The 72,089-nt window shown below is 33.1% G+C and overlaps 1 protein-coding gene and 1 long non-coding RNA gene across 2 annotated transcripts; both read right to left on the reverse strand.

The window, feature by feature from the left end:
• Positions 1-6,331: 6,331 nt before the first annotated feature.
• Positions 6,332-9,248, reverse strand: LOC123537294 (uncharacterized). The gene is made up of 3 exons (XR_006683509.2): positions 7,441-9,248; positions 7,008-7,195; positions 6,332-6,736 (listed from the first exon to the last, which is right to left on the reverse strand). It is a non-coding gene; the product is annotated as an uncharacterized LOC123537294 (long non-coding RNA).
• Positions 9,249-16,786: 7,538 nt separating this feature from the next.
• On the reverse strand, positions 16,787-43,452 carry LOC123537072 (FMRFamide-related neuropeptides-like). The gene is made up of 4 exons (XM_045320626.2): positions 43,302-43,452; positions 27,291-27,457; positions 19,733-20,782; positions 16,787-17,327 (listed from the first exon to the last, which is right to left on the reverse strand). The coding sequence occupies exons 2-4, from the start codon at positions 27,421-27,423 to the stop codon at positions 17,008-17,010; spliced, it is 1,503 nt and encodes a 500-aa protein (XP_045176561.2). The 5' UTR covers positions 27,424-27,457; positions 43,302-43,452; the 3' UTR covers positions 16,787-17,007.
• Positions 43,453-72,089: the final 28,637 nt, after the last annotated feature.

Here is a 72,089-nt window from a genome sequence, read left to right on the forward strand (position 1 = left end):
AAATGAATACAGGTCCCTAGTCGAACTGTTCTAATTGCTCGGTCTGGTACCAAAAGGGAAGATTTTTTAATTGTCTTGCTCTAGTACATTACTATACCAATGAAAAATTCAACACTTGGAAATGATTTGTAAGAACAAATTAAGAAAGGACTTTCACAATAGATTAGTTGTTGATATAAAGTATGCTGTATATATCTTTTTGATGATCCCAGCGAAAACGATTTCATTCGGTTTTAGTAGAGACCTTGATTCTATGGCATCTAAACGGTATTTTTTATTACAAGTACACAACGACCATCCGTCCGCTATCCTCTAAAATTTCTACATTGAAAAAGGTACAGTATACAAAAGCCTTTGATAACTACGCCACGGGGGAATTTGCAATATAATTTAAGTTATAATGATCATGAACTTGATATATAGTGCAAGCCTTGGTTTTTCTAAAACCTCCTTACAGACCAAGTTTACTTAAAAGTAAAGTTTCTGAGCCCTATCTGTGGCAACTGCGAACTTGACCTTTACTGCAATGTCAACCTTGATCGTATCATAATCTCTATACGTCAAGTTGTAGTTCAATTTCGCTGCTCAAAATTAAGTTATTGAACGGAAAATAAAAGACTTAACGCAAGCCATCCATCGGTCCGCCTGCCTGCTCTAGCTTAGAAAAGAACTCCTATGCAGCACTAGAAATTATATAGTATTAAACTCTATTTGCATTATATTCAATATCAATCTCCGCAAACTTAAATATGCATTTTTCATAATGAACAAACATAATTGCACGATATTTTAGTTATCTGTCGGCTTCGTCAATAAGTGATTAAGTATGCTTAATTCATCAAAGTCATACAGAACTCATTTCGCTGTTTCTCATTTCCAAAAATAGCTGAAGCGTCAGGCAGTTTTATCAAGATGATTGGTTTTATTATCAAAAAATCTAAAACGTTTACCTAGTAATTTTAAAAATGAAAGCGCGCAAGGCTGAATTGTTTCATGCCAGTAGGTTTGTCTGCAACAAATTAAAAATAACTGAGGAAATGCTGACTTAGTATTGGCTACGTGTTGTCTAATAGTGTATGACGATGTTTTTATTATTTGCCAATGTCTGAGTGTGTCTTCGTCAACCAATTTTTAAGATCTTGAAAATTGAATTACCCACTGAAGACAGCAACAAATATGATCATAAAATAAAGCATTTATTCTAAGCTCCTGTTCTTTTGTTTTCTTAACCTGACTGATACAGCACTTAACCTTTATGAATAGCTTCTGTATGTACATGCTTTCGTTTAAACAAGGACGTCTTTCGTTCTGATACTTTTGTCTATTTTCATTTGAATACTAATCTACAATGCGAATATGTATTCCAGTTATAAAGCATTTTTTTGGCCGAATAGTTCTTCCTCAGATGTAAGGGATGCAATTACTGCGAAACAAATTAACACAATATTTTAAACGTTCCTTCCCTTCCATTGCAAAGTCGGGGGGAAATCACGTTGTGGTTACTAAAGATTACTGCTTGGTTATATTTAACATCTTCTGTATAATAAGAGCCTATAGGCAATTCTTAAATGGTATTTTTTTCTGGGTACGAGTCCGAATATATCGTCGTATCGTACAGTACACTGTTAAATGTCTTTTTATTCTCTGCTAAATTTTCTGGGTAAAAAAACAACAACAACAAAATTGCGGGTGCTTACGTAAGATCCGGGTTAAAAAGAACTGTATATTAAGCGTTTATTGATGTTGAAAAGCATAAGGATAATTTTACCAGCCAGCGAGATTAACGTGGGGGTTTGTACCAGAAACCTTTCATTGCACAGATACACTGTACTATCACGTGGTATAAATGTGAATCATTGGAGGAAAACAAATAGATCTAGATAGAATATTTTCCTTTAGCTACGACAAAAAGTGTGCTTTAAAAATCCAATTGTTTACGTTTTCAGTCATCTAATTAGTTTTATTAATTATTTCTAAAGATAATTGGAAGATACATACGTCAGACATAATTATATAATGTAATTTTGGTTGGAAAGTTAATGGCTGTAAAGGCATGATCAACTGCGTTGAAGATAAATCAATAATTACACAGCTAGAATAAGGTTTATTACGCATTCACAACTTTAACACTTATTGCCAAGTGAGCTAAGAAGAAAGACAATCGTTTTATCACTCATGACAACGTAACAGGAGTTACTCTCCGCATTTACCACCATATATCATTAGACCAGGTATGATATTGTCGAAACAATTAAAAACAAAGAACAAGAGAAGGTGATTAAAAATAAATAAGGAAAAAGATATCGTTATTTGTTATGCTTCATCTCAATGTGATCTATCATCTTGACTAAATCTGATTAAAAGTTATCATCCAAACAAGAAATTGGAAGAACGGACAATATATTCCTTAAGAGTTCAAGGGCAATATACATGCATTGAGGTAAAAAATCTCTATTGACAACCTGTTAAAGCCTAGAATGCTACATAGCAAAATAATAGTAAACATGCCCCAGTTAATGCACGGGTAACATCCCACGTCAATAAGTGCCTGTTTAAGCGGATTTCTGTTATCCATAAATGAGCCGTGCCATGGGAAAACCAACATAGTGGATTTGCGACCGGCATGGATCCAGACCAGCCTGCGCATCCGCGCAGTCTGGTCAGGATCTATGCTATTCGCTTTTAAGGCCTACTGAAGTTAGAGAAACCGTTAGCGAACAGCATGGATCCGGACCAGACTGCGCGAATGCAAAGCCACTGTTGGTTTTCCCATGACACGGCTCAAATATTAAATAGACCCAATGATTCCAAATGTCCAGAAAACAGACCTTAATTTGTCTCTTCCCTTTCCCTTATTGAATTACGAATTCTACTGACATTTTATATTTTGTAAAAATGAATTGTGATTTTGGATGCACAAGACAATGTACCCATTTTTGATGTAAACTGTACATTTTTGTTTTCACATGAAGCATCTACATTCGTGCGACGATAAATATAGGGTTGTCATCGATTTTGAGATTATAACACAAACAATTTATCAGTCCCTATTCACTACAAACCTAAGAAATGTTAATAACAGGTGGCCTTTTATTTTATATCTGAATTTATTGAATATCATAATATATTGATTTCTGTATGCTAGTATTCCCATGGAATCACTGAGATAGTTATAAAGTCACAGGCTAATTGTATCTTAACAATAATAAATGTCAATTAACACAAATTGATATTGAAGAACTAACTAGTACTAGTATATAGCTACTAACTGGTACATAACTACGTGAGCGGCAAGCGTAGGAATATCACAAGCTGTTGGATAGGGTGTTTTTAGTCTGAAACTTAAATGTTAAAATGCTAAATTATCTGGCATTTTCAGATAGTCATAGATTACACGGAAACCTTGCAGAAATCTACATTTCTACATTTTGCAACTAGTAAATAGCTTAGCAAAATTTTGGCGTTTTGAATATGCTGCTGACAAAGTTATATGAGCCACGCCATGAGAAAACCAACATAGTGGCTTTGCGACCAGCATGGATCCAGACCAGCCTCCTCATCCGCGCAGTCTGGTCAGATTATAGTGAATATTTGCCGTTCGTAAGTGTACGTTTCGTCGTATACGGTCCTTGAACTTAAGATCTTAATGCCAGACATTCAAACATTTATGACCAGGCACAATAATATTGAAATTGATTTATATTTTGTAATTTTATACTTTGCCTTTTCGAGAATAATTGTGTAGGTCTCAGTGCATGTAAAATGGTTTCCTAATTTTATTATAATTTAAATTAACTACCAATACATTAGAATGCAATTCATGCACGTAGCCCAGAGTTGCGTTAATCCTAACTTCTGTCCAAAAATCAACACCCATTGAAAAAGATAGTTTAGTGGATCACAACACGCGTACTTTACATTCTAGTTCTATTTTACGCTTTGCGTTTGAATATTTGATCTCATCATGTAATTATTGAGGCAAAAATTCCCCAAAGAAATTATTTATTCAACAGAGGTGTCCTGATGGTGCATAATAGCACAATAATCTGTAGGAAAATGCAAAAGCAATTGCGTCTTGGCTTTATCATGTTTATAAGTGCCACATTCGATTAAGAAAAGTACCCAGAAACAGAAACTGTCTGGTGTAATGAATGATAAATACGTATCAAGACGATAAGTGTTTTGCATCATAATATTAGAAATATTTAGCTCATTTTAGTCAATGGTGAGCTTTTGTGCTCACTCACTTTCCGTTATGCGTACTCCGTTCAAGCAACATTTGTTTCGAACAACATCTCTTCTGATACCATGTTTGTTTGAAATTGATAAGATTTGGACTTAATATTTTGTGGGTTGTCCTCTTCCAAAGTTGTTGAATATAGGTGCCGCAAAAGCTAAATATAGACAAAAAGTCTCTGCAAACTACATATCCTCCTTGAAATAGCTGGTTTGATACTGAAGTAATTTCGCTCATATATTTTAATAATCCTGATTGTTTAAAATACATGGCAGCCAGAGCTAAAAGAACAATGTTTCCCTAATCAATGGTTCCAATTCCAATTTCACAGAAATGTCCCTTGCATGACCCTCTACAATGCATGGTCACCATGGAACGTAGACACTTTTCTCTGCATGAAACTTCTAAAAATATTCTTCCCAGAAACTGCTGGCCGGATTTTAGAAGAAGTTTAGACTCATGCTCCCTTGATGTAAATATATTAAAATGGATAGGGGATAGAAGGGGGAAGGAGGGGAGGAAAAAAGGGGAAGGTTATGTAAAAAGATGGAGGCATGACAGTGGAGGACATAACAATGGGTAGACGAGTGAAGGCAAAATAAAAGTAGTTCAGTCCCTGAATTGACACGGTGGGCAACGGTAATCGTATATCGCTCTAGCGGTCATGTATTTTAACGAATCTGAAAAATGTAAAAATCGAAGCAGCTACCAGTGTTTAGATGTGATTTGAAGATTTTTCTACTTTAAGCCCTAGTAACCATATTTTTTGACAAATCGGTATAACCTGAACAATCTACATTATATGAAAGCAACTACTGTAGCTACCAGAAATTAGACTCAATGTTACATCAAAATTGTACTTTTTAGTACATAGCTCCATGAAATGTTCCACTGAGGTGGTACTAAAATAAAAGTTTAACACAGCAGAGCATTAAGACCGAGTGGTTAAAAAGTTTCCGAATCAGTGGCTTGTGCATCTACAAACACATTTATGCGGTGTTGCAACGTAGAAACAATATGAAATTATTCTGTTCAGTTTGGACTACGCAGAATCATCAGTTTAGGTTAATGTAGATGTATAATTGCTATTCTGTGCACCAGTCCACATTTTCTTTTAGGAATATCATTGTGGTTTTCAAATTTAATTGTATCTCCCAGGCTAGACCTTTCTAGGCATTTCCAGATAACATGAATCTAAGCGATAGGGCGTAATTATGTACATTAATTGACACTGCAAAACAAGATATCTTCTGGTATTCCATTTAGTCGAAAATCAAAATTGCAAAATACGATTGTCAAGAGGTTTTGGCCGTATGTTTGTAAACCTAATTAATTAACAGTCAACTGCGTTGTATTTTGACATCAGTGCCTTGGCATAGAAACTATTCATGTGTTACAGATACAGGAAGTGACTACGCAGCATTTATTTCCACTCCGCATGTTTTTTAATTTCCGATATTTTTCAGGGTATTCTTTATTTGTTTGAAAATATACAGTTTGTATACTTGTCATTTTTGCGAACATGCCTCAATGTAACAGATTTTCAATAAAGGTTATAGAATATACACTTTTCAGATTACAACGCCTAAATAATGATTTAGTCGCATCAGAAATATACCCTTAGCTGTCATTCTATTTGATTTCTTTTGGTAGGGTACTTTCAATATTTAACAAAGTACTTGTAATTTTGCAGACCATAAATATTTAAGTAAATACAAATGTTCTAATTACTCAAATACCTTGTGAAAGCAGGTGTGTGTTGCAGAAGATATAATGTCCGACAAATCATAACACCCACTACCAAATGGCCAAGCATCGCACGAGTAAATACACCAGTGCAACTTACAAAAGATCATTCTGACAAAGAAATATCAATGATAATATAAATAATATAATATATACTTTGTGTGTTACGCCTTACAAGGTATGTATATGACGTTACACTCATTGTTGGCGTACATTAGCGTAACCGACGTTATCGACGTTTTTAATAGTTTTTGGCGTTACAGGACTCTTTTAAGTGTTTGGGCGGCAGTGTTTAAAGATCATGATATTTAAAGAAACATTTGATATAGGTTTACATATTATGTTTATTCAATTAGTACATGAAAGAACATTACACAAACAAAAATATATTTACATATGTCAGTGCTCTACGTAAATTCACCTAAATACAAACGGATTATGAATACATAAATCATAAACTATTGCACTTTCCCCCATACACCTAGAAATCTTGCATATTCATAGTTGTTTGAATTATGTCCAGATGGTCACACTCAGAAATTTCGATGTCTTTTTGATCTGACCGGCCTACAATGTATATCACTGCCACGGCATAAACAATTGCTTTTCGTCTATTGACAAGAGTATAAATATGCGAAGACGTCTGTCCATTCTTGTTAAGTAAAGGCCCTGTACTACGGAGCTGCCCTTCATAAAATGATTACCCCACTAGTCATCTGTATCTCTGGTCAGCACGTGGGTTGCCTTGGTAACCTGTGACGTAAAGTTAATTGATTTATAATTGGACATTCGATACAATACGGATATAATATCATAATTGGATTTCATTCGCAGCATTAAGAAAAAGTTCGTCATTGATTGTGTTACATGCATTTCATTACTTACTATATACTAGTACTACATACATAAATAACAGAATTGTCTGGATACTATATAGATGCTGAACTTAACAAACACTTGCTCTCAACCATATTCTGTCGAGAATTAATCAACTGTTATTATCTAAAACAAGTACAATACATACCTTCAGAAGGTAATAGTCCTCTGTTTCGTCGTCGGCAATTACGGCCACTACGTCGCTAACACTCAGTATATCAGCCAGAGATGCTTCTTCGTTGACACCATCATCAGTAGCACTGCTTTCACGTGCGTTCATCAGATTAACTGTGGTGAAATTCCCCGTTTTATCCAAGTTATCACAAGGGCTGGAACCTTATTAAAAATCAAAGTAATTAAGATAAACATAAATACACAGTGCGTATAGAGGGTAGTTATGTGAAACAAGTTCCTTGTGATAGAGAACATAATTACGAAAAACCCATGCATTATGTAAATTAACAAAATAAACAAAAATAGCATTCATATTTAATTTGTTAACATACCTGATTACCGCTCTGATAAGATAGTGTCTTTTTCAATTTAACAAAGAAAACAAGAACAAAAATTAGCTATCTTACCGAATAAGCACTAATCGCACGTGTAGCAGGACTGTTCACGAATGGTAATGGTGCCTGGGCAGCAGGTTAACATCTGATGCACTCTTCTGTTGTTCGGAACAGCACTGAAGTTGTAGGCAGTGGATCTGTCGACTGACTCGATGTAGGCGAATATTCTCCTCATATATATGCCTGACTTAGGTGTGCACAAATTTTCTTTAGCGAAGTCAAACACGTCACGTGCACTTTGGGTAGTCTCACATTTCATGACAGCAATGTCGAGTTGTTGTTTTAGCAAACCCCCCGCAGCGTCTTGTGGGCCTTTGGCGTGGCTGGTTTCGGAAAAGTTCCGTGCAAATCTTTTATAACCATGCTTCTTACAGAGCAATGTCGAAACACCCATCATGACCAATGCAAGTTCTGCTTTTGTACTGGCAAGAACATCCGTCTGTAAATTCTATCATGTCGTCAACGTTGCAGCCAACATTGTCAAGGTGATGTTTGATTCTGTATTGAACATTTGACACAAAGTAATGGTCATGTGTTGTGTCGGGGCTTATCGTGTATAATACTTCAGTAACAATTGTGTCTTCACTAACTTGATCGTACTCTAAAACAGCATGCCTGTATATAACAGACACGTGCATTGACACCTCTGTTTTCCCAAAGTATGTCGACTGCAGTTCTTGTTTTTCGATACAGCGATAGTTTTCACTGAAGTCATGAATAACGAGACATTGGTTCATCTGCAAACTGTTTTTCAGTGTTGTCAATTGTTCCTGCTGCCAGTGTGCACTAAACTGGTGTTCAGAATAGGTGACTAGTAACTGCCGAAAATAATCGAACATTTCGACAGCGGACGTGTTCTTCTTCACCATCATTAACTTCTTCCTCTCAATGTTTTCTTTCACCTTAACCCGTACATACTCATACTTTTCCCAATTAACGGACTGAGTGTCTGGAACCGACTCGGAAAACAAAGGTGATTTGTGTACACCACAGTTGGGACAGGTGCGCCTAATACATTCTATACGGTTGTACGTAGAATTGACTGGTTTTGGACACATGGTTGACTGTACCACGTCTGTAAGGTGCTCGTACATAAGGTGTGCAAGGCCGTGTTTTTTTATTATATTCCATACATTTTCTGAACAGAAGTCTTGCCTCTACGTGCTTTCTGCAGCAGCACTAGTTTCTGTCCTTTGGGCCTAGTGGTTGAACAAAAAATGGCCGCAATCGCTCAAAGCATCGTTGACTAATTTTGATGTCGCTGTGTTCCATTTTGAAATCGTCATAAATTTCAGACCGCGTTTTTTCCATTATATATATAGGGTGAGATAAATAAGTCTTGTGTCCGGTTCTGAGACGCTTTACGTCCGCCTTATTTCCGTTCGGCCGTGAGCTGTTTGGAGATAACCATGCATCATAAATGATACGTTTTGTTGCGTCAGTGATCTTATCACTTCTGGCTTTCCTACTGGTTGCTGTATAGCATGCCTTTTCAGATGTCAAGTATACAGTTCTTTTCTTATGTCCGCCAGTAACCCTCCATCTTCGTAACCCTAGTTTTCTTGCAGTATGAACTTGTGACTTTGATTCTTTTAAGTTTTCACCGCTTACACTTGCTGTCAGAATATTTATTGCAGCTCTTGCCTCGTCACTTCTTCTTTTTTTTTCAAATTTGTCACCATACTTTTAACATTTGTGATGATCATTTCACTAAGCGCAATATCTGTATGCGGAGTTTTCTCTTTCACTACTTCAGTCAAATTCTTTCTTTGTGAAGTTGGTGTTCCTGGCACTACATCTTTGATTTTCTTTAACAGTCTGCATTTTTCCATTCTGTTTTTAAATTTATATGAGATACCAGACATAGCGTTGCTTTTAGCCCTATATTTCGATTGATAATCTCTGTTTCGTTAAGCTTTTTCTGACATTTTTGCTCTTGATTTTCGTTTCCTTTCGGCGGCACTCGAAACATGTACATTTTTTACCTTTGATCTTTGTTGTTTTTTGTTGGTGTTAATTTTTTCGGTATTTTTTTATAATAATCTAGCTTATACATTTGAAGCGTCTTTTTCTTTTTTAGCCGGTAGTAAGCTATTCTTTCTGCTCCAGTGTTAAACTTCATCTAAATAACGGAGAAAGAAAGTATTGGTAAATTATTTATTATGATGAGCCGCGCCATGAGAAAACCAACATAGTGGGTTTACGACCAGCATGGATCCAGACCAGCTTGCGCATCCTTGCAGTCTGGTCAGGATCCATATTGTTCGCTAACAGTTTCTCTAATTGCAATAGAAAGCGTAGAAAGCGAACAGCATGGATCCGCGCAGGCTGGTCTGGATCCATGCTGGTCGCAAACCCACTATGTTGGTTTTCTCATGGCGTGGCTCAATGATTTAGTTTTGATTTTAATTGAAACCATTAGTAATCAGATTGTGAATTATATTGCAATGTTCGGATACAATTGTAACACGTAAACGTTATTTAGTTTATAACGTCAACGTTACATTAATTTCACGGCTGTGACATTTCGGCTAGATTTTGCTCTTTTCATGTGTTAAATCAAATTTACATTCAACATAAGACTTCCGCACATAGATATACAGATAATCATATGTACTTTCAAACTGTAGTCGCAGTTTTGTAAACAAATACAAATTTCTTTGAATATTTTCGCATGTAACAACTTCGTAATTTTATATATTTTTTTTTGCATTTTTGGCATTTGTGACATTGTGGTTAGATTAAAGTGTACATAGATTAAATGCCAAAATCAAAGTCAAAATAGAACAAAAACTTACTTATTTAAAAGTTGAATTTATGTCCCTTTTGTCGAAATAGATATTATAGAAAGCATACAATATTTACAGAAAACACAGATGTTTTAACAAATCCGGTCTCTGAAAGATATAAAATCTGACGTTTTTAGTTGGATCAGTTTTCCGTTTCCGTTTTGATACAGGGAGTCTTCAACAGCAAGAGATTGAAATGACGTCAAATATAGTTCACGTCACGTCACCGAGTCCTCTTATTTGGCGGAAAATAGTAATTTTATAAATTTACCATGCCGTTAGACATTGCGCATTGGTAAATTCTGTTACATCTTACTTGATGTTAATGTGATGTTTTCTATTATTCTATGTCAAATTAAATTTATACTAATTACAATATGTAAATGCAATCACATTTGCTAACAGGGCAATTGTTTTGCCTTTCTAGTGATATAAGAATATAAACGACCGTATTTCTAAAACGATTTTTATGAAACATTAAAGTGTAGGAAAATTATAAATTCCTGATGTTCGCCAACAACGTACGCAACGTCAAAATGGCTTAACAGAAGATATGTAATTTATTTTTACAGAATAAGAATTATACTAGAGCTATTATAACTGAATCGAGCCGAGACGCAGAACTAGACGAACGCTGTGGATGATAGCATCAGCCGAGTCACAGAGCTGGATGAACGTCGTGGATGATAACATCAAGCACTTGTGACAAAGATATAAGTTGCAATACATATTTTTTCATCCTACATGTAATTTCTCGCAGAGTTGGTGAACTACGTGGGAGGAGATTTTAGTTTAGAGACAAGTACGGTTCAGTATAAAAGGCGAAGCATAGAGCCGAAGTATAGTTGTTTACCTTGATAGTAGTCGAATAATTTAGTTGATAGCATATATAGAAATCTAAATAAGCTGAGCATTAAGATGCCGGGTAAAATATGTACCGAATTTACCTAACACATGAACCCATCCGGTCTTTATGCCCAAACTGTATACCCTTACCCCCAATCCCCACCCATTCCCCTATCTTCTCCCCTAACTTTTTTACACCAAATGGCCGATTTTTATACTAATATTATATTTTGCCAGTGACTTATTTATTGTGTTTCTGAGTAAAAAAGTAAATTTCCCTAAATTGAAGTCCATTTACTATTTTCTAAATTCAAAGTTTGACAACGGCTGCAATATACATATGAAGTACGGTCTGGCCTCATGTTAACAAACCATTTTTCGATCTCAGAGTTTGAGTTTGAAATTTTAATATCAATTTACTAAAACTTCATGATTAAATTCCAGCTGAGACTGACCATTAATACTGAAAAGTCACCTGAAAATAGTTGTTAATTGAGCTCAGCTGAGACTGAAAATGTTTTGTGAACATGGGGCCTGATACTGAGGCGGATATTTTAGTTGTTCCAGTCTGTCCAGGTAGACACAAGAGGTAGGTTCACTGCCCAAAATCTAAAAGGGTTATTATAACAGTACATTGATCTGCAATGTCTTATTAGGCTCGAGTGGATTTCGACAATCCAGGATTCCACGAGGCGCTTGCGCAAGGTGTGGTCCGGTCTGGAAAAATCCACGAGAGCCGAATGCATTGTTTTTTGGTACTGCTTTAATGATCTTTTTATTAAATATGTTATTGTATACATATACAAAATGTACCTAATTTAGTGCTATATATCAGTCAAAATTGACTATAATTTTGGAGAAAAAGGCTGTAAACTCGTTCCAAAAGGTGAACTTTCTGAAACATGAAAAATAGAGACGCCAACATTACGTCATTTCTGACGTCATATCTGACATAACAACTAAAGCAAGCAGTCCACCGCTGACTACTTTATGTATCCGATGGGAGCTGAGTATAGGGTTTATATTCTTAAGTAAAAAACAGGCTGTATTTTTGGAAATAAAATTCACAGGTATATATGTGATAAAAAATTTTCCTGAGTTAAGTATCTTTTTCACAATGGTGATATACTTCTTTGTTCATAAAAAAAGAAATTTCTAGTTTTCAGGTTAAGATTTCTAAATATAGTATTATTTACAGAATTGTAATCATGAACAAATAAAGGCATCGTCAAAGAGAATATTAAACACAAGTCCTCCCAAACGAAACCGTTCAGTAATGTATGCATAGACAATGGATATAGATCTAGACAAAGTAAAATGACGGACAAACGAGGACCAACAAACAATTAAAAGAATTTAGTAGGCAACGCTTTGCAACATTTAGTGAAAAACGCCAATTTCTAGTTTATGGAGGAATGTCTTTATTTTTAGTTTCAAAGTTATGTCAGTGAAGATAGTACATGCAGTTATCATCGCCGTCTACATTCCAAACACAGCCAGTCTATATCCACAAATATATGAAATGTAAACAAATAATTTAGAAGTTCTTAGAGGTAAATTTTTGATTGTTTTTCTTTTAAAGAAGATTCATGAATTTAATTGTTGAACTTTTTTTGAAGAGGAATACATTTCAGATATGTTTAAAAACGCTTGGTGACGTCATATTATAAACGGCGTTTATTTAAGTGCTTCCTACAGATCCATTCGTTTTTAGCATATTTCATTACAGATCCATAAAGCCGAAAACTGAAAATTGAATGTCAGTTGAGTAAAAGGTACATTTTATGATAACAATATAAATCAATATTCTGACCGACAAAATATCAAGAAAGCGGCTAAATATTTTGTTACGTGTAAAAACTAAATTTTATCATAGTAAACTTCAACATTATTTTCGTCATGCATGTATACACTTTTTGAAAAGGCTAGACAATTATTTAGGCCCTTATTATTCATTTGCATATTTGGGTATGTATTTATCAAGCATGCCAAACACTGACTTTATCATATTTATGTGATTGTGAAAACATTATGAATACTAGTATGAACTTTTGACATCAAATTTAATGTTAGTTATGACCTTGTCTCATTCTAAATTGAGAAGATACATGTCGCAATAAATTCAGTTTTATTCAGAACAAGATAGCGGCTTAAGAAAATGCAATATGAAACGGTTTAGTGAATTATGTATGCCAAAATGTATTATTGTAAGTCTGTTATAACCTCTGAATTTACGCCATCATTGTATTGTTTTGATTTATGCTACCCTTGAAAAAAGCTTTTTTCAATAGCCGAAAGCGCTCGGGTTTATAATTAAACTCTTGACACTGTTTAAACATATATTTTCTCATACTCTATCCCTATCTTTCTATATAATTATATAAAGAGATATTTTGGAAACATATAAGTCAGTCAAGCATAAACGTTTTCAACACTGATGCTGGTTTAAGGCTTAGAATGAATACGACTCTGGTTTGGTCCTTTCTGTTGGATTTAGTTTAGCCATTTGCCGTCTAAAATAGCTATGCTATATCTGTATCTAGGATATGAAAAGATATTGATGTTGTTTGTACAGTAATTTCGAAGAACTGGTCACGATGATAGCATTTCTGACTGAATCGCATTTAAGATGGATTCGGCTGTATTCAATAAATAATAATTATGCTGTAGTAATGGAGTTAAAAATAAATCTCAAAATAAATACACCCTTAGGATTTGCAATCTTAGTCCATTTGAGAGAAGAACACATTTAAAACGATATTATTTCGTTTCTGGAAAGAAGTTAACATTAATTAATAAAGTATGTAAGTCGACCTCTTGAAGCAAAGAAAGCAACCAAACAAAATAATAGAAGACTTGGTTTGTCTGTCTGTTTAGAGAGGTATTAAATTATGTAATAGCCCTCAGCTTCGTATTATTATAATATATAAGCGGAATTCTAGTATTGTAAACTTTAATGGATTCCATGGTTCCAAAGGACAGAAAATACAAACACAACGAGTCCCAGTATGAGGAGACTTTTTACAGCTGCTACACGGCACTTAAAGACTGCTTTTGTGACAGTAGATAAAATCTATTAAATGAGACTTTGGAAGCATGGAACGCAACCAAGCAAAGTTGTAGCATTTCGTAAAAATATTTATCGTTACTGATATTACATAATTAGAGCTTGAATCATAAAACAAAAGTTCGATTCTGCGGACCTTGGCTTGCCCTTAAATAGTAGGTCATTAGCTACAGTTATCTGGTATTTCGTTTAAAACATAATATATGAATTGTAGCTTAAACCACAGAATTTTCAGTATTCTTTGTTAAATGAGAAAACAAATCTGGTCGTGTTAAAATACTTGATAATCAAACCCATGTTTCTTACGATTGTGTCACATTCGGAAGGGTGAAACTTTCAGCTGAATTGAAAATCCGCTTAAACTCAGCATGACAAAACTTAAAAATTGTTGAATCCTGCAACACAAGTTGTTTATTCCTTACAGTTCTGTTTTCCGGGTTAACGGCCCTTGTATCAGTCGGATAATTTCAGATGAACCTGTGTCTTATTAGAATGAGTAAAGATTAGTTAAATTGTTATTTAATTTTCTCTTTTGCAGTCATTTTGCTTGAACTTTAGAAAGTAAGGAACCAAAATTAAGATAACGTCGCTTGGTGATAATCTTCCGATTAGAATTTTCCTTAGATGACGTCACAGTTGTTCTGTCTAGCGGACTGAATAGCTGGAGAGCTGATTCTAATATTAAAATTCGCCGAACTCTGTGCAGTTTATAATTAAGGGGTGAAATACAGTGTAAAATATAAATGGTATAATTCTTGTTTTCATGCGAAAAAACAACAGATTGAATATGATTGGCAAAATAACCATGGTTCTCTAGTGCAATTTATGGATTTGCCGATCGCATTCTGTTCATTTCGCATGACAGAAATATGGTGATTTTCATCATAAAGTGTACCAAATTTGTGATATGTCTACCGATTCGTACCATTTTATGAACTATGGAATGAAATTCTGATAAATGAGTTTAGTTTATGTATTTTCATAGCATAATTGTCATCTTTATCCCTGCAGAAACATCATTTGAGCCGCACCATGAGAAAATCAACGTAGTGCGTTTGCGACTAGCATGGATCCAGACCAGCCTGCGCATCCGAGCAGACTGGTCAGGATCCATGCTGTTCGCTTTTAAAGCCTACTGGAATTGGAGAAACTGTTAGCGAACAGCATGGATCCTGACCAGACTGATGCGCAGGCTGGTCTGGATCCATGCTGGTCGCAAACCCACTATGTTGGTTTTTTCATGGCACGGCTCATTTATACATCTTCACAGATTTTTCAGCGCAGCAGACCATCACAAACATCTTGGAGTCACAATACCAGCCGATGCAAAGAGTTGTCACGTTGTATTTTGAACAAGAAAACACTTCTTAGATTTTACAATCCTTTTATTCTTTCCTGTTTTAGAGTATGCTTCAGAGGTATGGGATGGCTGCTTTCTCGCAAGCAGTAACTTCCTTGAATCAGTTCAGTTAGAAATGGCTAGAATCGCTTGCCAATATTATTTAGTATCTTAGAAGCACTTTATTTTGACTAGAGCTTTGAGCCACTTTCTATTAGACGAGAATTCGGAAACTTTTGTACATTTTGTAAGATGCATCACAAGCTTGTACCCGTTTATTTAAAAGAATTACTCCCTGGGCAAGTAAAGATTTCGGTTGCTTATCCCTTACGAAAAAGCGAATTTGAATTATATTCTACCAACAACAGATTGACATTAAGTAACAGATTATTTAAAACGTCTACAGTAAAGCTATGAAATAATTTAGGAATGAATTGTAGACTCAAACTTCAATTAACACTGTTAAGAATTATGTACCTCCATTTACTTTGCTGGAGAAAGGAAATGATAAATATTATATATGACATACACCTTTAAGACATCAGTGTTGTAGTTTAAATTACGATTTATATAGAGCTTATATTATAGAAGATCCAGTTTTCAAATGTAGAAGATCCAGTTTTCAGATGTGGCAATCCTTATGAGAATGCTTAACATTATTTCTTTGAATCTTGTTGCTTATATGATGACGAAAGATTTACTCTCATGAGAAGTTTGTCTATATATGATATATCACTTGATTTGTTATTGTTCGGTTGTGAATCTCTGGAGGAAAACTCACATATTTTCCAAATAGTGCATCGTTTGTTTTTAAAGAGTTCAAAACGCTTTTAAGATAACACTGTATACTTTATCATATGTGTATGATGCTTCCTAAAATATCCACACCAACTATAAATAAACATTTACATTCTGTAGTTACTAACGACTGTTCTTGATTAGATCATACACATGTATACTTTGATTTTGTAACAACGTGTATTTTCATGCAGTTACCATCGTTATTTTATTTTCTGGGAGAGGGTTCTAATAATGTTGATTTAATTTTTGCCCAATCCCATTGTATATATTAAATACAATAAAAAAATATTCAATTAAGAAAAATATAATTCGGAACTATTTCGTATCATCGGCGATGAATCCAATATAACAAGTGAAAGTCATATTTTCATACCCTCCGTTGATTAAAACTGCATTATTGCAGGTATACAAATAAAAACGATAAGATTTTCCTTTAGAAAGATGGTAATATTTTCGCTCAAAATAGATAAAATTTCATATATAGCTCTTTGTAAATATAACGACTTCATTCACAACTATATTTCTAAGAATTGTTTAATATCACAAATTGTTAAATGTTAACATGATACATAATGCAGGAAATATTTTGTCCTGTTCCTAAACATTTACTTTCACATATCATATGTTATAACATGAATAAAATCTTATCATGAATGTAAACCACAATATACTAGAACTTGTCAGAAAAAATAAATATGAATTTTAGCAATAACTATAAAAGTTTTTTAAGAATACTGTCATTTTCCAATACGCATAAATCTTTTGTCAGCTGTTTCCATGTTTCTGCCAAATCGCATAAATCTTTTGTCAGCAGTATTGTCAGGTGAGTTACGTCCAAAACGCATAAATCTTTTGTCAGCGGTGTCTAAACTGTCTCGTCCGAATCGCATAAACCTTTTGTCAGCTGTTGAAGATTCATCGGCCTCTTGATCCCGTCCGAAGCGCATAAATCGTTTTCCGAAACGCATGAATCGTTTGTCAGCTGTTGGATCTCTACCGAAACGCATAAATCTTTTCTCAGCATCCATTTCATCATCAGATGTTTCGCCATCTACAGCTGGTAAAAAAGAAAATGTATCATTTATAATGTAAAGTGAAAATAAACATAGGAGTAAGCCAACTGTATCAATTCATAAATAACGATTCACATCTTTTGAAATTTGGGAAACGAGTAAAGCTTTTTCCAAAAAAAAAAAAAAAGGAAAAAAACAAAAGAAATAACGACATTGTTCTAATAGGAACTAGGCATAGCCTGCTCACTGACTTTATATTAGATTGTAAAGTTGGTATGTGATATGTTCATATTATTAGTATTATCTAACACAAATAACCAATAATCAAATCGATTTTAAAAAATGAAAATCAAAGCTCAAAATTTGTTTAAACATCTTCAGCAACTGTTGTTAATTGATAAGAACTCAAAGGGACAAATTGCACAGAAAGTATATATAAATATTCAGATATTTATACATGCAAAGCATAATTATTAACATTTCATTCAGTAACTGGTTTTAACTTGTAAACATCAGAAATATATTGTATAATAACGCGTATCATTTCCGTTCTTTTTGACCAGAGTGATGTTCATAGTCAGGATGAAATATTTTTGAAAAGTTTTTAAAGCTTTAAAACTATCATCATACTATTTTTTTTTTAATTTTGATCAAAATATGATAACGAAATTCAAGTCAATTCCGTATTTGTGCCGCGCCATGAGAAAACTAACATAGTGGCTTTGCGACCAGCATGGATCCGCGCAGTCTGGTCAGGATCCATGCTGTCCGCTAACAGTTTCTTTAGTTGCAATAGGCTTTGAAAGCGAACAGCATGGATCCTGACCAGCCACTATATTGGTTTTCTTATGGCACGGCTCATTTGTTTTTATGAAAACAGCCACGACGTTTCGTATTTGCATGTCTAAATATTGTCATTTTGGTAAAGGACTAGATATCCAAATAATGCCGTTATTTTCCTTACAGTGTAGTAAGATATCTTATGACTAGCTTATGAGAAACATCATGAGAAGAAAGAAAATTGCAAGGGCATTGGCTGTCTAGAAGCGCATATGGTGCAGAAAGATAATAAATAAAATAATTGTATTATGTTTCCTTAGATGTTCTCGTGACTTATAGTAATAAGTGTATGTTTTCGTTCTAGTCCATTTTGTTAGCCATTCCCTTGCATGGTTTTAGCAGAGCAATAACTCTAAAACCTAAATCGATAGCTAATTTGGTACTATGGTCAGCCAAAAATGATATTTACATGGCATACTGTTCAACAAAAGGAAGACATTTATGAGATGTACGCAGTAAGGTGTGAATTTGTTTTCTGGAGAAATACAACGACCGACTGGCTAAGGAAGCGGACATCATTGCGGGAAAACAACAGAAAAATATAAAATGGTAAGTCGGCTAAGTGCCATTTGAAAAATCAAACGTATATACTGAAAATGCCGGAAATAATAAAACATAAAAGGAATAACTTTTTGAATTTAGACTTATGATTCGTATGTTTTTCAAAGTTATTCTGGCGCTATAATAAATTATACATTAAAACGTTAGATTAGGCTACAACACGGACACGTATTTTAGAAGTAAATTAACTTCAAAGAGTTGATGGAATACTTCTGCACTTTTATCTTGTGTTTCACAAGGTTATGTCCTAATGAGTTAAACTCAAAAGTGATATTTTTTATATGCATATGTTTTTGATTTAATCCAACATTTTTTTTTGTTAATAGGAACAGATTTCTTTCTTCTTGAGAAATGCTGTAGTTGCCTTAACTTTTTTCTTAAATAAATCAAATCTAAGTCTTTGAATATTATAACATAGTGAACGGAAATTATTTCGGCTTGTAAATATTGTTTTCATTTTGTTGGGTTTAACGTCACACTGACACAGTTAGAGGCTATTAAGCGGCTCACACATTTGTTGGTGGAGGAGGACTCAGGCGACCCTCCATGCATTATTAGGCGAGGGCGGACACACCGGTAGAATCACCGAACATCTGTAAACCATCTAGGAATTTCCTCACATAAACAATGTTTTTTATCCCCAGTCGAGATTTCAAACCCACGGCGGCTATGTCAATAACCTCAACCGTCCGGGCAAGGACAACCTGTCTATGAATTCTTTTTATTTTATACGGTCTTTTGTAAAATCTTCTTACCGTCTCACAGGACCCTTATGTTTCCCCGTTAAACTATACAATACAATTATTATTTATAACTTGAAGGAATCATGTCATAACGACGCACTTAACGGTCATACCACATAAAGCAGTCATTCTGGTTGAAAGTTCTTTTAGAATCGAAGGATCATATCAGAAACGTAACTGTGAATTAATATAACAATAAAATAATCTTATGTTGTTTAGATGTGTTTTATAATGTTCTATTTTATAAAATCGCTGTCTGGTATACGTTTTGTTTCTGTGGAAAGGTTAAATATTCAATCACTTACATTTGCCAATTCTCATGAAACGCTTGTCATCCTGTGCCATATCCTCATCACCTCGGCCGAATCTCATAAAACGTTTCTCTTCATCCATGGTGTTTTTCGGGGGGTCACGTCCAAATCTCATGAAGCGCTTATCAGCTCCCATGTCTCGTCCGAATCGCATAAACCTTTTACCGAAGCGCATAAATCGTTTATCCATTTCCTCATCGTCTCCCTCTCCATCTCTACCAAATCGCATAAAACGCTTTCCAAATCTCATAAATCTCTTTTCTTCATCGGTGAGATCACTCGAATCTCGTCCAAATCTCATAAACCTTTTTTCTGCGTCAGTCATGTCATCTGGATTTCGGCCAAACCTCATAAATCGTTTCTCTTCGTCGGTCATGTCATCTGGATTTCGACCAAATCTCATAAATCGTTTTTCTTCGTCGGTCATTTCGTCTGGATTACGTCCAATTCTCATAAAGCGCTTTTCTTCGTCGGTCATTTCATCTGGATTTCGGCCAAATCTCATAAAGCGTTTTTCTTCGTCGGTCATCTCATCAGGATTTCGTCCAAATCTCATAAAGCGTTTCTCTTCTTCTGTCATATCTTCAGGATCTCTTCCGAATCTCATGAAACGTTTGTCTTCTGCCATTTCTGGGTCTCTTCCAAATCTCATAAAACGTTTATCCGCCTTTTCAGTTTCATCGACGGGGGCATCTCGTTTTTCTACATTGTTAACAGTGTTCTCTGGTGTTTCTGCTGCATTTGATACTATTTCTTGACTAGTTGGCTCGTCTGCTGAACGTTTTCTTCGTAGGTTAACATTATGTGAAATTTCAAAGTTTCTTATTCTAGATGTAAGAGTAGCTAACAAGTCATCTAAGCTATTTGCATTTCCACGACCGAATCTTAAAAATCGTTTGTCTTCAACTGGATATAAGTCGCCTCCTCTGCCTATTCTAAGAAAAGCGTTTTCGTTTGCACCACCTTTTCCGAAACGAAAGAAACCATCATCTGAAAGGGCTCTTCCAAACCTGAGAAATCGTTTGTCTTTTGAACTGTCTAAATCTGAAAGAGAATATTTCAAACAGTAAAATATTTTCATGAAAATATTAATCTACAAAAAACAAAGTAAGTTTGAACACAGGACATATTTGACAAAATTTTCGTGTAATGATTATGTTCCAGAATACTAATAAATTTTAAATTTAAACGTAAGTTATTCTTATTTTCTTCATGTTGCATTTATGTATTCAAGTTTATTGGCAAAGTAATAGAGTTTTGTTTATAGTATTTTCATTTTCTATCCCTCTTCTAGTACTAGATGAGAATTAGTGTTCCTGTTTTCTTAACAATGTTTCGTACACGTTGATTTTGACTTATTAATCATTTTTATGAATTTTGAAATGCACATATTACCCGTGTGTACAATAAGAATATATTTCGTCTTCTGAAAATGTCACTTGAAAACTTATGTTTGAAAGTAGTTGAAATTAAATTATTACTACATAAAATTATTATAACAGATAAAAGACAAATTATTTTATGTCTATTCCGCCCAGAAGTCTTCACTAAGTAATGCATTTTGATGATATAGTTATGATTCGTTATTTGTCAAACAGACAGTCTCAATTCTAAAACATGGTTCCATTTTATTTAAAATTAGCATGTGTCTTTAAAATTATTGTGACTGCTGGTGCAGGTAAAAAGGTCAAATGGAAATATGTTATAAAAGTAGAAAAAAGTAAGCTTCGCTGAATCCGCCTGCATGAACAAAAAAAACCCCATAACATACGTTTTCTTCCAAATATTTAACCATTTAACCAAATGATTATAAATTTCCTAGAGGAAAGAAAAATTGAATTTCTGCCGTCTAGTCCTACTCAAATTATGTTCGCAATAAACTAAAGAGAAACAGAAGGCAAAACATTAAGACAAATGGGATTTTGTTATTTAAATATTTAACAGAAACTGAAATTGAAAACCCCATTTCTTTTTGGCACCATAAGGCATGAGGCTCGTAATTATTACTGAAGAAAACGATGAACGAGATAAAATTCAAGACCACGTAAACAAGAAAGATGGTTTTTTTAAAAAAAAATAAATTTCAATGAAACATATAATGGCATCAAAGATGTTATTTTATCTGATGTAAATAGCCTCATAAATAAAATTTAGATTTACATAAACAGATCTTAGCAGAAATTTGAGAAAATGCATTTGTGGGATAACTTTTAAAGCTGTTCTGTCACTTGTTGCAATGAATGTTGAGCCGTTGCTACTTGTTATATCTGCAAGACATATTTTTTGTTGTTGATATTATTGCTGATTTTCAGATCGCCTAAAATTATGCAAAAATCTTGCCAAAAAAAAAAAAAAGAAAAGAGACAAGAACAGATAAACGTGCCCGAACTTTGATTCTCGAAGCAAGTTACATGTATATAAAAGCAGTATGTACATGTAATCTCTCCCGTTGAAATGCTATGGATGTTGCTTAATAATATATAAACTTTAAGTACACATTCACAAAATGGTATTGTCATCTAATCTCTCCCGTTAAAAATTTCTTGAAATCTTATGGATGCTGCTTAAGAACTTATAAACATTTTAAAGAACATATTTACATAGAAAATGACACGATTGTTTCCTTTCATGACACTATATTATGTACAATTTATACTTCTGTTATTCTATCTTTTTTTTCAGGAAACGGGCGAGCAAAAAAGGCCATGTTGCGTGTTTTAAAGAAGATTACTTCATTCAGTTGGGAGTCTATTTTACACTTAACCGCCGATTCATCCAAAAAGCGCGCCAAATTCACATAGCCTTGTGTCAGCAGGACCGGAATCAAAGGTCTCGGTAGCGTGCAATGGGTGATTTACTTATTGAAAAATAACGATTTTCTTTGGTGACTTATTATTTCCCTAATTGCTTATTTACAGAACGGGCCTTATATCTTCGTGTTGATCTTTACCCGATTGCACGAGAACTTCTCTCAAGAGAGATATCATTATTCCACACATAATGTCTAGGAAAAATTCTTTGTGACAACCTGTCCATAGAGATAGTTCTTCAATTATTTTGAATTCAATAGGGTAGACAAATTTCTTGACTCTTTGGCAAAAATGAAATCATTCACGTCGTGCAACTAATGTTTTCAAGAAATTACTGACAACACATCTGCCTGCAATAATGAAAGGGATCATCTGTCTGTTAACCCTCAGAAGTAATGCTGTTTGTGAGTACAGTTTTGGTGAGCATTCAAGAACGAAAAAGACTGAGTTTTTTTAAAAATGTATTATTGCCAGTAAAAAAAAAAAAAAAATATATATATATATATATATATATATATATATACTATTATAACCTTGTATTTAAGATAATTTACAGGCATTAAATTATACTCTCTAATGTATTATGGAATCAGAAGTATAGTAATAATGTTTAAAGTTTAAATTTAGAATAGGCTGACTCCACTGATAAACCATTTTACAAAATTTTAGCAGTTATATTACAAATATGGCTAATTAAATGGAGTCAAATATTACAAGGCCGTAAATATAGTCCTTTCTGGTTGTAGCTGCCATATATATATATATATACATACATGTTAAGCCAAAGGCATATACGAGGCGTTCTGATCAAAGACACATTCGAAGTATGTATTATAAATATTAACTATCCATTACGGCCAAATTTAATTTGAGTTATATATAACTGATTAAAATTGAATTTTAGTAACGAAAACTTGATGTCAGTATTGTAACGCGTGATGACAGCAAATACATTTGCCATACGGAAGAAGTCGAGAACTGGGCACGGTTCGAAATCACCGTATCCTTTCTGTAACCATAATCAATGCAATTCATACGTTATTGATTTAACAGAGCATTCATTTCACAATAACAACAATATTTACTCTCTAAATGTTATAATTTAATCACCAATATCAAATTTCCGTGTTTATTAAGATAAGATCTACGTCATAATGTTGCCGTTACGAACAATAATATATTTCATTATGAGATGACCAATAGTTAAAAAGCCTCAGGGGACTACGTCACAATCAAATTAACTCATCAATATTCATGAGACATGACACGGTTGATTAAATTAAAGAGGCGACAGTGGCTTAGCGAGCCATCTGTGTCCAGAATGACGGCGTTTCTGCTGACCAATAATATTGCACATTCGATTTTTCCTGCTGGACAGTGTACCCATTTTGAACTAACTTCTCTCTTATATTTCCCAGGTTTTAAACATGCTAGAACATTTATAGACATAAATTACACCTTAACTGAATTGACAACTTTTTTTATAGAACAGAGATATCTTCCTTGGCCATTGTAATGTTATATCATATATTTTCCCACGCCTAGTGTTTTTTTTTTCTTAAGCAAAGAAACATATGCATACGGCGGGAGTTTTTTGTTGGTTTATCCCGTAGTCATGTTACGTCTATACATATAACCGTCAAATATTTTGTCTTGTGAAAAAAATCTGTGCTACATTGTTATTTCGAAACTCTCTTCTATCTTTCTAAGTCGTAAATGTAATACTTTGTTTACTAAATAATCAATAATAATTATAACTGAGTACTGTAGCCTTAGATTTATAAAAGAAAATTACTAACTTACACACTACCTGGGATATTCCCTTTAATGAAATTATCATAAAAATAATCAAATATTTGTAACAATATTTGCTAGGTTAATAACTGTGGATTATTGTTTTTATGAAAACCTAAATTATCTTTCAGGAAACTGACAAAGATACGGGTAATGGTGTTTTATTTTATTCAATACGTATTATATGTTATTCAAAGGAAACAGTTATTGTTACTTTCAAAGCATCATATCTTATTAAAAACAGGCGTAAAGTTCTTGTGGTTGACTGTTTAGAATCACCCTCTAAAGTTCACTTATTGGGCTTTTTTAATCTGACATAGCATGTAACAAGGTTGGAAATGCAAATCTCTGTAGAGCTTTCAAACGGGCTTTATGACTTTGTACACATTCCATTTCCCAGAAACTCCTATATAGGCTAATCTTTTAAAATAAAATAATCAGGATAATAGCTTGGAATTGTTAAATACAAGATGTTAATCGAATGTAACATCACATTACAGAAAGCAACAAGAAACACCGCTCTGAAAATACGCTCACGGGATTTTATTTCACTTAAACCTTTCCGGTACATGATTCTCAAAACAATCATTATCATTCATTTATTGAAAAAGTCAACGTTTTTCTTCGGAATATGGCACATTTCGCATTTCAAGCATCTTTTCTAACAAAAAACGCGAACGATGACATGCAAATACGGAGTTAATTCTATTTCATCGGTTATCACACTGACACAATACAACCTCTAGACATAATGTTTCCAAAAAACGTGTTTTCTCTAACAACAAACGGATCCCCAAGAACAATGCCTGTAGCTGGTTATACTAAATTAATTACTATATAAGAGATCAGGGCCTGCGTTATTGAAACATTTGGCTTCAGACGTAAAAGGCGAAAAATGCTACAATCCTGTAGTTTTTTTAAAAACATTTCTTAGATGAATGTATACAGCTGGATGTGGAAGGCGAGTGTTTTGCAGTAGCTTTGCTGATAATGAGCAATAATGGGAACGTTTATATAAAGTGTCAGAAAAAGACCATCAAGGGGGTAACCTAAGGGAATACAATCAGTATTACTCAAAATAAAGGTCATTTTAGAGCTTTCTGTATTCCAATAGTCAGATACTATATATTAGGGTTATGATAACACTACCTTGATCTTCAATGTTGTATTCGACTCGAGTGGATTTTGCCAGGCCTGGATTCTACGATGCGCTTGCGCCGAGTATGATCACGCCCGACATAATGAACGAGAGCCAAATACATCATTGCAAGGTGCTGTTTTAATGTCTCTTTAATTGTATAAATATATACCTACTTCTACTGCATATCAGTCAAAATTGGCTTTACGTTTAGATAAATAAGACCGAAAACTTTTGAAACGGTTAATTGTTTGACGCAAGGAAAGTCGAAACGTCATTATTACGTCATTTTTGATTGAATATTTTCCGTATTCGATGGAAGTAGAAAACAGGGTTTTGTATTCGTTAACAAACTAAAAGCTGTATTTTAGACAAACAATTCGTAGGTATCTAATGAAACATACTCTTTTCTGATATATGTGTATCCTAACATATGATGCAATTTGATTATAGTTTAATAATTTGTTTTATATAACGATATTTGACAGTATTGGCGGTAAAAAGTAACGCTTAAGTCAAAATAATAGCGATTTTTTTTTCTAAAGACAGAACATTTTAATATTCATAATGTTTCCTGTGAATATTTATTTCAATAAATAACTATTGTTGAGATTGTATAGACACTTTTGAAATAAATGAAAGTTTAACTGTTTTAATCTGATATACGTGAACACTGATAAAAAACTTCTGTACTTGTTTCTTATGTTTGAAGACTAAAGCACAAATATGATGTGGGCATCTTTGTCTATAACACGTCACATGTCTGACTGAAAACAAAGAGATTTTTCCTAGTGTCAAATACTTTGATTAGAACAGTATCAAATCTGTGACAAGACATACAGCTGCTCAAAATACAGAAATGAAGTAATAGAAACTGTTCAAGGGTATAATTCAATCTGAAATCATGTCAGTTCCAAGTCATGCCACAGACTTTTGACAGGACAATAAAATGAGTTCAGCGTGGATCGTGCACTGGCATATTGTTGATAATTGGATGTATAAGATTTTTTTTATTATCTGTCTATGAGAAAGTTGATCTCCATTGATCACATCGGATTGTTCTGAAGTGTTCTGGAATGCTACAGTATGGCCCGGGAAGGATCATATTTGTCAATTGTAAGACAATTTATTGGCTTATGACTTAAGCGTTATCGGTTGAAGTGGATTTGGATACAAAAACTCTTCCACTAATTCGATAACTGTTGCCAGTTTTTCAAATATTTCTGTATTAGCATTGATCGGTAATATTCACCGAGGTGTTTAGGAATGTTAGACATTTGGTATATTGCGTAAAGATCAAAAGGGAAAATCCATGAACATATATCATATAGAAAATGTAGAAAATTCAAGTGAAAGGAAATGGGAGTTTTTAACCACATGCATTCTTTTGAATAATCACAAAATTCATATTGAAAGAAACATGAGAAAAATTACTAACTCAATATTCTGATACACTACACCCGTAAAAATGAAATAAATATTTGTGTTTCCAGAAATAAAAGATGTGTTGATTAAGGTCGTGAAATTAGATAATAATTTGTTTCAATGGAAATACAATTAATTGCCCGAACAACTTGTTTACCAAAATAGTTTCTCGTCTTATTCAATATCTTTATGCGGAGTACCGTCAATAATGACGATAGTCCAAGCCATTGGTGTATGTTTTATGTGCGTGTATGCATCTTTAAATATTTGCAATAGAAATTGATTGCTCAAATTCACTTATGTAGAAACAAAGCCTTCATATCTTGTCCTTATTTTACAAGAATCCACAAAATAGTGTAAAACCAAAAGAATCCATAGTTTTTACCTCGAAGAATATTTGCACATGCTTCTTGGTTGTCAGCACACAGTTCGAGAAAATCATTGCTGGCAAACACCCTACCAGTGAGCCATTTGGCGAGGATGGCTAGAACCAGCCCCGTACACGTCCACGTCCGCATTACACTATGTTTGTTGTCAGATTCTGTTTCTAATCTGAAAGTAGAAAGAGGAGATTAAACATATAATTTTGAGGATGTAAGTTTTTTTGGGCCATAACAACGTAGGCTAAAATGGCTGAAAAGGTTGGACTTGACTGTCATTAGTGCCGACGTATAGTACATTTGACTTAGACATTTTTACCCAAACATCTTAATTTAACGAGTTTTAGTTTTTTTGTTCATTAACATTGTACTAATTATCGACTAAAGAGATAACTTATTAATTTGTTCAAAGTCGATCTGAATGACTCTACGAATGCTCTTCATTATATACTTCTTTTATTTTTTGTAGTAGCGATATCAATTTGCCATGGATGATTTAAAATTCTAACATGATAAATCAAATTCATTTTTAATAATACACCCTGACAGTGACGTCAAGTCGACCCACTTATGATGACTAAGAATTTGTCCTACTGATTTACATATTTGATTCATGAAAACAAATTAACCATGACTTTGAATCAATCAGTTTTACGCGACAAGGACTAATTCAGCAACTTGTGTGACCTCTCGCTGTGTTCAAATGGATCAAAACTCATTTTTACTATATATTACTATTTAAATATACATTTTCCCTTTTCCTTATAAGGAAATAAGCTGCATTATTGGGATTTTAGCAGTCAGATAATGACAGCTGAAGAATATAAAATCTTTCGGATGCTTCTTGCTACAAAACCATGAGAATAAGTTCTCTCACTGGACTAACAAAATGCAATGTTATTTGCTTGTCGTTTTATCATTTCAGATAGCTTTTGTAATCGGGCATGAACAGAAAGAAAAGTTATTTTCAACATAACTTGAATATTGATCAAACTAGCTTATCATGCATGTATAAGCAAATGATTGAGCAATAAAACCACAGAAGTTAAAGATCCATCACAACAAAGCGACCAACTTCCTTCCTCCTACGAACTTGAACTTCATGAAAATCATACTGATAATATGATACTGTAATAATACAGCTGTAACTCAGCATGACGGGATGAAAATATGAAGCTCTTGATAAATTATTATGTTTTACATCTCTGCTAGTTATTTTTAGTTTGTTTTTATCAGTTGTTCTTTTTTAAAGTTTTGTAAAGATATAATTGTATAACACTGTATATGACACTTAGTGTAAAAATAAAGTTAAAATTGTTGTTACCTCTTCGGTAAATTTGGCGTTAAACAGAAGTCAAATAAATGTGGAATCATAGTTTCTGCTTTTTACTTACTTTTGTGAATCTTTTTTAAATAGACAGTGATCTTGAATATCTCAAGTTATTGAGAATAAGAAATCCGTTCGTGATATATTGCCCTTGATCCAAACTACTACATCAATTAAGGTTACGGCGATATATAACAGAAATGTTAAAACAGATAAAGTTCGCATTACGGATATTTGGTGAATGTAAATATTGTAAACAACGATCTGATGAATAGCATAAACATGACAATACGTCAAATCTCATCCCATTCTAATCAATATCAGTTTTATGTTTTCTTATTGTCCAAATTCTCTCAGACTTACTTTTCATCGAACGATTTGTCACATATTTTGGCAATAACTTATATTGTCCATCAATACAGTTAATAGTGAATTATTCTTCTATTTTATTCTTAACCTATTAAGAAGAAAATGTTAAAAAAAATAACATGGACCATTTTTAATATAAAAAATGTATTGCAGAACAGACAAAAAGATAAACTATAATATTAGTATTAAATATGATCACTAGTCTTGGTTATCATTTTATTGGAAGAAACTAGTTTAATGCACATAATTTATAGATTTGTTAAATGATGAAAAGCAAATTATTTATCTATTACTTTCTCTTAATCAAAGTTCTCTGACCTTCAGTCAAACCTATATGCTTGTGCGCTTTGTTCCCCTTGAACACATTTTTATTTGAACGTTTTATATATCATAAACAAAGATTTAAGGGCGACCATATTCTTAAAAAATGTTTAGTTTTCCTTTTTCCTTAGGAAAGTACTGAGGAAGAAAGAACAAGATTTTTACAAATCGAAAAAGAAGTATTTGTTTTCAGTTGGTTTTCTGTAAGCTAGTGTATAAGATAAAACTTATTCTGCAGATTATGTTATGAAAAACATTTATATTGAAGCATAATTTATATAAATAGTCGATATTTACGGCTATAACTTTTCACTTCCCTCAACACAGACGTGCAATATAAAACAATGTTTGATATAAAGATTTTCTCCTTATTCATACAAAATATTAACGTTGTGTGGCATCTGTTTCATAAAAGATTCTTTATAGACAATTGAGACTGACAGTAAATAATGGAAAGCAGACTCTGAAAGCATTACACGTGCATGCGCATATAAACAATGGATTCCGAATAAAAAAAAATACCACTGCATTCCGCCTTCGTACTATGGTTAGATATTTACTTTTAAAGTCGAAGAGTTTGCACAACTGAGTTATTACAGTTGTAATTTTCTTGAATGTAGCTTTTTCAAATAAAAGAAAATGATTAAGGCATTTGCATTTCAAGAATTGTCAGGGTTGATATGCTTGGGAGTCATTTAACGCCACGGGTATGAAATATCATGCTTTGGACAGTAGCAGTATTCTCGTAGATTTCAACTTGTGCAGATAAAATGAAACGCAATTATATATGGTCTTTGGAATTTGTTTCGCTGACGACGCAACCAGGACATCCATTGAGATTAGTCCTTCATTAACATTCTTAATATTCGTTTTGGTTTTGTGTATTCTGTTCCTTGATACTGCAAAAGAATTGAAAATTTTCCCGCATTATTAAGCGGTCGGGAACGGCTGATTTCAAATGTATCATCTCTCATGAAATCGTTAGGTAAAATATTTGCCTGATCACAGCGGAATAACAACATAGTAGAACACCAGTGACATCTATCAACAACCCTAGTTATTTAATAGTGTCATCAACAGAAATGTACTATACCAATAGTATCTTAACAAGTTCATTACAAATTCCTACTCAGAATTTGCCAGAATATTTTTGAGGCCAGTCTGATGATAATGACAATATATATTGTATACTGTAGCAGAATGCTCAAAATTAAGTATATATAGAAGTTATAAAGACTTCTTTAGTATCATAGTTAAATCTACAGTCAGATGCTTTATTTGGCGGCATCATAGAATTCTCCTAGTCTGGTAAATTATACCGAAGGTGTAGGCACAATGTCAAGCATCTACCAAAGAGTTATACGCCCGAATGCGTGACGGTTACAAATCGTTTATTATCCCTCGTGTATTCCGAAACATCTATATTCTTGAAAATAACATATTACATTGTCTAAAACGCAAGACTGAACCCCAAGCGGCTTAATTGCTTTGATCAGTCACACTCTGTTAAATGAATGCCACGGTATATATAAGATTGAAACAAACCTGTCATTTACCGAAAAATAAATACACAAATCTTAGAGAATCATCAAGTGATATTTATATTCAGTCACGAAAATGTTGTTCAAGACAGCCATTATAGCCTTGACTGTCGGAATATATGCGGTTCGGCTATGTATAAAACAATAATTCTAGGGGCATCAGCGGTCTTTCAACAGCTAAAAACTTGTTAAAATTAAAAAGCATTTTCAACGAAGCTGATAAAGTCAAATCATAAACGACATTTCCTGTCATCTGTATCAGTCGGACGTTGTTTGACCTTTCATTTGACTGTTATGACGCTTCTTCGAAAGAGAACGCTGTAAGATTACCTTATACTAGTTATTTACAACGTTTAATAGTATAATGATCTTGTCTGGTTTAAATTTGATAATTAATCACTTGTAATATGTTTATGTATCCTATTAACCTCAACCCTGCCCCCCCCCCCCCACACCCACAATGTGTATAGATATTAAACAAAAAAAATTAATGCTTCATAAAACTGCAATGCAACGATAAGCATATGGCTTGATAAAAACGGAGCTTACCAATAACATAACCTTATTGCATGTACTATTTACCAAAAAAAAAAAAAAAAAAAAAAAAACCAACTAAACAAACGGTTAGTTTAACCGCTTTATTTGTAGAACCTCACACTAATTTTATGCCAAAGGGGATTTATGCAATAAAAGTTTCACTCTTAAATGCAAAAAGGGGAAATAAATCATTCTCCAATGTTAACTTACTATATTATTGCTTCAAAATTAGTTTCAAAGCATCTCGGTAATACGTTCCCAAGTTAATTGAATATATTAGGATCAATGAATATTATGATATAAATGTTACATAAAATACTGCAGAATGTCGCTTATTATGTCCCGTGAGGCGCTTTATCTACCACCTGATAAGGAAAACGGCAATTATTCTATACCATATATATTTTAGGGCCTCTGTGTTGTGAAATGTTCTTACATATATTGGATTGAAGGGGTACAAAATATAGGACTCTGTCTTATTGATTATGCAGGTGCTAAGGGGTATAAGAGTGTTGCGCATTTAATTACCACTCATGAATGGATTCTATCAAACCGAGTCTGTTATTATTTTGCCTTGTTGCGTTTTATGATTCCAAAGGATCTTCTATGGGTGGCAGTTACCGCCAAAATTAGTGAATACACAACCCATTCATTAACAATCCAGTCAGTGCAGTACATTTTAACGCCGTCTAGTCTAAAATTCAGTCCCGTTCAGTAACTTTTCATTCAATACATTGTATTTAGATACCATTTAATACAAAACTTCATTCTATCCATTTGAACATGAAACGATACGTTAAAAAGCTTGTTGCGATGCACCGAAATGTGAATCCGTCGCCATGCAACCCAATGTGATGACGTTCGACGCAACAGGAGTTCGTGTAGTGTAAAATGAAATTATTTATCACAAGATGACGCCTAACTGACAAATGTAATATGAATCAACAATAGAGTGAGATTATTCCGAAACTGGTTGTTCAGTTAGTTTTTTTAACTTTACCCTGTTAAATTTCTAAAATGGACTGGTCATTATTTGGACAGTACTATTTATTATTCAAAGGGGTGCTCACTGAAAATTTATTGACTGAAGACTATGATCAGATCTTGGTCTGCACTGGTCGCAAAGGCGGGATCATTTGCCACCAGCAGGCTAAAGGCAAACAAAACCGAAATAGATAAAATTGTTCACTGGTGATGAATGAATATAATTATATATAAATATTAACTATATTAAAATGTAGATATAAGCACTTTTCTAGTGATACCGAAACTTTTGAAAACTTAGAAGATACTGAAAGTTTATTGTTGTTGTAAGGAACATGACTGAAAGGGTATTCAAGGGATTAAGTTGACATTTCTTTCGATTATAGAGGACATTTGGATGAAATGCGATGTTTCATCTGTCCTTTTTACGTTTTGGTCTGACATGTCTATTGATGATAATGAACTTTCTGAAACAAGTTATATTTTTCATGCCTCCGGATGGAGAGGAGAACATAGCATATAGTGTTACTTGTGGGCTCAGTCTGTGTTTGTGCAAAAATCTTGTCCGGCTGTCTGTGAATTGTTTGATTTGAAATTACGTGGCACAAATAATTGCCATAATAAGAGGGCATGTCACAGGCAACATCCAGATCCCTAGGTCAGAGATTAAGTTTACAGTTGGAATTCATTCGATGTTTGTGTGTGTGCACATAATCTTTTCTGGCGGACAACCTTTTGCACCTTGTCAGACCTTGAAAGTATATGGCATAAATAACCACCATAATATGATGACAAGTACCTAATTACCATATACTACTGTTAAATACATTACCCACATGACTCACATGCGGCCAAACATCAAATAGTAGGGGCAATACTTGTTAACAATTCTTCAACTGCCACCGTAGGCTATTAGGCGTTAGACAGGTACAATTTCCTGCATTACATGGAATATTACAACGTGATATAAGTAATTATGTCTACAATTTTACTAGTCACATGCGTATTTAACATGTTATGTAAGTAATTATATTAACGTGAGTTTCCATATTAAATATATAGTTTTACACAAAGGTATATCTATAAAGTTACATAAGCGATTATTTATTCAATAAATACAACAGAAGAGAGACAATTGAGTTTAATAGTTCGGGAAAGTCCCATCTTAACTTGAACATAATACTTTATTCGAAAAGAAAAATTATCCCAGTGTTATCAACAGCTTTTGTCATGCAATATAATTATCATGGCTGGTAATGTTGTACAATTATTCAAAATATATAGGAGGGATGAGTTGAATTTGCGCAATATCTTATTTGTGCTTTTACATTTCAGACTTGGTGTAACCCTGCCTGATACTGCTGTAGTCCCCTAATTTTCTGTTTCAGTTGCCAAGCTTAATCGATGGTGGACTGTGGTTTATTAAGACAGAACATCCGTTACATTTTATCAAAAATATTCAAAATAACTAGAAATGTGTCATGTAATTGTAATATGGAATCGATAGTCTTATTGTTGCTTATTCTATATGAACCTAGAGCGTATTTAATATACCTGTTTTAAAGAATTCCGGCGATATGGAGACGGGTGTTGAACATTTCATGGGGTCTTATGTGTCAACCAAACCAAGTCCACTTTTATTTATATGCATCTGAAAGATCTTCTCAACGTTTGCATTGTGTGATATGTACAGCATTAGATGAATATAGCTACTATCATAGAGAGAGGCTAAAAACCTTTAATTAGATAAGAATCTCGTAAGAGAATGAATGATCCTATGATATTAAACCCTACCATTTTCCTGTATTTTCTATCCCGTCATCAACCACGAAGACAAATGAGTCTGAACCACAATTGTTCCTATTGTATACGACTCTAACTCATTCGTTGTATTTGTTTTCTCATTCAAGCAAAGTGCTAACTCTTTTAGCAAGACAGCGTTCACATGGGATACGATAACGGCGTTGAAAAGAAAAAAGTCTGACAAAATTCATTTTACACAGTGTCCATTTTTGCTGCTTTTGTTTCTTAAAAGATAGTGCGATCGATGAAAAAGAGAAAATTGTTGACCTTTTACATTATTAGTAGCATTGTCAAATTTCGTGCGAAGTGACGGCACGACTAGCCTACATTTATTACTACTAACTCCCTGCAGGAACACGACAAATGTTTGTGTTATAGTATTGCCTCGCACGTGTGTATTGAAGTACTAATTGCTGATGGCATATTTGTTGTACTTGATAATTGATACGTCTATAAAATCATCTTGTAGTACAACCATGGTACAGTGCAAGCAACCCCGGTGGGCAAAACTTATTTCCATGATAAGAAATCATCTATCAAACGGGAATAACTTGAATGAATGGTAAAAGTTAAATAGATGGGGACACAATTTTATAGATATTATTTCATTTGCTGAATCTTTGTAACTAAATTACCTATTCTTGATGACTTTAAAATTACTAAAGTTTCATTTCGCACATTTCGAATGATTATGTAACTTATGACTAATTCTGACCAAATATTTGAACTGAATTTTTGTTTCGGTCTGTGAAAAGGCAGCCAATTAGACGTCTGTTTTATCATCTAGGCACATGGGAAAATTAAATAGCTATGACACTTAGATACGTAACTTGGGATCTACATTTCCTGATGCTTCACACTTTACTTTTATTTATTCAGCGTCTAATGTCTGGCTTTAAGTGAACATTAGATTTAACAAAGTCTTGAGTACATAAAAACTTTATATCAGGGAAATGTCTTAAAACTATTATGTCGATCTTGGTGAAATAAATAATTGAAGAATTTACATCTCTTTATCAGGTTTTACAGTGGGTTAATTTAATCATCTGGCATACAATTCAATTGTGTCACTTATTGTTCAAACTATACAGTTCTAGGGAAACAATGAGATCTCATCTGGCATTCCCTGGAATTCATTAAAATCTGATTTCCTTAGACCACATTATAGGCCCATCACAATTAGTGACCTAGTTTTTCCCAAACATGTACTTCATGAGAATCATAGAGATAATACAGCACTAAAAATGACGTGTTGAATTTAGAATTTAAGGTATTTTCTGAGTTATTGTACTATTCACAAATTCATCTTCTATTTCTGTTGAGCTTTTTAATCTAGTCAATCTTTTTAAGTATATTTCTAAAATGTCATCTAAATAAAAATATCTTACACTGTTATTCTGTGGTGGGTCTTTAAAGAGTTAGCAATTTTCTTTCTTGTGAAAAACCAATGATCGTCCTGTTTCGTTGAGTTGCTGTCTGCTCATTAGCAATTAAATGAACACCGTATTTTAAGCTATTCATAATTAAGTGCTATTATGATGAATACCGTTTTCGTTTCGAATAATTAATTTTATGCGTGTTTAGTTTATAATCTACTGTTAGACTGATACGCTAAAGAAATTACATGCATAATTTAAGAATTAAAATCATGCTTCGGTAATATTTCTCATAAGCTTTAGTGCAAATTCAGAGATATATCACATATGACCAAATTCAGTCTATAGTTTTATGTGATAAGAAAACAGACTAATTCCTTATCAAAGCAATATTTTGAGATTATCAAATCCAATGTCTACTAAGAAGTCTAATGCAGTGATATTTGATGATATACCGAGGTTTACTTGATACATTTTTACGTCCCCAGTGCGACACAGTTGCCAGCATTCGTACTATAGGCGACTGATTGCTTGATTGGAAACGATCAACTGTCCGCTTGAATTATTTGTAGATTTTCCTTAATTCGCATTGGGACTGTTAACATAGTTCCAGGTCCGATTTACTAAATCATTTATTATTCTTGCAATTGTTTAGAAACATTCATAAAGAATTGTAGGGAAGTTATGACCCGTAATTATCCCATTAGTACGCACAACACGGATCTTTTCTTTATTGCATTTTAACCGTAGGTTGATGTACATCTGACAGAACTTTATAACCAACAGACCCTCTTATTTTCAAATTTCTATGACAGCCGAGTAAAATATCTTGAATTCCATCTGCAAACATCATAAAGAAAATCATGTTTATGTTTTTCTTAAAATGATCTTTACTAAATTGTTGAAAACAACCATTTGAACCTATATATATATATATATATATATATATTTTGCAATATCGGTGCATTATTAGTTTAAAGAATATGTTATAAAACAATTTTTTTTAAAATTCATTTAAGGAGAAAAATTATCTTAACTTACTGTACTAATTTCATGGAAATTATTGTTCATCATAATGCTTATGGCTGATTATTTTTTATTTTTAGCGGAATTTTCAATATGATTATGTATGGCAATAAGGTTGTGTGTTTGGTATTAATGTTCACATTTCGTTGCTTTCTACCAGTACTAAACATTTATTCAATTACTTGCCGGTCAACAGTGGAAGCTATTGCCTGAGAGCCTAAGGACAAAGTCTTTACTATTGCCCGGCAAGCCATTCAAAAAGTATGATATTACATGGCATCAGAAATAGATTTTAGATCAGTTTTTTTTTAGTTTTGACTTTAGCCAAACAAGACATGGGACTGAACTTTAGACTGGTCATGTAGCACTAACTGTGGACCCACGATTTATAGAGGATATTGTCTTAACAGTTTACATAAAGGATAGCTATTTGCTTAAGTTCTTCTCCCAATTGTAACCGCAGTCTGATTGGACAAGATGATTTTTGTTTATAAGGGAAATTACTTTACGTTTTCAATATTTATCTTGTATATATAAATATACATAAAATGTTTTGATATTTGTTTATTTGTTGTTTGCGTAAATGATGTGTAGTACAGAAAGCTATTTACAAAATGTGTCTGTTTTAATATAAGAAAATGGGCCGCCTTCGTTAAAACAAAAACAGATCTACAAGACTTATGCAAAAAAGTATTCGGTCAGAGTAAAAACTATAAAACTCGGAATATTTACTGTAAGTTTTCAACAAAGAAAATTAATTGTTGATATAAATAGCGTGACTCAAAACTACACATTTTCTGCTGCTGAAATGCTATGTAGTTGTTTATAACTATTTAATGTACTTTTATTGCATGAAATTTCAATTTTCACCAACAAAATTTTCATTTTACTACGGGCATAGCCTATGCCTTTTAGAATTTCATAAATGTGTAAAAGCTTAAAAAGGAATTCACAAAATGGTTAACTTTGCATATACAATTACATGTCTTGTTATGGAATTAAATATTTTGCTGCATTTATAAAAGCGTAAAATTAATCTAACGGTATGAATATATATATAAATGTATCTTGAAAATAATGTAATAAAGCTCCAAACGCATGATGGCAATCCTAGACAATTTGTTATATTACTAATTATATGAACTCAAAAATAATCAAATACATACAGCTATGGTTTTATTAAATTGATTTGTATTCTACGTTTGCAGGAAGCCATGTCCCTCTTCAGACATAAGATTACAAGTCTCGGCACAAATTGCGACGTTATGGCCACACTGAGACCTCCTTGTGAGATTCACGACTGTAATCGAGATACTATTTGACTACTACATGGGGTTTTCACTGTCAATTAATATCATTTATCTTGACGCTTGTACATAAACTGAATACTTAATATCAATTGTCTTGCAAAATATATGCAGACCTTGAAAGCGGTGCTGAAATATAAAGTCTTAGTTTATTGCACTCGGGGCATAGTTACCATATTGAATGTGATTGTTTACAACAAAATTATGAGATTGCAGTTAAAGCCTAAGATCGTTTTGCAATTTTAATTTTATGACCTTTTCATTCGTGATTTGATTTCCAAAGCTAAGTTTTACCATAGGTTAAAGTCATAAATCTAATAATATGACATGTGACATGAACCATGAAAGACTTTTTTGTGGCGAAAGAATATAAACATGCGGCTGCGATTCACGTGAACCCGATAAGCATATCTTACTTCCCTTTCTATGCATTGATTTTAGAAGTGCTATCCAGATAAGAAAAAAAAACATTTACTAAAGCATTTAACTATATTCTTCCTGATGAGAAACAGGAATATTACTTCCTATTTCACCTCTATCTATACATGTAAATGTGATTTTAGTGTCCATTAAACTTCATTGTTGTAAGGAAATCAAAGAAGAAAGAAATAATAGTGCTGATATGTGTTTTGTTCCTAACGTTTTCTAAGAAAAATACTGCTATCAAAATCTGTTTTATTGTTGAGAAAGTAAAGATTTTGTTGGAATAATTAATTCTAAATTTGTTATTTTATTACAAGCGCCGGTCAAAAAGTTGTGCTATATGTCAGTTTATAATTTTGCAGGGCTAAAACTTTCAGAAAACAATATTAAATGTATTATTGATGTTATGAAACCAATCACTTATTGAATGGCTTGTCAGCCAGTAGTTAAAACTATAGACTTTCGGGCCTTCTGATCTTGAGCATTTTTACTATTAGCCGGGCAAGCCATTCAGTTAGTGTATATTGATTAAGATGCACACAGTTTGCGGTATTTTTACTTGTATTGTGGATGATGCATGGTATCCTTTTTTGGTGGCATCAAGAAGAACAAATGCCCCCACCACTATTTAATCTTTTATCATTGTTTTCTGGAGCAGTCTAAATCTTTTACCAGTTTAATACTTGTTTCACCCATCTAAGCCATAAATTAAACTTTCATTTAGTATCAATTGTTTTTATATATAACTGTGTTATCCTTTAATGTCTTTTGCACCATTCCAAATATTTCATGTCATTGAGACATATTTATTACGTAAAGAAATGTATTCAAGCTGGTAAAAACACCTTAAAATTAATGAGGGAAATCTTTATAAATTGATAAGAGCAAGAATAAGGCAATTTAACTTATATCTTTGATTGTATAGCAAAGAGATAGAGAAAGGAGATTCAAAATATAAACAAGAACTAGGAATCTTTACCACAACGGCTTAATTCCTTTAAATGAAAACACAAAAAGTACTGTTCTGCTCGTAGTTTTCGAGTCTCTGCATGAGTGATGCTAAATGTAAAAAAAAATCATACTAACTTTGAAAAGGAAAACTTTGTCTTTTTTTCACTGTATGTTTGTGTTTAGCATTTTTCTGTAAAGAACCATAAAATCCCCTAAAATATTATACTTCAAGATATCATCGCATTTATTTATAAAGAAATGAAACATTGCTATGCCGTGAATTGAATTAATAGATTGTGATTTGGAAATCTCGTGATGTTTTCGCCGGGACTAAAACTGATTTATTCAATTAATAATGGCTGATTAATAGCACATCAAATCACATTTGATTCAGGAGGTTGTTATCAAATTTCTTTGGTTAGGAACAATAGTATAATTAAATCTTTGACGTTGATGTAAATTAAGACATGCTCTTTCCTGCAATGATTAAGATATCAAGATTTTACAAATAGAGAAGGATGTTCTGTAACTCGAACCTGTCTCACAAAAATAAGCACCGATAATTATCAAGCCTCTATGATTCTTGGGTTTTGATAATATTTAAATCATATAACAACGAAAGTTTAAGATCTTTCATGTGCAGTAGATCAAGAAACAGAAAGAGGAATTAATCGTATAATATTTTATGAAACTATTCGCAAAAAGCATTTTCAGATAGACATTACATTCTACGAATGACTTTGCCTAACGAGACTGGATATTCTATTTAATATTACTCCGACATTAGACATCCAGAAATCCAAGAATATGCCTTCCGTATTGTCATTTTAAAATCCCTTTCATCTTTATTTCAGATTGTAACTTTAAATAAAACTCGCATAATACTGGGACGAGAGTAATTGCCCGATGTATCCCAAAAGTTGTTATTTAAAATTATTGCAACAGATAGATAAGGATATGCACCCAAAGAGCTATAGTGGTTTGTAATGTTGAACCACTCATCATTTCACTTAAGGGCCTCATAAACATAAAGAGCTTCTTTGGTTCTCCAAATTTTGATTGACTGTTAGTTTTTAGGTGCACATAATTATTTTGGTTATCTCATTATTTGTTTTAGACCTTTGCTGTGTTGATGTGCCCATTGCTTCCATGGAGACAATTCTTGCGTTAAATTGTTAACTATGGGCTGTTTGCTTGAAAATGGTTTGTGTTTTTTTCTTGAATGGCAGTTATACAGATATTTGTGTGCTCACTTTCAGATATATTTTGTTACAAAATGGTAATATGATTTTCAGTGCAAATTGTATTCAGTAACTCCGGATATTATCCTATTAAATTATCATATTTATAAAAGTTCATAAAGATTTTTATTTCATGCTAAAACATATAGTTCCGCTGTTCAAGTTTGCTTAATAGCATTACTTTCAATACTTCTCATGAAATTATACAGTCAGAGTAAAAAAGGGAGGTAATCAAAAACAAAAGACTAAATAATATTTCTACTATGTTAATCAAATATTTAGACCTATAACAAATATATATAAAAACAATGATCAAAAATTGAATTGAACGAGAATTTGGTATATTTTATGTTCATAGTAGAACGTATTGCCGACACATCATAAACAAAGCCATTATAGCTCTTAAGCATTAATGGTTTAGATGCTGTGTATAATAAATAGTTCGTAATGACATGTATGATGACTGAATGGTAAAAGCATGTATCTTATTATACAAAAAAAAAAACATGGGCATGTTTGATTGCATAATATTAAATTTACTTCCTATCAGTCACGCTAGCTTGCAGCTTGGTGAAAACAGTACTGAGGTTCTATCAAACGGCGGTAAAATGTTATATTTGTTTGCGAGAGAGTTTGCCAAACAGCGACAAAATTTATATTGACTATAAAGTCATATGAATTTAGCGTATGAAAGTTAAACGACGGAAGATGTAGATGTGTCTCACGCAGGAAACACTGCATCGATTCCAGTTCAAAAATGATAAAATCTACACAGTACCCGAAGTTTGTTTGAAACATAATAATATTGAAATTTTCTTTAGAGTTGTTTATAGCATTCGTATAATCTTCTATATCTTCAGATGACGCTGATATTGGAGTTCCGGAATGTTTCCAGTGTTATCAAAGACAATATCAAATGCAATATTATAGACGTGAAAATCATGACAAGCGAAGTCAGTGGTCGATATTTATCATACTTGGTCACTTATTACTATGCTCAAATATTTGTTCAACGGGCAACTACAAACGAAAGCTCAACTTAATTAAATTTTACTCAATAATAATTTATAACTTCCTCAAATAGAGATGTAACATTGATACAAAATGTTTCAATCGCGGATCTTTCTGGTAAATGATACCTAGAAATTTTGCAGAATGAAACTTTTCACTTTTAAAGGAGGAGCGGTGGATCAAAACCACGAACCCTTGTTTCATTGTCAGACAGTCTTACTAATGGACCACTGCTTCCGCACTTAAATATGTATCTATGTATCTTAAAGAACGTAACTATATACGATACACTAATATTCTATGTTATCCAGCGTGTGTTACATCTATTTATAAGAATGTTGCCAAAATTGTTTTTATTAAATTCGTCTTAAGTAGACCATCACATGTTTAAAATCTTTAACGCACCATTAACAATATTGCGATAAGTTGAAATCACAACAACCAGAAATAAATCTAATTGTGTCGGTCTAAGATTAAAGCTTCAAGTTAAAGCGTATTGTTTTATTCAGTATCCGTTCTTTATGTCACTCTGTCGAATAGGAAGGCTTTCAGATTTATGGAATTTATTTCAATTCACTCAGAAAGTGTGTTCCTCAGTTAAGAATTGTAAAAATGCAACATTAGTTTTTAGTGGGTTCTAGGCGATATATATTTATATCAATACTCGTTCAGTTAATGCAGAAATATAACATAACATAGTAGAAATTAAGCAACCTTCACTTATAAAAATATTAACCATTAACCGTTCTTGATTTTGAAATGTTGATGTCCATTTTGCCCTCATCAAATGAACTTTTTATCTTTGTCTTTTTCTGTGACTTGACAAATTGTTCTTAGATATTGTTAAGCATTTGTCAATATATTTCTCCAAATAATACTATACACTAGTAAGAAAGTCAAAATGAAAATTATCGAGAATTACTGTTGAGCAGTTGTCAAAACAGTTCTCTAAATTATATTCTAGTAAGAAAGTCAAAATGAAAACTATCTACACATTTATTACGGTTATTACGGAATAGATTGACTGACAACCTGAAATAGGAATGCCAGTTGTATGTTTATCTACAATTATGCTATACTATTGGTGTTCTTACATTTTCTAGGAAAAATAAATAACATAAACAAAATCTAATGGGCTATTGTTTTGTTATTGTTCCATTACATACTTTGTCCATGAATTATAAAACCTAAGCTTTATTTCCCAAATCGCTGGTTATACTAATCTATCACGCACTCATGAATGAACCGTTCTGAAACTCTCGAAAAATGTTATAAAATAATAAATCTCATTCAGTATATTTAAAAGTATCTTTTTGAAATAAAAAATTACACCAGTCGCATAAAAATTTAGAAGTTAGATTCATTTACAGTAAGACTAACACAATTTGTGGTAGAAAAACCTTAATTTAGCTTAACATAATGTACTATTATAAAAACCAATAATAAAATCTTAACAAAGTGTTTCCAACTGTTTTATACGTATTTGTACATGTGCACCATTATGATATACAGAAAAATGACAACAAGAAGCGAAGAAATACTTTTTATCTATTTACGAAAGAGTAAAATCTTTTCCAGATATTCAAATTGTTTTATGTGTTTTTAAAATTATTGTATATCATTTCATACCATTGAAATATACGGAAAGATCACAAGCAGTAATACTAAAGCGGTAACTTCTTTACGGAATGATAAAAGCTTGTCAAAATACTGCAGTTGTTTTATAAGTTTTTACATTATTGTATCATTTCATACCATTAAAATATACAGAAAAAATATAAATAAGAAGTAATACTCACTGTAGCCGTAACGTCGAAAGAGTATATTGCTTTGATGTTCTGTTACATACAAGTTTCACAAAATATTAAAGTTCCTTATAAAGAAAACATAATTCTTTCTGTTTGATCCGAAGTTCAAAAAGTATTTTGCCGAATCTCAATCCGCCATTGGCTTTAAATAATACTCAATCACGTGACAAGAGCGCTGGTATCGGACATTTTTTTTGGATACAAATATTGGGCATTGGCGTGCGTCATTCGAAATGTACATAATAGAAACATTTCGGCGCATGCGTGACCAGTCCAATGGCACACGCTGCGTCACTTAGTGATTTGTTTTCTCGCGGGAAGAATGGCATGATGGGTAAAATTATGGAATAATAAGACAATCGTAATATTGCAAAAGTTGGCATGGTAATTATAGACAAATGACCTCCCATGATGCTTCCACTAGTCTCGCAGGATTGATGTACACGCAAACTATATTGTAATTTGAATTGCAAGTGGTCGTATACAATTTTAGTGGAAAATTTCTTAATTTGTCAATTCACTTGACATTTGGTCATATACTGAGATTCCAGAAGCAGAAAAACAATTACAATCTATGCATATTATTGACATCACCAGAATACGACAGTTTATAAATCAAGACTGACTTGTTGGCTGTCTCATGTGATCTTAAATCTATAAAGCTTATTATATATTTGACCCCTAGTCTGGTCGTTTCATGTTTTGTGGCTGTCGGTACTTTAATGCTTTACTTGTGTTATCAGACAGAAATTCAGCTAGGATTTTTGAGGATGCTTTTGCATAATACTAATAACTTTCAGTAACATTTTGTTATCAAACTGGTTTTACAAAGCAGATCTTAGATATCGTAGTTTAGTAATGTTTTAAGCTCCCGACAATTAAATAAATTTTAATGACTATTTTGAACAAGAAATCGTGTTGGTATATTGCGTAGGGTGTTTTCTGCCCAATCATGGGTTCTTATATGCATGTGACTACTCGAGACTGCCTGTATTCCATGATTACTTTAGAATAATGTATTAATGGTAGAGAAACTTTATACTTTCAACAGAATGGTACAAACTATCCAATCACAGTCACAAAAAGTTTACAACGTTCCATCGGTTTTTAAAAAAGATGTCCTTAAGGTATCCGATCCACAAAAAGGTAAATTTTTATGGCTGGTGACCCCATGTTTTTATGGTATAATTTGAAAGAGCTGTGTCTGCTGAACAATAATTAGTGAATAAGGTGACCATAAATAATTTGCAAGAATCATTTCAGTCATGTTTTTTGACTGTAATATGATATATATTACACTATAGTAACTGGATTTCTGTTGAAGTATCACTGAAAACTATAAAGTAAAAAAATTCTATAACATATTTTTGTCATGTAATATATATTTTCTTTTTTAGTAGACAATACACTTTCAAATGATACCAAAATTGTATGAGCTTACAAGGCATAAATATTTTATATATTTTAATAGCACTGTTATATAATAGAACTTGCTTATTTGTGGAAAAGATGTCTTTAAATGAACACTGCGGTGTGAGGCTCATTTTTTTATCCCGAAAGTATGATATAATCGTAGTGCCTGTACCCGAAACGCACAAGTTAAAATTCAGTCTTACACTGGTCGTATCTAAGGAGCATGCCTCAAGTCTGATATTGATTTTATTCAGAATTTAGAAGGTAATCGCAGTCCTTGGACTAATTTTAGAGACTAGATATTTACTTAACATTTTCATAATGTAGATAGTTAAGTTATTAGTAAACCATTTCAATTCATGGTTTCGCGTTATTTCATAGACGGAAACATAATATTTTATTACATACAAAGAAAATAAATCGTACAACAAATACGAATAATCGGAAGCAAAGGTCTGCTTAATACAAGGTGGAAAGTTACGAATATGTATAGTGGAAGGGCAAGCATTATAGAGTCTTCAACATGAATTTTCTAGACTAATGATAAGGACATTTTTTATTATTTAGTACTCTTATTACACTTTTAGACCAATAAATCTCGTAAACTAAGCGTAGAAATCTTAACATTCTCAAACAAAAATGACGTCATGACGTTGCAAAGGCGTACACGATTAAAGGGTTTCAATTTATTATATCATCTGTAGCGTGACGGTGTTTTGTTTAAGTAAAATACGTTTTAGTACATGGAAGTATATCATAAAAGGGTTGTTGCAACAACAGCTTGAATTCGGCTAAGGTGGATTTCGTCTCAGATCGTTCAGCACGACTTTTATGTCGTGTTTTTGGTACTGTTTAGTTTCTCAACATGACCATTTCGGCCTGGGTGATTCCAATACTCCCGCTTTCATAGCCTTGGCTATTGTATAATCACCCCTTGGATATGGTGCCTGCTTTTTAATTTTGTCTTTTGACAGTTCCTTTGATACGCAGACTCCATAACCTCAGATCCCCTTCCTAAATTCCAGTTTGTTTAGTTCTGCCCATTGTTTTGTCGTTTGAGGCAAACCCATTATTTTATCTGGGGACCAAACGCCGCTCTTCATGGAATTACACGCCTCAAAACGTGTATCATTGAAGGTTCCATGTTCACCGCCGTTTGAATACGTCTGCGGATGTCTCTAAATTGCTTTTTGTACTTTAAGCATGTGTAAATGTTGAGTTCTGCTCGACCCGGGACTAGAGGGCGTGGACGGTAGCATGCATTTCCACTACCGTCCATGAACAGGCTCAATCAAACCGAAACTGCAACATTTTCGTTTTTGTCATGTTGAGCGACCTGTGAAGTTTCCACTTTTCTCTATTTTACAAGACTGTGTTACACACTGCTCCTGCACACCTTTGGCTAAATCTAATTGAGTCAAATACCAATTTTCATATCAATATACTGTAAACAGAATCCATGTATATATAGTGATGTACATCTGGAAGCTTATCCCTTAAAAATACTCTGTTAAGGTAATGCTATTATTAGCCGAAGTTCTCTGAAATTTGAATGTAGCAACTGCGACATTATGTCATAGAAAATAATTTGTATCATAAATAATGCACGTCGTAGTAATTTTGTTGTCTTCTGAGGAAACGTCTTTATGTGAAAAACATAATTTCTCTACTCCCCCAATCATCAGTTAATCAAGACAATTTGGCAACTTGTTGTCGAAGTCGGTGATATTTATTGAAAAAGACACGCTACTTGCGTTTTTTTTTTTACTTACTTTTGCAATAAACAAACTTTTGTTCCAAGAAATGATAAATCTTATTATGTTTTGTGTGTTAACTTTTTATATTCAGTTTTCTGACAATATTAAAAAATTTAAAGACAAAATAACAAAGATAGAATTGCGTCATCTTAGATGTTGAACGGGACGTTACATAAATAAATAATATTCATGTAGGAATGCACGATTTGTCTGCTCGTAAAAACATTTCAAAGCATATATATTCCAAATGATATCATAGTGTCAATATCTTTCAAACATGCTAAATTCAAGCGCGCTTACTCTTCTATTTCATCATGCAACTACTATGCAATGTGCCTGATATCAATTGTCTGATTTTTTTTTCATATCAGGTCATATTTATTTTTGCTTCAGAAGTAAATTTTCAAATAAGAGATGAGGACATTTAATGTACTGGGCAGTTTATATGAGTTTCATGATAAATAGAATAACAGACAACTGTCTTTTGATATCAGTGTTATTAGACTCGGCAGATATGGCCGGAAGGGGTCCGGTGAATTTCACCCCTTCCAGCCCATATCAACCTCGACCTGATAACATAGATGTCAAAGACAGTAGCCTGTTATTCTCTATTTATCAGATTTCTTTTCAGTACAACAAAGTATTGAAAATAAAAACAAAAAGGCATAATGTTAACTTGTTTGCTTGAAATAGTGTGGTCTAGTCCGTACTATAATATATATTAAAATCAAACCACAAAGACATTATTTAAACAAATCTTGTTTGCTGAAAATAGCGTGATCTAGTTATAACAATATATAATAATATATATTATTGAACCTTAGTTGCTACAAAAAAATATAAAACTGTCTCTTATCATATGTTGAATACTATAAATTTTACATTTGTATAGAAACACAATGCTGACATGTTTTATGGAATAAGCTTTATTAAAAAAAAATACAACAACAACAGCAAAAAAACAGTTGCTAAAGTTTATCATATTTCCAGTGAAAAACATTTCCTGAAATACATCCTACATCAATCAGACAGAAGTGCAGTTAAAAATGAGTCTGAAATTTGAAAAAAGATCGACAAAAATGCAAAATGGACATTAAAGAAAAAAGCATAAAGCCGAACAGTAGTTTCATATTCAGTACACACTTAACTGAAAACAGGTCACCGTAATATTATCTCTCCTACTCCAATTCAGTCAAATGGTGAAGTTAGATTATTCGTATGTTTTCTGTAATAATTAAAGTTATATATTAACTTGAAAATATGAACAAGTATTTAATATTGTTTGTGTAAATTTAAGGGTATTTTTTTTACAGATTTTATTGAGATTAACACATTTATGAGTAATGGCAGTACCTTGTATTAGATTTTAAAAAGATACAAACTTAATACCAGTTTAAACGGGTAATACCACAAAAGAACAGTGAAGTTTTATCACATAATGTAGCTATATATGTAAGCAATTTAGATAATTTATTTGGCTTTAAAGTTCAATACATGTACATTTGACGATGATTTTCAACACTTGAAGTAAATATCTACAGATAAAATATTTAAGTGAAAGATGGGCCTCGGTTGCCTTAAAATCCTAAGCCATTCTTCAAACGGAAAACATGTTGATACTGTTAAAGGAATGCAGGTCACCCAAACATATGATTAAATAAAAAAATAATTATGCCAAATTATAGGATATAATCGAGCATGTTTCTATTGTTTGCATGGAATACTGGTATTTTACTCACTGAAATATTTTATCATTGTCGCATGATATTGAGCGATGAGCCATCTGTTATCGAAATGTTTTACCATTGTCATAATGAACAATTAAATTATATTTACATGCTAGAGTAATATGAAATATAGAGATAGCAACAGCAAAATTAACCAAATATTGAAGATATTTCAATTTCATTGACGCATAGTTGTCATGATGCATAACCAAAAGCAATAGTTCGTGAGACAAAAGCGTCATTGTAATATAAGCCGCGCCATGAGAAAACCAACATAGTGGGTTTGCGACCAGCATGGATCCAGACCAGCCTGCGCATCCGCGCAGTCTGGTCAGGATCCATGCTGTTCGCTTTCAAAGCCTATTGCAATTAGAGAAACCGTTAGCGAACAGCATGGATCCTGACCAGACTGCGCGGATGCGCAGGCTGGTCTGGATCCATGCTGGTCGCAAAGCCATTATGCTGGTTTTCTCATGGCACGGATCAATTATAATGTGTTTTTCGTAGTTTGACACAAATTGACTTTAACACGACCAAACTGAATTTCAGCGGTACTACCTAAAGTTTTCATCTTTGGTATTTTGGAGTGTCAAAGTTACCCCTATAAAAAGTGGATTTTCAGAAACTGTATAGAATAATATATACATGCTGTATATCCTATGAAAATTTCATATATAAGTTATTAGTTCTGCAAGTTCATCTCTCCCTATAATTTGTCAGCGAACAGAGTTCGAATATCAGAATTTTAAAGACACATAAGCAAGCCTGTCGAATGTAATGTTACCAATAATCAGTGTTATTTAAGTCGAATTTAGTATAGTACAGCTAAATTTCTTCTATTTCACATTACACTTCAATAGCGTAACTAACATATTTTACAGACTACATGTGTTTTTTTCTATAAATAAATATTATATACGCTACTGAATTACATTGTTTCTATTTTTATTTACAATTGCCCACAAGCGAAAAGAACTCCCTAAATTTCGAAGAAAAATACAGAAATCTGGAGCCAAGTTCCTTTAAATGATAAACAATTGTTTTATTTTAATTAAAACGTAAACATACAAAATAGATTTGTGAAAATGACATAGACACCAAATATCTTGTGTTTCTTATTTATTTCTTAAAATGACAGATGGAAATATATATAGTCACTAAATTAGCCACAACTTTCGATTTAAATGCTTCTTTAAAATATACAGAATTTATCGATGACAATAAAAAAGACAAGGTAGTTTTTATAAATTACGACATTCTTCAAAACCAACGAAATTGAATTGAGCATAGATTAACAATGAAACCGCCTGCGCACGCAGTGAACCTCGCTCCCTACCTGTATGATTTTCATTGTTCCAAGCCGGATTCAATCCACTTCCGTTGGTTGAAAAAAAATGGCATGAGAAACTACATTGTCACTTCTTTATTCATCATAGGCGAATTCTGACTATTTAAATCGAAAGTTGTGGGTTATTTTGGTAACTATTAATGTAACAGGAAATATCTTTAAAAACAAAGATATTCGTCGTTGGTGGAGATTTTAATGTATTGAAAATGTTGGATTGGATTACAGTATTATAGATAAAGAACAGTCTCCCGCGTGTTATTTACATAAGAAATGAGTGACTTCCTGGCAATATTATGACGCTTTAGAAAGAAGACGAATATTCCGGTGCAATTTTAAATCAATACTGCATTTCTGACACTTTTCGGTATATGTTACAGCAAATAGACGGACTTTTGTGATTCAAAGTAATACCAAACACTTGATTTTATTACTTTTGATTTAATCAAGCGGTGGAAATAAATCCGCAAGTACATGAAAAGAGTTTACGGAGATAGCCGACCTAACCATGTCCGTCAACTATACTTTACATAATTAGTTAAGATTCGTGTACTAAAAGGTTAAACTCCAATATTACCTGTATAAATACCTTCTGTCTAGAGTAATCTATTGTGTTTCTCCGATAAAGCATCTACTGTATCTATGTAATACTCTGTACTTCCAAAGGATATTTTTGTAGATTTTACTTTAGATAGGTACATGTAGCTGTTGAATTAGTAAGAACTTTAGACATGCTCAAATAAAAAGGGATATATTGAACTTTGCAGACTATGTGCAATTTGACCGCCGTAGGTGTAGAAGTTTTTCTGTTATTACATACTCGTTTCTATTCCCCGTTAAGTTACACTGGTACCGGAAACGTCAATATTTTTCCATACACTGACGCCTGAATTTCATATCGGGTGCGTGACGTAATTCAGTGTTTGTTGTTGCACTATTTTTTTTATTTAGTTCAGTATTGTCAATCATATTCAGGCTATTGAACAAATTCATGATATTTACATTATATTTATACTTGTAGATGCGTATGTAATAAAAAGGCTATTATCTTTGCAACGGGAAATATACACTTGTTCTTCAGCGGAAGAATATTCCCGTTTTAAAGTCGCGCAATATTTCCGCTGAAGAACTCGTGCATATTTCCCTATACAAAGCTAATAACCTATAATTATTGATCGGACACCGTTTTCAGTTTCAATGCCATTGTGACCTGGACCTTGAATTTTCTGAGGGGTCATTGTGAAAGGGTTACATAAACAGAGACCATCATAATTACTTTTGTAGCCGAAAACTTGCTGACTTTGTACTTACCGCAACGGGTGTTGTTTCATCGTTAATTCGTGAAATATTTAGCTGTAGTTTAGTTGACATTAGATATGACATATGTAAATAAAATGCAAAATAAAAATACAGGTTTATATGGTACAATACTATATATCATGATTCAATAGCATGCTGTTGTGTACTTAATAACCGAACACTTAGGATTTATGACATTAAACTTTTCTTTCATTTATAACTGAAGTAATACTAGGTAAATTATAAATCTTTTTGTACAATACATAAATTTAATCAATTAGTTTACGCAAGCATTCTTTCACCAAAATTTTCAACTAATTCCAAATATTCAAAATATCCCAGACAAACATGTACTAAATTTGTGTACTTGATCAATGTTCCTCAAAAGACAGAAGCAAAATATTTCTTCTAAAAGATCCGGAAAAATAATGCGTGTATATCAATGCATGTAACACTGTGACATGTTTATTGGTATATTTCATGTTGTTTACCAGTATTGAGTTGTACCATCATTATCTTGTATACCTTCTCAATTACATTTCGCTTATCTTATAGCAGATTTTCCTTTTACAAAATGACGTTATGGACAGTAGAAAAAATAAAACACTAGTATATGATTAAAACTTTTGTTTATAGAAATTTATAGACTGTGATACAAAATGTACACAATAACAACGAACTAAAATTAAATTTAAATAAATTGAGTGTCTTATCTAAAAACTGGTTGTATTTTGGAAAGACTCTGCAACTTCTTTTCACACAAACTTTTCAGCAGGATGGACATCTGATGTTGAGTATTTAAGGTTTCTGACTCGGAATCACTCATCTTCAATCGCTGTAGGTCAGAAACCTCACCTCGCTTCGGATCTAAATTTCTCATTTAGGGGATGCACAGGCCTGATATAATGCTCGAAGCGTTCCTGAGAACGTTTTTTTTTATAGCAAAAGCATGAGAGTCGTAGTACGAATTTGTGTCGGGTTAATGGTGAACACCTAATTTAACAGACAAGCAAGATTTCGCATATATCCAATCAGAGCATACATTTTTATATGAATCTGTTCTCTGTTCTCAGTGTTATTACAGTAATGATTTTTCATTTCATATTACTTAACACTATCAATAAGAACAGTTGAATTTATGTATTTTTTAACGTTAATCTACCTTTACCTTTTTAGAGAGGTGCTCAATCCTTATAAGTGACATATAAATGTATCAACCAATGAATAATTCTAAATCCTCATTTCATTCGTTCTGTTCATTTTACTTAACTCAGGAGTAATGACCGTCGTACTCAAAGTGATTGTCCATTGCACAGGACAAATGTATTTATTTTCCTAAATTTATACAATTGTAAAGTTTCCAGTAGGAGTATGTCAGCCGGATATTGGTAAGGGAAAGTAAATCACTTGCATTGGAAGCATGGTCAGACATGAACACTGTCTTTTTTTGGGCTACAGCTTAAAAATTCAATATCGTTTACCAATTGATATCTATTATGTTTCAAAATTAGAATGAAATGCTGATAAAAAAAGAAATGCCACCATATATGGAACTATAATTAAACAAGGTGATGCAAACACAGACAATACTTATATTGATATATTTCTTTATGCACAGGATTTTTGTTTTCTAGCGTTTAACTTCACATCGACACATGTATGAATTATATTGCGATTTCCCCACTTTTGGTTGTAGAGGCGGACCCCTGGTTCCTATTCCGGCTTTATTTAAGACACGATCGGTCATACTGACAGAACAAGAGACCTTCTGTGCCTATACGTTTAGTATATCTTGATCACTGTGAATAGTTTTTAATTATGTTACATTTTGATTTACCTGTTCCGTTCCCTTTTCATTTTTATTCTATAATGTTAATAGCCTGCCAATTTAAAGAGGCTGCTATTTCGTGTCTGCTCTATATTATACAGGTAACGCAATATATTGTGAGTCAAACAGACCAAGTACCTCTGACTGAGATTTAACCTTTAGCCTGCTGCCGGCAAGTGATTCTACTTTTGCGACCAGTGCAGATCAAGATCAGCCTGTACATCGTGGCCTGCGCTGTCCGCTATTCAGTCAGTAAATTTTCAGTGAACACCCCTTCGAATAATAAATGGTGATGCCTAAATTGAATTATGGGCCAGTCCATTTTAGAAATTGAGCAGGGTAAAGGTAAAATTCTGTCTTCTACTCACTGATTGGTTCAGCAATGACAAACATTCCCCTTTCATTTAATCTAGAAGTACATAAAGATATTTCTAGGTTTAATGTCAGTCGTAAACTCGTTTAATTACAAAGCTTCTGTGATTTTTTCAATTCGAATGACATACCTGCTACGCGAGACAATACTGCAGACAGATTTAAAAATTTCTGAATCAGTTTTATTATGTAGACTCCAATAGTCTAGTACCTTAACAGTCATTGACAAGCGTTCCATGTTATGTCATCAGGAATTCAAGTGATTTTATTGTTTTATGTCTGGTCTGGGAAAATAAAGTTTTTTTCTAGGATCAGTATATAAAATAACTATTTGATATTTATTTCGTTTTTACTTGTAAAAAAGACAGCAGGTTTAAATGTTGAAAACTTCGTTGAAAATGATTCCATTATAACAAAAGTGTATACACTGTTTGAATCAATCATCTTGAAGTGTGACATACCTCCAGACATACTTAACTTACCAATACAGATAGAAAAGTGTCATAAGTCAATATTAATACGTTGATATATTTAAGTATGATATAAAATGTAGCTTTACGTCACATTTTACTAAACTCATTGGACCACTATGCTAAGAAGTGACTTAATTCTGGATAGACAAGTTTTCAAAGTGTCGTAAGTCAACACATTTGTATAAAAATATGAGAAAAACATTTGCCTTACAATGGTTACATAATAGCAATACATTTTTATACAAGAACATTTTGCAATAAGATATTTGGTACGTTTAACTTATTCAATTTTATTCCTTTTTGGAAAGGAATTTATATAAGCTACCAGCTTGTTTTCCAAACCATGTATTTGACCTGTACACATTTGTTGTTCATGGCATGTGTATTTTGTTTCAAAATAAATCTTTTTTAAACTAACTTATTGAATTTGTTTTTAATCAAATTACATTGTTTATTTTTCCAAGAGCAATGTCCCAGATATTAGCCACTGGAATTTGTTTTTTCTTCTAGAAGTCTTTGCTGTGTAAGAGTTTGAACTTTTAGGTATCACATTAATCACATTAAGTTAGCAAATGTACAAGCAGCTAGATAATAAAATGTCTCTGATGAAAATAAAAAAAAAACACAAAAAACAGTTAGGTCTATTGAATGGTGTTCTCTTCTAACAAGAATAAACCATTTCATTTATACATGTACAAAATTTAATATTCCATTTTGTTTATGATAAACTGGTCAGTTTCTGTCCTTTTTAAGATTACATGCGAAATTTTAAAGATTAGCTGATCAATTCTATTAATAAACAATGTCAAGAAACTTAATTGAGATGACTTTTAGCATTTAACCGACAAATGTATAGAATACTGTACTGCATGAGATTTCTCATATATAGGCTTTAGACAGGAATATAGGGATTTTCTGTAACACTGACACATGCTTAATTTCCACAATTCTACAAACATAAAACCAACAAAAGGAATTTGTTTCAGTGAAAGTATAAAAACAATATTTTAAATTATATAAAAGCTTGAGACAAATTGTTACATAGCATATAAAAAAACGTCTTTAAAAGGGTGACTAAATTAATTGATATTCTGTAAAAAATGTCAAGTAAATTCCCATATATGACAATTTCAAAAATGTATGCGCAAAACCCTTCAGGGAATTTACCGTTGTACTCTCCACATAGGTGCATATATTGCTTTGTCTTGCAATCCGCCTTGTGAACTTATTATATTATATCAGGTTTATAAAGCGTCCTTTTCGTGATTCACACGTTCAAAGGCGCTTTACATAGTGCAAAGGCCACCACTCAGGGCGCCACTTTCATCCTCTACTAGTACAGACACTGCGCGGTCTGACCAGTGTGACAGGGCGAGAGAAAATCCCCAGAACAGGGAGAGAAGACTTTTATACAGGACAGTCCGACTAACTTAGTCTACTTCTTTTAACGTGCCCGATAAAAGCAAAAGAAAATTTGGCAATAAGATATAGAGTTTCAGTGTTGTTATATTTTCGGGTCCTTTGGGACCTTGAGGTCCATTCAATATTACGTGTAATAGAGTTCACAAACAGACTCAATCAAACCGAGTCTGCTATTATACTTCTTGGTTGCATTCTTTGCTTCCAAACGATCTTTTTACAGACTTTAATTTTATTAACTTCTTTCAGTTGCGTTTAATCAATTCTTATTGTCTTTTTACCAAGAGCAATTCCAAGATATCAGCCACTGGAATTTGTTTCTTCGTAGATAAGTCTATACTGCGTGAAAGTTTGAACTTTTAAGTGTCACATTAATCACATAACGTTTGTAAAAGTGCAAGCAGCTAGATAATGAAATCTCCCTAATGAAAATAATAATAAAAGAAACAGTTAGATTTATTAAATGGTGGTTTACGGAATCTTCGAATAAGAAAAAGAAACGTCTGTCCTTTTTAAGACTAATGCGGAAAAGATTGGTTGATAGATTCTATGAAAAAAAAATCTCAAGACAATTTAATTGAGATGACTTTTAGCATTTAACTGACAAATGTGTAAAAAATTCTTATATAAAGTTTTTTTTATAGGCTTAAGGGATTTTATTTGGAGTTGACCCGTGCTTAATTTCCAGAACTGTACAAAGCTAAAAAAACAGGAACTCGTTTCAGAGAAAGTATAAAAACAATATTTTAGATTATATAAGAAACTTGAGACGATTTGTCACAGTATATCAAAAAAAAAAGTTCTTTAAAAAAGAAAGTGACTAAATTAGCTGATATACGGTAAAAAGAAGTCCGGATTAGTTGGTTGTAATAAAATTCTAATTTAACCTAACAAAATCTGTGTAAAGATCCTTTGAAAGCATAGAACGAAACCAAGAAACGTAATAGCAGACTCCATTTGTCTGTGTCTTTTCAGGAAAGGAAGTCATGTCATGAAAATAAAGTAGACATCCACTGATGTCAGCTGCAATGCATTAAAGTAGCCGTAAGCTTGCCTGCTCCAATAAGCAATTTCGACCAAGAGTTCATGTTTACGATATTCAAATACTTGTAGCTTCGTTTAATATGATTCTGCAATTAAGCTTGCACATGCATTAATTATTAGACATGGCGGGAAAACAAATCTATGGGGAATGTTCCATATACATATTTTTCGGCTTAGTGTTTATAAATAATTCATTTTTACTGCTTGCATTCTTTGAGCTTGAAAATAACAGTGAAATGATACGAAAAATTGACATTAAGAAACCATGATATTATAATCACCCAATAAAACGGTGACCGTTTTGTACGTTCATATACAGATATATCGATGCCAGACCTACAATTTTGGCAGTTGTATGTAGAATATAGCAATTAATTTAGTTTAAACATATTTAATGTAACATTATACATGACAACTGACAAGACTACACACAAAAAGGAAAATGATTGGAACGGTAGAATTAACTAAAATAGTTCCTCTCCTTACAAATGAATTACATACAATAATGGCAGGCATTGAATATACGGTCTTAAATACATAACATTGAAATAAGGTGTTTATTAAACCTTGCAGTTTTAGAAAATGGTGAACAAGAAAATATGAGAAGTTGTGAGATGAGTACGTAAAAATTATCAAGTAATCATCTTAAATTTGCTTTTCATAGCTGCATTTTTGAGCAGTAGTAATTCAAAATAGTAACTATGTCTGGTTTAAAATGCCGCAATAAATTTAAAAGTGCAAACTCTGACGAAAGAGTTTAATACGCGCAATATATATTTCAAGTTATGCACTTTAATCATTTTAACTTCGCAAGTAAAATTAGTTGGATTCACTTTCATTTTAAAAAGTAAGATAAAAATCCCTGCAAGCACTGAACACAGCAAATGCTGTTGTCAAAGGGCAGACCACCCATGTAAATAATGTATTGTTGAAACAATAGCAGATGGAGTGCTTTCACACAGCCATCAACAAGATATGATATATTAATTATATGTAAACGATGTATAATTGAGGTAAAGTATTTGGTGTGGAAAAGAGGATATATATGTAAAAGGGCGATTGGGATTGGAAGGGGCGTAATGGTGGAAGGTGTTGTACCATTAACAAACAAGACAACGTACATAGCATATAAAACGGTATTAACAAGAAACAAATTGACTGGCGAAGATATGGGGGTAAATCAAGAGGGAATGTAAAAGATGGTGGGGGCATGATTTGTTTGTTTGTTTTGGGTTTAACGCCGTTTTTCGACAGTATTTCAGTCATGTAACGGCGGGCAGTTAACCTAACCAGTGTTCCTGGATTCTGTACCAGTACAAACCTGTTCTCCGCAAGTAACTGCCAACTTCCCCACATGAATCAGAGGTGGAGGACTAATGATTTCAGACACAATGTCGTTTATCAAATAGTCACGGAGAACATACGCCCCGCCCGAGGATCGAACTCGCGACCCCGCGATCCGTAGACCAACGCTCTTACCTACTGAGCTAAGCGGGCGGGCTGGTGGGGGCATGAACGTAGGGAGAACACATTCAACATACAAAATAAAATGTCACATAATTATAGTCAGTATAAATTTATGTTAATTCTCAAGTCGTTACATTACTAGCGTAAGTCGTATCCAGTTATACTTATTACAACCCTTTTGCCATTCCCACGAACCCTGTGTTATCTAATTCGCTGTATTTGTTATACGCCAAAAGTATATAGCCGGCTTATTCACATAACGCACGTTTTCGGGGCTACAGTCTAACTTTTAGAGGAAACTCTCATTAAAGTTTGATGATGTCATGTAATAAAACACTTATTGAATGTTCCAAAGACAGAGAGTTATGTATTTTGAAATCCGACCTGAACTGCAAGCCATTCAGTAAGTTTATATTGTTAGTTACATGAATATATAAGGCTTTGTTTCAAGGTATATTTTATGACATTTATTGACAAACATTGACAACTGTGCAACGAAAGCTTCTTTTTGTCTCCCGCTATATTTATTATTCAATATCGCAATTCAATGTGTTATTATATATATTTATATCAGAACGCTCTTATATAGAAGAGGAGACTGTGTAAACAAAATAGTTCCCCGCTAAGAGATAATGACAAATTAAATCCGAGTTATCAATCCAACAGAATAGACAATAGTCATAAGACCAAGAGCATAACGTTTAAAGACACAAATAGGCAAGTTGCAAGACAAAAAATATCTCCCTTTTTCATCTTTGAATATGATTTAGGAAAAAACACATAAAAGAATATCACTCTAGTTTAGGAGTCATTGTATCATCAACTAGAAAAGCGTAGTTACTAAATGTAGATTGTATATTAAGTAACTTCAATGGTAAAACTGAGTGGATATTTGGTGATTGACGCGTGCCTGCTGATCTGGGTCTACACTGATCGCTGCCCAGTCAAAAGTAAGGTTTTAGTGTCAAGACAGTGATTATTAGCTAACTATTATTGCATTGTATCAAAATTAGAATTGTTATTTTCTATGAAAATGTATCTTATTTGATTTGTTGAATGCCGGTCTGTCCCATGCCACGTGACTTAAGTTTGCAAATCAGAATATTGGATAATTTATCAAAATGAAATATTTATGCAACACACTGCCTGACTGGAGGAGAGTTTGTTTGTTTGTTTTGTTGGGGTTAACGTCGCACCGACACATTTATAGGTCATATGGCGACTTCCCAGCTTTGATGGTTGAGGAAGACCCCAGGTGCCCTTTCGTGCATTATTTCATCACGAGCGGGTACCTGGATAGAACCACCGACATTCCGTAAGCCAGCTGGATGGCTTCCTTACACGAAAAATTCAACGCCCTGAGATAGGCCCGAACGCACATCGTCGAGGGGCAAGTGGTTTGACTGGAGGAGAGTGTCTATTGTTTTCACTCTGCTGATTGTGCAACGCTGAGTGAAATGTCAGACAAAGTGTTTATCCTTCATGACGTTGTTTAAGAAATAATATATCTCAGTTAGTGATTTGTCGCTAAATAAATCATTGTTAAGAGTTCAGATGCAAAGGTATTATATCACGAGGGCGCAGCCTGAGTGATATAATAATACGCATCCGAACGACAGACAATGATTTTACTCAAGAGCAAATCACTAAATGAAATATACCATTTCGATTCTAACACGTAACCAAGGACTTTAAAGTACAGCCTTGACGGCATTCATTAAATATTTGCTCGTTTTCAATCTCTTACTTTTCCAGCGCGCCGTTTGTCGCTATGACGTAATAATTGTAAAGTCAGAACAGTTAATTGTTGAATAATAATCACTGTTTTCAGCCTTCCTTGTATAATAGGAAACTGAATCGGATCGTGTTAGAATTGCAGTTTTAAAGCTACGTTTCGCTCAGTATATTTAGCAAAAATATTGATATATCTAAAAAATGGTAATTAAGTTCAATAGATATAGCTCTAATAAAAGCCTGTTCAAATACCAACATATATCAATTTAGTGTTATCGGTAGAGGTGTCTCCCAGACCACTTCTGTATTTATTAGTCGTAGAATAACCGAAACAAAATTCCACACCTACGAAACCTGTGTGAACAATCAAAAGAGAACCATTTAAATCGTTTTTTAAAGATATTTCTTATTTTAATATAAAAGTAATTTAGATACTACAGACTACGTACATTTGTTGGTTTTCCTCTGATTTTTTTCTTCATGAATTCAAGGTCCATAAACACACATTAAATGTTTTAAGGAGGTTTAATTGAATAATTATCTTGAGATTAATACGTCACCAGTGACATCATCAGTAAGTGTATAATTGAAGTGAAGAGTTTAAATAATTACATTTGAATTATCAGATTCTGGCAGTGTAAGTTTATAACAGTGTCTTTTTTAAAAATAAAGCTTCTGTTATTTGATGAAATCATTTAAAAAAGAAATGACGCAAAAAGTATAGTAAGTGCAGTCGCACTTCTTTTTGCACCAAATAATTTACAGCTTATTTTAAGAGTTCAATTCAGTGCACTTAAAATAGTTTTTGCACCAAAATATTTTGAAGTGCAGTAACGTGTTTTATGTGTTTTTTAAAGGTAGTTTTCATCCAAATACAGCTTCAAAACTTAATGTATAATGAAAATTGGTATTAATGACCTTAAAATGCCAAATTGTGATTTTACCAAAAAATGTTAGTCACATGAGTGTTTGGTCCAATGTGACGAACTACATGGTCTTATTTATGAATATTAACAAAATGGACAATGGTTCCCATGTTTATGGCATGTTTTAGATTTGTATGTTTTCTATATATATGAAAAACTCGGTCTCGTATGGTGTATTTAAGTCGTTAATTTCTTAGATATTTTGCTTAACACATGACGTCACATAAACACTTGTTGGGTGTAAAATGATGTAATGGTTGATGATATATATTCGAGGAAATACAAATGTACATAAGTTTGCACTCCGCGTAACCATCTAGGGGATACGTACATCCTATAATGTTTTTAACACGGCTCTATAAAAATAGATTACCTCTCTAAGGATAAAATACTCTTTACTGCGTTTTATGACGTTGTTGAAGATCCATTATGATCCATTAAGACCAACTAAAACGCTTCAGTGTTCTTCAAATGATTTGTATTCTCGGAAGAGTATTATGAATCATGATACAAGTATTTCATAGTTTGATATTCTTAAATATTACTTGAAAGAATTGTTTTTAGCCAAAATATCTCCCTCATTGACTAGATTTATACTGTTCTATATTTATTTTTATTATTATTTTGAATGCATTATTTTTTTGAAGGTTTCTTTAGATATATTGATGGTTTACATTCTTATGACAATAACTTCCCCTTTTTTAAACAACCGAAGTATTAAATGTTATTCTGTAGCAGAAACATTCCAGTTGATAAACTAAATGTTTGGAAGAAAACACGGTCAAATATCTTTTATAGGTAACATAACTTTAAGGCATTTCCGACAGTTGTACTATGCAACCAACAGCGCAATTGTCGTTCTGTTACTTATCCATTCTCTTTTTCGGGTTAACTCTAAAAAAGCAAAGACAAATATCAAACAGGGAATGCCACGTACCAAAATCCCAGCCTCCCCAAAACGAAACCTACAGCAGGCAGACGTGCACACCACAAACACACACACACACACACACACACACACACACACACACACACACACCAACACACGAGGACAAAACGAACAAACAAAGGAACACAGTGGGGCACTGCCTTGGAACGGTCAGTGGCAAAAATACCACTGGGGAGCTTAAACCGGTTTATGGTGCGCACCCAACCTCACTCTAAAGTTTTAGTGACGATTTGTATAAAATCTAGTAAATGATCCCCTGAAAGCATGGAACGCGGAACTGTAAAACTAGCTAACTCTAATTCAATAGTTTTTGAAGTTGTCTTTAGTTATATATCAGGAACAAAATGGTCTCCAGACCAACCGACCTGAACAGACAGTATGTGTCGTATTCGAAGGGAAGCATAGGATACAGTTTCCATTGCAATGCTTCTGTCATAAAAATGTATATAAAATCAAATTATTACAACGCATTTCAGCCTATCATGAATTAGTACAGTGATAAATACTTTGAAACATATCTTTGACCAGTAAGTTAATACAAAGGTTCTTTACATAACTATTAGGTTTGAGAATTTTATCACATATGGGTGAGAATAACTTACCTTGGAAAAGAGACAAATATAATACAGGTTTGAATTTACTTCTCTAAAGTCTCTTTTTTGATCCGCTGTGTACTATATTTGGAATAGCAAAATTGTCAAATAACGATAGCTGTTTGAATAGTACACATTCTAATGTCGTGTCAAAAAACAATCTTTCAATTGTTAACTTGAGGGAAAAATGCCACTTTTCATATGACAACGAGACGAACGTAAACATTCGTATCATATTGAGCGTTGTTACCTCTGCAATGCTTCGCGCTTTGTGGGATGGGGAGGGGGTCACAAGATTCATAGGATTTGTTGTTAATCAGCTGTATGGGAACACATTGGATTTGTAAATATATAATTTAATTTTACATTTTGATTATACTGATGTAAATGAGCTGTACCATCAATATTATGGTGTATCTTGTCATTAGATTTAACTTTTCGGTGGCAAATGGCGGAAAGGACATATCAATTGTTATGAGAAACATTGCATATTCGTTTCGTTGAAAAGGAGGAATGTTCCTAATAATGTACAACCTCCCTGGGAGGTTTGTTGCTTGTTTGTTGTACAGAGGTTAATGTTCTAGAGAGGCTTATTATCTAATGAATGATTTAGTTGGAACTGCTTTTGCTACAGAGGCCTGTTGTTCAGAGAGGCTAGACTGTTGTACATTACCGTATTGTCCCAACTTTATGATTACAAAGAAATAAATCAAACATGATGGAAACATATTTATTTTTTTTTTCGAATCGATGTACTAATTGATTACACGAGCAGTAAAAGGATGGTCTGTTCCAAACACAAGTTTTTAGTTATACGGCATTGTGAACGTGCTGAAAACAAAATTAGAGCGAAAGGTGATGTGAAAAAGAGAAGTTTCAATGAAGAAAGCTGTATTTAGCATAAGTATGCACCGATTTGTATGTATCTATTATATGTAGCTGCTTTAAATAAGTAGTGTTATACACCTCATATTAATATCGATAAAGGCTTAATCATTTTACTATTGAATATAATTACGTGAATGCGAAATTTGTTATAGAGATATAAAATCGGAAAGCTTTGATAACACTTCGCGTGCTAGATATTCAAGAGAAAAATGACACTGACAGTGTATTAGAAACAAGAACAATTGCTAGTGAATTATACTGTCCCTTTCAAGGATATGGCAGTAGTATTGAGTATAACTAGCGGCGGTAATACCTTGATCGTCTTAATCAGTATTTCTTTCAAATTGGTTCCTTATTTAATTTTCCGCTAATAGAGGTATAATTAATTGCAATTAACGATACGTACCCAGTCTTCGATATAAAAATGTATTGTTACAATTAAGGTTACTAATGTCCTGGACCATGACACTATCAGTAGCAACTACTTGTAACGCGTACAAAATAATTAATAAACGTTTAGTTAAATTAAACGTTATTTGCTAAATGGAAAGAGACTTCCGTTAAAACTAAGTTCAGTTTATTTTGCCCACTGTTTTCTCGTTCATGGCTCATTGTTTTAATTGAGGACATACGCCACTGTTCACGGACATCACGTTAGTAGATCATTTAAGATTCCATTTAAATCGTCGCATGCGAATTTCTCTTAATTGTACTTTCGTACTTTTAAATGCGCAATTGTTGAATTCTGGTGAACCCGGCGCTTGAGTGCGCTGACGAAAGCATGCATTCCCATTACCGTTCATGAACCGTCTAAACCAAACATTTGGCGACCTGTGGGGTTTCAACTTTTCTATCTTATGATGTCAGAGGCATTCAATAAATGCTGCTAACGAACACAGCTAGGAGCGTTCAATCCGTCCTTATCATTTTATCCAATGTAAACAGACGTGACCAACATGTCCGGTAGGTCAAAATGCTTCCGTAGACATACTGTCGTTCGCACTGAGTATTCTTTATCAAAATCTAAACAACGATATGAGCCGTGCCATGAGAAAATCAATATAGTGGGTTTGCGACCAGCATGGATCCAGACCAGCCTGCGCATCCACGCAGTCTGGTCAGGATCCATGCTGTTCGCTAACAGTTTCTCCAATTCCAATAGGCTTTAAAAGCGAACAGCATGGATCCTGACCAGACTGCGCGGATGCGCAGGCTAGTCTGGATCCATGCTGGTCGCAAACCCACTATGTTGATTTTCTCATGGCACGGCTCATATATGTTCCTGTGGGAGGATATTTGACCTAATACAGGTAAGGTGAGTTTGAATCATGATCATATATGAACATTAGCCTTCTTGTGCTACAGCTGTATAATATATACAATATAACAGTTTTTCTTTAAAATGAACAGTAACAACGATTTGTAAAGTCAGATAAAAAAGAAATGTCACCACGACAAATTATATTCTAGATTAAGTAAAAAGATGGAAGTGTGTGATTATTACTGTGCCTTGTCCAATTGTTATTAATTTAGTGCACGTGAAATAAATATAAATAAACGCACATTGCAAATGTCATTTTCTAGCATTTATTACACGATCCCAAAGGAGGTCATGAAAAATGCACACATAATTTACATAAAATGTTAACGTGCGTTTGTAAACCTATGAAAATCTTTTAATCAAAGAAATTGTTTTGAAGCAACTGGATCAGCTTCAATAAGAAAGCATGAATCGATTTGCCATTAGTCTCATTTGATTTCGGCAATTCATTGCTCTGCAAGAATTTGAGCTTACTTAACCCATTATAGTAATCACACGAGGATTGCAAAGTATCATTTACCTAATGAAATCCTTCTACAGAAAACAGAGAACAGGGCTTAGAAATAGAGCTTAATCTTTTAACATTAAGAGTCCATTAATTAGATCATTTTCATGCAAACAGTTTTCAAGACTGAAATCTAGCACCAAAATTTTGAATATCAAGTTCCTCACTAATTAGTTCAGTACAACACACATATTTCATGAAAGGAATAGGAAGTACAAAGTCTAGAACAAATATCAGCTACGTCATTACTGTCAGGATAGGAGTTATATGACCCAGGGAAGTGCCTACGCCTTTAGTATCTTGAGCAATGAAATGGGTCCAGTCGCTAAGGTGACTATGTCTCAGACTAGCTGACAAACTATGTAAAATGCCCTTTGTTAAAACGTAGAGCTGACGAGATCATATAATTCATATATGAAATCTTTCTCTGACCATCTCGCCTAGATGATTCGTGTGCCAATGATTCGTAAATGATTCATTTATGAGCTAGGTAATTTCAGCGATCAAGCTAATCATTCAATTTTTCAAAGTTTAACTAATTATAATCAGCTCAAACTCCTATGACTGGAGATACTATACTTAACAGGTTCTTTTGCTGAAGTTCCCGTCAGACGATTGAGTCCTTTCGCATCTATATTGTTTAGCCTTTGTCCTCTTAATTGAAGCTGCAAATCTGTCATTGAACTATCCATACTTCAACTATCTTTCGGCGTCATTTTAGGAACAGTATAAACTATATAATTAAACCATGTCAGACGAAAAATTATCTGCCATTTAAACAATAACCAATTATGTTTTGCGATTTCTAAATGTAATAGAAAACGAGGTTCTTGGTATTCGTTCTAAACATCAGTGTGTTATTTAACAAATGATATTTAAAACATGCTTTTAAAAGTGTAAACTTTCGGTGTTTTATTACAAAAGAAGAAAATCTTAAAACATCCTCAGTCGGGAACTAGCTTTCCGAGTACTAAATAGTAGCTTACAGTGGTTAAAATGTCACAACAAAACAAGTAAACAGACATTCAAGAAACTTATCAAAAGATAAAAGGTAAGGGCAGATTTCTCGGAAGCACAGAGGCATGCTTTTAGACCAAAGATGTCGTTGTTATCAAGCGAAATGTCCAACACAGTGTCAGTTTATGTTAAAATGTGCTAACATCAATAAACTGCATGCTAAGACTATTGTATTTGAATCTAAGCTAAAGATTGGGACAATTCTCAGGACTAGCCAAACGTGTCCTTAAGCTTATGTGACCCAGATGGTCACAAATCGGATCCTTTAATAGTAGGCAAGGAAAATGACCAAGAAAAATTGGTCAAAATATGGTCACATAGTAAATGTACCAAATCTAAAAGGTACAGTGACCAATTTGGTCACAGTAACCAAGTGACCAAACAGTTTAGCACAAACACAATTTACATGGTAAGTTCTGCCAAACGCTTCAAAATAGATACTTTATACAATAAAACAGTGATATTAGTAAATTATGAATCAATGGGGTTAAATCTAAGACTCAGCCTTAAACATCTTTTAAGATGACAACGTAATTTTATGTTGCTTAGTAACAGAGGTAAATAATCCAACAATGCAATGCGAATGATGCATATACTGTCAGGAAATGTGTTATCATGAAAATATCAATGGTTAAAACAAAAGCACTATTGAATAAAAGGATGGCACTTGTCTTAAACAAACAACTGGATACTTTAGATTGATTGTGCTAAAGCTATAGTGATTCACATCTTGGAAAATGATACTTAATTAGGATTATACACGAATCAACCAAAACAGATGTCTCTCCTATAAGTTAACAAACTTCGGATACGATTTAACAAACATGGGATGTATAATAGGTGATTGGTCGGTCATATTAGGTAGATCAACACATATGTTTACAATTCTGTGTTTCATTACTTTTATCTTACTAGGAAATGTCACTGTAACTATCTGAATATTACAGTCAGCATTAATCACTAGGACCATGAATCAAGAAAACAAGAAAATGGTAAGTCCAAGTTGTTTGCGGCGTTACAATATTGCATATTTTATGAGGATATTCTTGATTAAAGTCAATATTTAATGTAAATATATTAGCGAAAGTATTTGGTTGTACGATATTTTTAATGTACTTTTCCAGTATGGCCAAGGTGAAGTTACGAAAATATCATAGGTTAATCATAAACGTCAGAACTACTTTGTTTATTAGACATTCAGTGACATTTCCGTTCTAACTTGAGCTACATATCTCCCGCAAGATTGTTGTATGACTTCGAACCTTATCATTTCGAGTCTTTGGGGTCCTGAAATTCATTCAACGTTTCTACTTAAAGCGATGTAGAAAAAGCGAGGGGTGTAAGAGACGTGAGGGATGTCACACATATCATGTGTCCTCATTGGCCGACCAAATTAAACCGAGTCTGCTACTATTTGTTTAGTTGCATCTTATGTTCATATTGATTAGGCTCTCATCATGACGTCGATTGAATAGCTCTGGTAAAAAAGAATAATTACCAGCCAATAAAAGACAATGACGATGTTTTTTCTTACACTGAAAATGTGTTTTATCTCTGTTTGTTAGTCTCTACATTTGAGCTGCACATGAATTAAATATCAAACATGGTGGGAACCCATATCTATTGGGACCTATTCATATATATTTTTTTCATCTTAACGTTTCTAAATAATTCATTATTATAACTTGCATTCTTTGTACTTGAACATAGCAATGCAATGATACGAAAAATCGACCTTAAGCAGCAATGATATTTTAATTATTGTATCAAATGCGTACAGAGAAATCATTATTAGGCACTACACTTCTACTGGTTGAGGACCACCAAATCCGGACGACCACCAAACCGGACAGTTTCGTAGCTGCTAAAGTTTGCTGTATTTTTAGCAATCTTTTATAAGTCAAACACACATTTGATTTTTTAACAGTGATGTGGAATTATATCTGACAAAAATAACTTATTGAGGAGGAAATTACATTTTTTGATTTTGTCATTCATACTGAAGCATGAAACTATCATGGGGGATTTGGAAATTCGCACTACATTTCTTACTATCATATAGCAGTTTTCCACACAAAACAAATCTAAATCTGAATAAAATTGATATCTTTCAGGCCAATAATGAATACTTTGACTCGTTTTCACATTACATAGCAAAATGTCATCAGTATAAAGGTTCCCATAAGTTGTTTAAAAAACTGTCCAGATATATGGTACTGCCAAGCAGTCAAAGTAAGTAGTTTGGTTGACCCTACATTCGGCCCTGGAAAGGGCATTAATCATTCGTTACGGGTAAACAAATTAAGTCTTCTTCTTGAGGGTGCACCTACCTATGTTCATGTGAAATTTCACAGTTGTAATGAAGGAAATGAAAGAGAAAATGGCGAAAAAACCTCTAAAAGTGTCCGGTTGGTTGCCCCTGACCAGTATAGAAATTGCAATAGATTTTAGACTACGCATTCTTGTAAATATAATGATGCTATATGAACTAGTGAACAGTGTTACTAACCAAAAGTACATTTGCAAATATAGTTCTTAACAAATTATAGTGGAAACTAAAACCAGATGGAAAAGACAAACAGCAGAAACATGTACATACGTTGTTCCTCTGTATTAACAATTACTGAAACTATCTAGGGGATACGAACGACGTCAATTGATTAGTACTTTTCTGTTAAAAGTTGTTTTACACGAGTCTACAATTACAGACTACCATCCTGAGGATAAAATTCTCTTTGTTACGAATATTCAACGTGGTTGAATATCCTTTATTACAAGTCAGAACGATTTGTACAATTTCCAATTTCCAGGTGGGGGAGGGGGTTATGTAACTTCGTGCAAGCTTAGATAGGTTTGAACTATACAATTGTTTTATGCGACTGACCGTTTCAATGAGGTACTTTTTCATTCTTCCTTTTTTTTATATTTTTTTCCTCAACACTGCCACCGTTTTATCTACCCTTTACCCATTTTTGTATTTTGCGTATAATTAAAATTTACTAAGTCTTATTATTGGATCTTTAAAGAAACCCGTCTGCTATATATTTTTTCAGTTACAGTTTCTTTTTGTTGCAGGCCTTCTTTGTGACGCATGTGTTTTGAGTGCTCTGTGCTTCCCGGAAATCTATCCTTGCCTTATTTATTTTTTATATTTGCTCATTTCGACGTCATTGTCTTTATGATTTACATTGATTATGTATTTTTATGTATATGCATATAATGTACACATCCATGCATATACTGCTGTATGTTTTTTAGGAGATCGTGTTCTTGGAAAGTGGCATTTCCTTTCGGATCTTTCACTGAATTCTTACAAAACAAAAACTAAGTCAACCTCTGTTATTTTCTAAATAAATATTCACTGTCAAAATGCAATCTGTATTCCCTATATAATGCTTTTTATCATTTTTATTGTGCCACTTATGTTATATAGTTAGAAGTTTTATTGTAACATATTGAAATATATATGTTTGATAATGCCACTGTTTATACAACCAATATCTTGTAGAAGAGATATTTCGTTTGATAATGACACTGTCCGAAAAATATAAATGTTATGATTTTAGACATGTTATCAAATATTTTGCCCCTAACAATATTCATATAGAAGAGGAAATTTCTATTTCGGGAACTATTCATGTGTTTTACCTACTTTCCTCGAGGGAAACTATATACGAAATATAGTAACTTGCTTCCTATTCAGAAAGCAAGATCACCAGGATTTTACTTGTTTATTTCAAAAGTTCCCATGCAGAAGAATATACGGGGAACAACTAAATAAAAAACGTGGTTGGGAACCTAAGAGTTTTTTCTAAATATTTACTGTTAAACAATTTCAATGTCCAAATGATATTTTGCAACTTCTGCATTTCAAAATTTCAAAGCATCCCAAGTTTGAAACTGGACATCCAAATCGAAAACCTGTAAAGCTTTTATCTACCCCGGCATTCGGTATAGATATGAAATAATAAAGAATTGATACATCTTTTTGAACTGCTTGTTCTGTCATCTGCAAACAGGTTTTCTATCATAATCTAGGTAATGTAGTAGTAGTTTGTATAGTGTCTGTGTACGAATTAACTTGCATTCTGGAAAAAACCATTCGGCACTATTTATAGAAACGGTTGATTAATTTTCTATCCAGTGAGTAAGTTCATGCACTACGCTAACAAAAATAATTGTTTATTGTGTGATTAAATCATGGCAATGTTTGCTGAAGGGAAAATTGAATTTAACCTTATCAGATAATCAAAGCCACTTTATAACTGTATCAACCAATGATGAATAATAAATGAGTTAATAATTCTAACAAATGTAAACTGAAGTGAACGTCGTGTTCGGGTAAGCGAAATTCCTTTGTGACTTCGTGACATCGTCGACATTCCTTATCAAAATATAAATAATGGTACAAGTTCCTGTAGGAGCACATTAACCTGATACTGGTAAGGGGAAGAACAACACGTGTATAGGAAGCATTGTCATACATAATCGTTATCCTTCTTGAATTACATGCGAAGTATTTGGCGTTGTTTCTGAGATGCTTATCTGCTAGAGTTGAATAGTAAAAGCATATTCTAAAACTAGATACCCGCACAGACTACTACAAAAACTGTATGCAACTTAAAATTTATTACAGAAAACAATTTTATTGACATAAATTTTATGTACATTAATTAAATTATGCAATGATTCATTACTACTTTGAATTGTCCATTTGTGATACAATGTAGATGTATAAAAAAGAATAAATTATATAACTAATACAATAAAATGTCCATATCGCTATAGTACTGTTACATTATCTTGTAATTAATTACAATTTATTCAACTATTAATAATGTATACTACCCGTCCATGTCTGTATATATCAAGTACATTTGTATGTATTCCGTGTTTGATATATATTTTACCAGTAAAACATACCGATACTTGCGATTTGAAGTTTTGTTTCTGATTCCCATCATTTAATGTGCTTCTTTGTGATCCATTGTAACGGTTGTTTCATTAATTACACAAGTTTCTCCAAAATTTAACTCTAACTCTTTTAAAATCTTTTTTCACGATATATCCAATAGCTTTTAAACCCGACACGGCAGAAACGGCAAGTTAGCTTGAGGTAAAATTTTCTAACATTTCTCTGTACTCGTTAGACTTTTACATATAATTCCGACGAAGTCTTCTCTGAGGTAGTTAAAGAAAAATATCACACGAGAAGAATTTGGGTTCATTGCCCTGAACTTGATAATTAGATTTGCAACTGAATATGTTATACAATCTGTTTTAAACAGGGATTTCATTTTGGGACTATTACGTTACTAATTCAGTTAGCAGTTAGCATACATTGCTATTTTATTTTGATAGGGATATGCACCATTCCTTCTCATGAACAAGATTGGCAAGGGCTGATATTTCAAAAGATTTCTTTCAGATGTGTTTGTTTTTATCTTTTCATGAAAAACATGGTCTCATATGAAAAAGCTTTGCCTTTTTACCACTTTTCCTAGACCTTTTTGGTACCACGTAATGTTATAAAAGTTTTGGTAGTAAACAACTACAATAATTGTTGAATTTAATAATCTTAATGAAATGTTATAGAAGATACAAAACAAAATCAAAGACGGTACATTGTAATTGTTCTCGCAGTGTCGATATTTACTGAAAAAAACATCAAGGGGATACGTCCAACGTCAGTTGATTAGTCAGTTTCTATTTAAATTCACATACCTGCTTTTAGTCAACTGGATATGTTCTTCATTGAAGAATTGTGCGTAACAAACGAGGTTTTGAATCCGTATTGGAGAGAAGCAAGTGATTCAAAGTCAGCGGCCTCAAAAACTTGGTCACAGAGGCCTCAGTCAAAACTAAAACTGTTACAGTAGAGATTAAACGAAAAAGTAGGCACATACATGCTTATCTCAGAAATTCATGTTTCCATCAGAAAAAAAACAAACATACGTCACTTTCAATTTGGCAAAGGGATCATGAATAATATTCATGAAATATGTGCTTATTACTGCAACTTTTGTTTCTATAATCTATAATGATACATGTGGGTGGTTTTGCATGTTTCTGCCTAAACATATACAAATGAAAATGAATGAACTGCTCTTATCAGAAAACATAGCTGTATTTCCGTTTCCAGTTGAAAGAGTTCATTTAGTTAAATGCCACTTTGCAAGACATTTTATTAATGTTAATGGGTAAAGTAAGCTTTGATTCTTACACAACAATAATTTGACGAAATCAAAAGCGACTTGTGACAAATCAATTTAAGCTTCCCTATCGTAAGTCTTCCGTTTGATTCGAAACAGTTTATTTGATTCATAGCTTACAAATTCATAACTGAATAACAAAAACATCATTAATACATTTTGATCCAATGTAATAAATTGATCATTAAAGTACTTGAGAAATATTGTTTTTAAAAAGTCACACAAACTGTGTATTGTGGGTTTTTTTAAATGGGTATTACTTAGAGATAGTTCCTAAAATTTCAAGTTTGGTTGCTCATTGGTTGATCATTTTGAAGCATGTTGTGTAAAGTTTTCTAATTTCCACGTTGCCGCTGTTGCAGATAATCCTACCTATCAAGTCATTGATCAATATCTAATCCCCAATTACACCTGTATTATTGCTCGAAGAATTTATTTTGATGCAAAAATGTTGTCAAATACATGTTTATTATATGACATCAGAAAATGT

The sequence above is a fragment of the Mercenaria mercenaria genome, chromosome 17 (assembly GCF_021730395.1).
Source record: "Mercenaria mercenaria strain notata chromosome 17, MADL_Memer_1, whole genome shotgun sequence".
Taxonomy (NCBI): Eukaryota; Metazoa; Mollusca; class Bivalvia; order Venerida; family Veneridae; genus Mercenaria; species Mercenaria mercenaria.

Excerpts from the sequence above, each read along its gene's own strand:
- LOC123537072 (XM_045320626.2), bottom strand. The coding sequence starts at position 27,423 with ATGCGGACGTGGACGTGTACGGGGCTGGTTCTAGCCATCCTCGCCAAA. Across the intron at positions 20,783-27,290 it reads ATGTGCAAATATTCTTCGAG|ATTTAGACAGTTCAAAAGAC; the intron begins GTAAAAACTATG and ends ATTCTCTTTCAG. Across the intron at positions 17,328-19,732 it reads TTTCATGAGAATTGGCAAAT|CTGTAGATGGCGAAACATCT; the intron begins GTAAGTGATTGA and ends CTTTTTTACCAG.